At 59.1% G+C, this 63,019-nt stretch overlaps 2 protein-coding genes across 6 annotated transcripts; one reads left to right on the forward strand and one right to left on the reverse strand.

The window, feature by feature from the left end:
• The first annotated feature begins 5,018 nt into the window (after positions 1-5,018).
• On the forward strand, positions 5,019-33,889 carry LOC118668529 (SREBF chaperone). Of its 4 annotated transcripts, none has more exons than XM_036333733.1 (23): positions 5,019-5,156; positions 18,827-19,036; positions 21,506-21,635; positions 22,749-22,906; positions 23,456-23,676; positions 23,793-23,898; positions 24,559-24,731; positions 24,931-25,057; positions 26,537-26,649; positions 27,208-27,302; positions 28,294-28,392; positions 28,524-28,742; positions 29,297-29,673; positions 29,899-30,087; positions 30,152-30,353; positions 30,430-30,545; positions 30,623-31,154; positions 31,348-31,433; positions 32,581-32,663; positions 32,754-32,911; positions 33,074-33,154; positions 33,248-33,454; positions 33,530-33,889. In XM_036333733.1, exons 2-23 carry the CDS (start codon positions 18,915-18,917, stop codon positions 33,773-33,775), a joined length of 3,840 nt encoding a protein of 1,279 aa, XP_036189626.1. In that variant the 5' UTR covers positions 5,019-5,156; positions 18,827-18,914; the 3' UTR covers positions 33,776-33,889. The 4 variants fall into 4 exon arrangements, with proteins under 4 accessions (XP_036189626.1, XP_036189629.1, XP_036189628.1 ...); XM_036333736.1 differs by having other exon boundaries at positions 5,025-5,156; positions 18,832-19,036; XM_036333735.1 differs by lacking the exon at positions 5,019-5,156 and adding an exon at positions 17,433-17,453.
• Positions 33,890-34,163: 274 nt separating this feature from the next.
• Positions 34,164-53,103, reverse strand: PTPN23 (protein tyrosine phosphatase non-receptor type 23). 2 transcript variants are annotated; one of them, XM_036333742.1, is made up of 24 exons: positions 52,939-53,103; positions 48,224-48,298; positions 42,404-42,531; positions 42,156-42,232; positions 41,532-41,581; positions 41,263-41,394; positions 40,945-41,025; positions 40,736-40,867; positions 40,605-40,652; positions 40,209-40,265; positions 40,038-40,096; positions 39,787-39,866; positions 39,572-39,686; positions 39,412-39,477; positions 38,894-39,039; positions 38,322-38,633; positions 38,092-38,246; positions 37,851-38,002; positions 37,582-37,761; positions 35,744-37,493; positions 35,484-35,668; positions 35,158-35,401; positions 34,967-35,080; positions 34,164-34,895 (listed from the first exon to the last, which is right to left on the reverse strand). In XM_036333742.1, the coding sequence occupies exons 1-24, from the start codon at positions 53,020-53,022 to the stop codon at positions 34,416-34,418; spliced, it is 4,902 nt and encodes a 1,633-aa protein (XP_036189635.1). In that variant the 5' UTR covers positions 53,023-53,103; the 3' UTR covers positions 34,164-34,415. The 2 variants fall into 2 exon arrangements, with proteins under 2 accessions (XP_036189635.1, XP_036189636.1); XM_036333743.1 differs by lacking the exon at positions 34,967-35,080.
• Positions 53,104-63,019: the final 9,916 nt, after the last annotated feature.

Raw genomic sequence — 63,019 nt, forward strand, 5'->3', positions numbered from 1 at the left:
GAATTTTGTCTTTGTTACTGGTCTTTATTGTCAGTTTTAGTACTAGTTATTTTTCCAATATTTATCTTTTCTATTTGTTTTCCTGAAAAACTATTTATAAATCATATATACAATAAGAGACTTGTGTCCAGAATATATAAAGAACTCTCACAATTTAATAAGACAACCAGTTAAAGAGTGAGCAAAAGATTGGCATAGACATCAAAGCAGACACAGGAATGCCAACATGCACATAAACATAAAATACCTAACATAGCCCTGGCTGGCGTGGCTCAGTGGATAAGCGTCGGCCTTGGGACTGGAGGGTCCTGGGTTTGATTCTGGTTAAGGGCACATGCAGGGGTTGCAGCTCCATCCCTAGTGTGGGGCGACCGGGAGGCAGCTGATCCATGATTCTCTCTCATCATTGATGTTCTCTCTCTCCCTCCACCTCTCTGAAATCAATAAAAATACATAAGAAAAAAAAAAAGATACCTAACATAACTAGCCATCTGGGATGTTCCTTAATAGAGAATGTTGCTAATTACCACACAGCTCAGCTAGAATTCAGTAACAGCTACAAGTCAGACAGTCCTGTAGGTTTGGAAAGAAGGAAGCATATCCTTCAAGGAGCAGAGGGTCAATGGAAGCAACTGGGTAACAATAATCACTTCATGCTCCTAAAGTGGCTACAAACCGACGTGCCCTCGCAGGTTTGGCTAGGTGGGTAGACAAACCCAGATCTACCCCTCACCCAGGTGACCAGGGTCCGTCAGATGTCTCAAACTCCTCAGCCAGCATACCCACAGGAAAGTCCAGAGCCTCAAGGAAGCCGAGGAGGGGGGCAGGAACAGCACCATCCCACCTGGCGGTCATGGTGGAGATGAGCTTTTATTAGAGCACCGAGCACACGACCTACACAACACAAGTGCTCACTAAAGCGTTTACCCAGATCCCTGGCCTGTGTGGCTCAGTGGATAGAGCGTCGGCCTGCAGACTGAAGGGTCCTGGGCTCAATTCCGGTCAAGGGCACGTGCCCTGGTTGTGGGCTCCATCCCCAGTAGAGGGCATGCAGGAGGCAGCCGATCAATATCAATGATTCTCTCTCCTCTCTGAAATTAAGAATATATTTTAAAAAAGAATGGCTACTGTGTTTTGGAATCGAGGCATTTTACATCTGTCCACCTGGATCTTAATTTCTTTCCAAAAGTCGCAGAGGTCAATGTTGGCTGCATCCTGAAACCGGACTCCTCAGGTGCGGTTCCCTGAGGTCCAGTATTTTCTGGCCAGAAGCAGCCCTGTCCACTTGATCCGTTGCCAGCTGCTGTCACTAGTGCTTAACCCGTGGTGATCGTGATCACTAGTGCAAGTGACTGCAGAGACGGACCCGTATCGCCATGAAACACCCTTCTCCGTGTCCCAATGGCCGAGGTGCCTGGCCGTGGGTTGGAACCCAGAGTCCTGCGTCCAGGCTGTGGCCACCACGTCAGTTGTTAGAGTCACCTCTCTCCCCTCTCGAAGAAATTTTCCTTATTTGTGAAATAGACCCAGCCCATTTTTCAAGATTTTCTTGAGGACTGGCCCAGTGTAGAAGCTTAAGTATGGGAAATTATGACTTCTTTTTTAAATATGTTTTTTAAAATTTATTTGGAGAGGAAGAGAGAGAGAGAAACATCTATGATGAAAGGGAATCGATTGGCTGCCTCTTGCATGTTGGACCAAGCTCGCAACCCAGGCACGTGCCCTTGACTGGAATCGAACCTGGGACCCTTTGGTCCACAGGCCGATGCTTTATCCACTGAGCCAAACCAGCCAGGGCTAAATATGTTTATTGATATCAGAGAGAGGGAGAGGGATAGAAACATCAATGATGAGAGAATCATGGATCAGCTGCCTCCTGCACGTCCCCCACTGGGGATCAAGCCTGCAAGATCACATGCACCCTGCTGTGATCTCCTGGGTTGATGCTCAACCACTGAGCCACACCAGCCAGGCACTTCTTGACAAACTCTAAGCTCCATTTCATTTAATTTTTTGAGTTATTCCATGGTAAGCAATTTGAAGTATGGTTGAGCTTTGCTAATCCTATCTAATAAAAGAGAAACATGGTAATTGGTGTACGACCACTACCCTTCCCATTGGCTAATCAGGGCGATATGCAAATTAACTGCCAGCCAAGATGGCGGCCAGCAGCCAGGAAGCTTGAAACTAACATGAGGCTTGCTTGCTTCAATGACGGAGGACTCCAACGTTCCCCGCCTGCCTTGCCGGCCTCTGAGCTTGCAGTTTAAGAAACATTGTAACAAATATAGAAGCTAAACAAAACCCCAGAAACCTGCTTTCAGCGAGCCTGGGATCTCAGAGCTGGAGTTATAAATTGTTTCAATTATAGAACTGAAACAAACCAGATACCTGCTTTCAGCAGCAGAGCCCTCAGAGCTGGAGCCAGAGCTAAAGCTGGCCCAGAATAAAAAAAGAAAAAGAAAGGAGCAGTTGGGAGCTTCAGTTGGCCTGAAAACAGCCCTCAGCCCCTCACCCAGACTGGCCAGGCACCCCAGTGGGGACCCCCACCCTGATCCAGGACACCAGGGCAAACCAGCCAGCCCCACCCATGCACCAGGCCTCTATCCTATATAGTAAAAGGGTAATATGCCTCCCAGCACCAGGATCAGTGGAGCCGCGAGGCCTCCTGGCACTGGGATCAGCATGACAGAGGGCGGCACCCCAACACCCTGATCAGCCCTGCTCTGTGCCTGATAGGGGGGAGCTCCCCAACCCCCTGATTGCCCTGCGGCTCTGTGTGTGACAGGGTGTGGCGCCCCAACCTCCTGATCAGCCCTGCTCTGTGTGTGACAGGGTGTGGAGCCCCAACCCCCTCCCCCCCCGCCCCCATGTGCCCTGCTCTGTGTGTGCTGGTGTAGAGCCATAACCTCCCCATCGGCCCTGCCCTGAGTGTGACAGTGGCGGCACCCTAACCCCATGATCGGCCCTGCTCTATGGGTGATAGAGGGCGACGCCCCAACCGCCCCCCACGGGCCCTGCTCTGTGTGTGACGGGGTAGAGCCATAACCTCTCCATTGGCCCTGCCCTGAGTGTGACAGGGTGCGGCACCCCAAACCCCTGATCTGTCCTGCTCTGTGTGTGATGGGGCGGTGCCCCAACTCCCCTATTGGCCCTACTCTGAGTGACAGGGGGGAGCTCCTCAACCCCCTGATTGGCCCTGCTCTGTGCGTGACAGGGGGGGCTCCCCAACCCCCTGATGGGCCCTGCTCTGTGCGTGACAGGGGGGAGCTCCCCAAACCCCTGATTGACCCTGCTCTGTGTGTAACGGTATGGAGCCCCAACCCCCCTGATGGGCCCTGCTCTGTGAGTGACAGGGGGCAGTGCCCCAACCCCCTGATTGGCCCTGCTCTGTGCATGACAGGGGGTGGCGCCGCAACCTCCCCATCGACCCTGCCTTGAGTGTGACAGGGGGCAGTGCCCCAACCCCCTGATGGGCCCTGCTCTGTGAGTGACAGGGGGCAGTGCCCCAACCCCCTGATTGGCCCTGCTCTGTGCATGACAGGGGGTGGCGCCGCAACCTCCCCATCGACCCTGCCTTGAGTGTGACAGGGGGCGGTGCCCCAACCCCCCAATCAGCCCTGCTCTGAGTCCGACCAGGGGCTGCACCTAGGGATTGGGCCTGCCCTCTGCCACCCGGGAGCAGGCCTAAGCCAGCAGGTTGTTATCTCTTGAGGGGTCCCAGACTGCGAGAGGGCACAGGCCAGGCTGAGGGACCCCCTCTTCCCCCCGAGTGCACAAATTTTTGTGCACCGGGGCCTCTAGTCTACACTAATAAAAGACAAAGATGCTAATTTACTGTACCTTTGCTTTGCCCTAAGCCATGCCCACCAGCCAATCAGAGAGACTATATGCAAATTAACCCAAGCAAGATGGCGGCCGGCAGCAACAGAGCTGGAGCAAGCAGGAGGCTTGGTTGCCTGGGTGATGGAGGAAGCCAAGCTTCCCGCCTGCCCTGGCTGGCTGTGGCCTCCGCTAAAGGCAGAAGCTAAATATATCCCAGATACCTGCTTCCAGCCAGCCTCCACTGGGAGCTTGTGTGGCTGGGGGGTGTGGCCAGCCTGCAAACAGCCATCAGACCCTCACCCAGGCTGGTCACACTCTCATGGGGTTAGGGTCCCCGCTGGGGGGCTTAGCCAGCCTGAAAACGGCCCTCAGCCCCTCAGCCAGACTGGCCAGGCACCCCAGCAGGACCCCCCCCCCCCCAAGGGGCTGTGGCCAGCTTGCAAACAACCATCAGCCCCTCACCCAGGTTGGCCAGGCACCCCAGGGGGACCCCTACCCTGAAGGGGCTGTAGCCAGCCTGTAAACAGCCATCAGCCCAGGCTGGCCAGGCACTCCTATATAATAAAAGGGTAATATGCAAATTGACCCAAACAGCAGAACGACTGGCAATGACTGGTCACTATGACACACACTGACCACCAAAGGGCAGATGCTCAACGTAGGAGCTGCTGAGCTGTGGTGACTTGGCAGCTGCGGTTTTTGGGTGACGCACCTGGAACCAGAGAGGAGGGAGCCAGAACCTGGGGTGCGTCACCCGAGAACCGCACTTTCGCAATCCTTGGGGGATGTCGGAGAGCCAGCTTCACCCGATCCCAGCAGGCTAGGCAGAGGGGTCCCACTGGTGCAGAGCCTGTGCACCAGGCCCTGGTGATGAGCAGGAACTTCTGAGGTGCCCGCATTACCGCCGGCTGAGGAGGGGGGAACACCCGAGAGGACCATCCCTTAACGCCTGGAGGGCGGAGCAGCAGGACGCGCGGCTCCTGAGTGTGTGTGGGAACGGCCTTCCCACCCCGCGTCTCTGCGCGGGTTCACCAGGGAGCTTTCCAGGCTCGCCCACAGCCCCACCCCGCCCCTCCCCTCCCCACGGAGCGCCGTCGTCCGCCAGGGGGAGCGCGCGAGCTGCGGTGGGCGCGACTGCGCATGCGCGCGCCGGGCCACGTGCGGAGGGCGGGGCGGGAGGGGAAAGGTGGGAGGTGAGAGGTGAAGGGGCGGGAGCTGCGCGGTGCCCGGCGGCCGAGGGAGAGGGGCGGCCCCACGCACCGAACCGCGGGCCAGGAGCGCGCACGCCGCCGCCGCTCTCGCCGCCGCTGCCCTCGCCGCCGCCGCCACAGGTACCACCGCGCGGTCCCCACGGCGCCCGGTCGCGGGCCCGGCTCGGCCTCCCGCGCGGCCGGGGGTTCCGGGATGGGCGGGCGCGGGCGTGGGCGCTGTCCAGCAGCCGTGCCGCCCGGGCGGGGAGTCCGCGGCCGGGTCGGGGGCCGGGTCGCCGTGTCTCCTCCACCGCCCCGCCCGCCCCGCGGGCCGCGCGCACCCACCCACGCTCCGGCCCCCGTGACCGCGGCCGGGTCGGGGGGTCGCGCCCTGGGGCCCACGATCCCCGGAAGCTGCGAGCTCGGGACCCTGCGCGCCGGCCGCTCCCGCCTCTTGCGGAAGCGCAGCCGCGAGGCCCCGCGAAGCTGCTCGGAGGTTTGCTCGGCGCCGCTTTTCTGTTCGGTCCAAACCCCAGCCGGGCTCGGGGCCGGAGGGGCTGCCGGGAGCCGGTCTGAGGGGCGGGCCGCCCGGGGCCTGGCGGGAGCCCCCCAGCTCCGGCCCCTGTACCGCCCTCGGCGGTGACCCTGAGCCCCGAGGCGGGTGATGCCCCGGTGCGGCGGGCAGGAGGGGCAGCGGCGCACTGACCGGGCGCTGGCGGAGCTGGGTGCGCGGTCCCCGTCGCTGCTGCCGGGGGGCGGGGGGCGGGGGGCGGGGGCCGAGGCCCGCGGCGCTGAGCTGCCGGCTCCTGTCCCCGCGTGTGATCGCGCGTGGGCGCCGCACACCTGCAGCCGGAGCCTCCCCACGGGCGGCGGGGCAGGACGCGTGCAGGGGAGTCTCCGTGCTCCTTGTCGGGCCTCGGAGCCCCTCCGTTCCGCTCCCTGCCCCGCCCCCGCAGACGGGCATCCGCTGATGCTGGAGGCGGCAGACGGTCCCCTCGCTCACGGCCAGAGAGTGGGCGTCAAGGTTGTCGGCTGCCCGAGGTCACAGGTGAGCAAACTGTTGGGAAACGCTGCACCTGTGGGCTCAGCACCCACACGTTTCCTAGCGCCCAGACTCGGGGGCTGCTCTCCTGGTGTCCAGCCGCCCGGGCCCAGGGCCCAGAGACCCCGCGGCACGGAGGCGTGCGCCGCTGCTGCCCCGGCATTGCTGGCCCCGCAGGTCCTTCCCGCACCGGGTGTGTGTCGTCACCCGCTGAACCGGTGGGAAGCTGCCCGCAGAGAAGGGGGTTCCCAGAGGCACCCGCTTGTGAGCCGAGATCCGGCCTTCCAGCCAGGCCTGCGGGCCTCCCCCGAGCGAGTCCTCTCTGACCCGCTTCCTTCCTGGGTTTGGCTCCTTTTGCTCCTGAAATAATAATTCTGGGCAGAGTTTTTCTTAAACAGAATGTTCTTTAAAAAATACGTTTTTATTGATTTCAGAGCGGAAGGGAGAGAGAGAAACATCAGTGATGAGAGAGAATCATGGTTCGGCTGCCTCCTGCACGCCCCCCCTGGGGATCGAGCCGGCAACGTGGGCCTGTGCCCTTGACCGGAATCGATCCCGGGGCCATTCAGTCTGCAGGCCGCGCTCTATCCACTGAGCCACCCGGCCAGGTCTGGGTAAACGCTTTAGTGAGCACCTGCGCTGTGTAGGTCCTGTGCTCGGTGCTCTAATAGAAGCTCATCTCCACCGTAACCGCCAGGTGGGATGGCGCTGTTCCCGCCCTCTTTACGGGTGCGTGGCAGGGACATGATTTGTTGGGTCCTGGAGTGAGAGGCGTAGATCCAGGCTCGTCCGACAGCAGAGTCGATGCTTTATGCTCGTGGTACCCGCTGGCTTTGGGGTCTCCTTTGTTGGCCACGGGCAGGTGAGAGGCAGCAGCAGGTGCTGAGGCGAAGGGAGGGAGGCAGCGCCACAGACGAGTCGGAGGTGGTGGAACTGAGCCGGATGCGGACCGCAGTGTGGCCACTGCCCTTGACAGCTCCCGCTTGAGTGGTGGGCACCCCTGAGGACGCTGGCGGTATCGCCAGGCCACGCACACGCTTTGCAGTGGAGTCCAAAGCGGGCGTGTCAGTGCGTGTGCGTGTGCGTGTGCGTGTGTGTTCGAGCACCAAGAGTGCACATGGGCTCCAGGAACAAAATTAAAAACGATCTTCATGTTTATAGCAGCCTGACTGAATTTTTACTGTATAGTAATGAACATATGTAGTATCTCAGTGGTGTGTGTATAACTGATATACATATGTGCTGCCAAAGCGAATGCTATAATTTGTATATAAATATACATATATTGGCGATGTCCTCAAATTGTTGTTGTGGATTCATAATCCAAACCTTCAGAAACCACTATTTATTTGCCCCTTAGCATTTTCTAGATGCATAGACACATTATCGAAGGCCTTATGCTAACCACTTGTTTTGCATTGGAAGTCTAGGGAGATTCAGTGCAATTCCACATAATCAGAGAGAATAGTATTTCATATTAACTGCCAGTTATAAATTATTTTAAAAACACAGTCATGTGTGCGAGTGAGGATCTGATCTCCCAGTAGTTACGTCGCACACACAGCCCCAGCTCTTCAGTTTGAAGCTTCAGTGACTGGTAAAGCCCTTTGCAGGTTAGACTTTGGTTGAACTTCTGTTTTAAATATGTTAATTCAGTTAGAAGCCAGCGAGACTGAAGCAATCAGTTCACAGAGATGTGGCAGTTGTAGTAGTCATATTTGTGCTATTCTCCAACTTCAGGGTATTTTTTAATCATCTAAATATTTTGAAATTAAAATACAGTGACTTCTTATCACTTTTACAAACTAGATTTGATCTTCAGTTCATTCCACTTTAGTGTTTGGTACGTCATCTCAAAATGAGCAGTTACAGAATTCTACCTGCTTTAAAAAATGACTAGAGGCACGCACTCAGGGGGTCCCTCAGCCTGGCCTGTGCCCTCTCGCAGTCCGAGAGCCCTCGGGGATGTCCGACTGATGGCGTAGGCCCGCTACCCGTGGTGAGCGGGCCTGCCATCAGTCGGACATCCTTAGCGCTGCCACGGAGGCCGGAGAGGCTCCCTCCACCACCACTGAGCTCGCCAGCCAGCCCTGAACCCGGTGACCACTAGGGGGCAGCTCCTGCGTTGAGCATCTGCTCCTTGGTGGTCAGTGCGTGTCATAGTGACTGGTTGTTCTGCTGTTCGGTTGATTTGCATATTAGCCTTTTATTATATAGGATAGTGGCCCGATGCACAAAATTCATGCAAGGGGCTCGTCCCCTCACCGTGGTGGCGGCCGCCTCTGCCTCAGCCCTCGCAGTCCTGGCTTTGTCCAGAAGGATGTCCGGTCTAATTAGCATATTGCACTTTTATTATTATAGATGCTTATTGCCCTAAGGTTTGCTCAGTGGTTAGAGCGCGCGTGCGCGCGCGCAAACACACACACTCTGTCTGTGATCCTTGTGCAGCCACTAGTGGGTTTCTCAGGCTTCTTTTTTTAATCAATAAAAATGTGTTTTTATTGATTTCGGGGGAGGGGGCAGAGAGAGGAACATCGATGATGAGAGAGAATCGTGGATTGGCTCCCTCCTGCACACCCCACACGGGGGATCGAGCCTGCAACCTGGGCCTGTGTTCTGACTGGGAATTGAACCGTGACCTCCTGGTTCCTAGGCTGACACTGGGCCACGCCGGCCGGCACAGGCTTCTTTCTTGCTTATTCCTTGCGCGCGCGCGCTCTCTCTCTCTCTCTCTCTCTCTCTCTCTCTCTTTCTCTTTTCATGTAAAAAGCTATTCTACAACTTTTTTGGTTTCTTAAAACAAAGCCTCATTTGTTTCTGTTTTCCAATAGCTTCCTCCTGTGAGCAGCCTGCCCCCTCCGCCGGCCCCCTCCCCCCCCTGGCTGCACGGGGCTGCACCTCCCGGAGTGAGTGCTACTCAGAGGGCCTCCAGCCGCAGCCTCTCCTCCCCCAGCGCCCCACGACCTGCCCTGCCCATGGCAGCCCGCCCAGCCCGTCTCCCCTCTACCAGCTCATGTTTGTACGCATCTCTGCGGGGTGATTAGGTTCCTTCTTTCGGGCCTGAGTCCCGGTCGGGTTCGACATCCGTTCACATTTGTCACCCAGTGACAGTGACTATTGCAAACGTCAAGACCCGCCTTAGCAGACAACAGAGAGCCTGGTGCATCATGTTCTCGCCGGGATGATAATCTTCAATTCTCCCCTCCCAACAGCCATCCCACGTGCAACCCAGAAAGGACCCCCAGGGCTGTGCGGGAAGTGCACCTGTTCCCGGCAGCCTGAGGGCCTCTCTTCCCAGTTAACACATTGTTTGCGGGTAGTTTTTATCTCGCGCTAACAGGTGGCGCGGACCATTTTTGCTAATTTTTTGCGCAAATGGCAACGTTCAGTAAAATTACGATAACTTTAGTTTACGTATTTATACGTTACCCGCGTTCTACCGCTAGTCTATAAAAAACGTATTAATACGTGTCCTGCGCTCTACTACACTGGTAGAATGTATAAATATGTAAAACGTGTAAACACGTTTCCTGCATACAATGTGTTAACTTCTCACTGAACTCTGCATGACCCCGTCTGCTTGCACTGGGATCTACACAGAAAGTCCCTGAGAGCATCCGGGAGGCCAATAGAAATGTCCTTCAGGGCCAGTGCCTGGAAGGGCTGCGTCCCTGCTGAGCCACGGCTCTGATTTGTATTAAGTACAGGAGTGGGCAAAAGTAGGCTTACAGCCAAACCGGTTTGGCTCAGTGGACAGAGCGTCGGCCTGCGGACTCATAGGTCCCAGGTTCGATTCCAGTCAAGGGCATGTACCTGGGTTGCGGGCACATCCCCACTGGGAGGCGTGCAGGAGGCAGCTGGTCGATGTTTCTAACTCTATCCCTCTCCCTTCTTCTCTGTAGAAAATCAATAAAATATATTTTTAAAAAAAGTAGGCTTACAGTCGCTGGTCTGGGGACAGGTCAGCGGGTTCCGATGGCTACAAAGCTCATCAGCTCACAGGAATGCCACACGCCATTGAAAGCCGGCCTTTGGGACACGAACTCTGTATCCTTCACACAGTGACGCCCGCGTCCCCCCCAGCCCCTGGCAAGCACCGTTCTGCTCCTACGGTTCTGACTGAGGACATCCTGTGAGTGAGGCCCCGGCATCTGTCCCTTTGTGTTGGCTCATCTCACTCGTGACATCCTCATGGCTCCGCATGCTGGTTACGCCTCCGCTGCTGATGGGGACTGTTCGTACCCTTCGGCTGTTGGGAATAGTGCTGCTGTGAACACGGGGTAGCGTGTTTGCTCAGGTCCCTGTGTTCAGTTCTTTCGGGCGTGCACACCAGTGGACCCGCTGGGCCGGGTGGTAATTCCATGGTTAACTTTCTGAGGAATCGCCATCCTGTTTTCCAGCGCTCGCACCATTTCACATTCTCACCAGCAGCGTGCAGAGTCCCGGCTTCTTCACGTTCTTGCCAACACTTGTTACTTCCTGTGTGTGTGCGCGTGTGTGTATGTGTGTGTGCGTGCAGGTGTGTGCGTGTGTGTATGTGCGCGCGTGTGTGCGCGTGCGTGCGTGCTAGTAGCCATCCTAGTGGTGTGAGTATCTCGGTGTAGTTCTGACTTTCATCCTCCTCGTATGTGATTTGGAGTGTATTTCCGTGTGTGTATCAGACGTATCTCTTCTTTGGAGAAATTGCTATTCAAGTCCTGTGTCCATTTAAAAAGTTGGGTTGGTTTCCTGTTCGCTGTGGACTCGGGAGCTCTGTGCTGTGTGTGTGCACCCTCCAGGGACCTGGCTGTAAGGTTTCCACGCTCTGTGGCTGCCTTTTGGCTCTGTTGACAGTATCTTCGGATGCACACAACTTGAAGCTTCCGTGAAGCCAGCTGTTTATTTTCCTTCTGTGTTGCCTGGCCTTTGGCCGTGGCCAGGAAATCGTTGCCAAATCAGCTGTCGTGAATCTTTGCTCTTTGTTTCAGGTCTTGCATTTGGGTCTTGGAGTCTCGAGTGTTCGTTCTCACTAAATTTTGTAAGGGTACAAATTCTTCCTTTTCCCTCAAATTTTTTATATGTGTACACACACGTGTGTGTGTGTGTGTGTGTGTGTGTGTATTTAAACATATTTTTATTGATTTCAGAGAGGAAGGGAGAGGGAGAGAGATAGAAACATCAGTAATGAGAGAGAAGCATGGATCGGCTGCCTCCTGCACACCCCCCACTGGGGATCGAGCCCGCAACCCAGGCATGTGTTCTGACCGGGAATCGAACCTGGGACCCTTCAGTCCGCAGGCTGATGCTCTGTCCACTGAGCCAAACCGGCCAGGGCTATATTAATGTGTGTGTGTGTGTGTATTTCAGAGAGGAAGGGGGAGAGAGAGAGAAACATCAATGATGAGAGAATCATTGATCAGCTGGGGATCACTGCACTGGGGATCAAGCCTGCAACCCGGGCATGTGCCCTGGCTGGGAATTAAACTGGTGACCTCTTGGTATATAGAATGACCCTCAATCCACTGAGCCACACAGGTCCAGCTATTAAAAGCTATTGAACCCTAGCTGGTGTGGCTCAGTGGATAGAGCGTTGGGAGGGGTCCCGGGTTCGATTCCGGTCAAGGGCACGTACCTCAATTGCAGGCTCCTCCCTGGCTCGGGCCCTGGTCAGGCCCGTGCAGGTGGCAACCAATTGATGTGTTTCTCTCACATCGATGTTACTCTCTGTCTTTCTCCCTCTCTAAAAATCACTGGAAAAATATCCTTGGCTGAGGACTAGCAAAAAACTTCAAAAAGCTTTTGAGTGAGCAATGAAATAGAGACTCCTCGCGCCTCCACTTTGTGTGGGCGGCCGGAACCCTGGCGCTCGCCGGCGGACACTCCCGTGGGAAGCCAGGCGAAAGGCCTCCGTCCTGTGTGGCCGGGAGGTGTCCGTGGGGTGGGCGCCGGGGCTGGTTCTGGCCGTGCTTCCGTCTCTCCTGCTGGCACGGGGCTCAGGCACCTCCCCTGGGCCCAAGGGCTTGTCTTGTGAAACCTGGGGTTGCCCTGGGCCCTGGCGGTGGCCAGCTTTAAAGCAGATCCTGGCACACGCCGGTAGCCGTGGTCAGTTCAGGCCCCTGGCCAGTCTCCCTGCCCAGGTCCGGAGGGAAGAAGAGCGTCGGCAGCTGGCGTGGGGGTCACTCTCCAGTGTCCGTTGGCGCCCGCGTGCGTGGGACGCGCGATGGCCTCCCGACAGGTAACGGATTTGGCTTCCCTTCCACCGGGCGTTGCCGTGCCAACGTACTCGGTCCAGCCTCTCCAACGTGTGTGCTCAGGTTCGCATGCTCCGAGATGGGCTTTCATTCCTGAACCAAACCCCTTTCTCTTTTCAGTTCACTTGGCAGTTCCTCCAGCTTCCGTGGCTCATGTTGATGCTTAGAGAAGCAGAGTCCGTCCTGACCACTGGTCCCCTTTTCAGAAAAGCCTCCTTTTCCCCAAATGACTCGTTTGCACCCACGGACTCGGTCGGCTCAGAGAACAGACCTGCCGTGACTTTCCACTCGGCACCGACCGAGCCCTGGGTGCTCCAGGGAGCAGAGGCCTACAGCTGTGACTGCTCCCGGGAGGGACCCGGCCATGAGGGAGCCGAGAGGGCTGGGATGCACGCAGGACGGGGTGAGTCCACGCAGGGCGGGGTGGGCACACGCAGGAGTACACACAGGGCGGGATGGGCACACACAGGGCGGGGTGGGCACACACAGGGCGGGGTGGGCACACACAGGGCGGGGTGGGCACACGCAGGGCGGGGTGGGCACACGCAGGGCAGGGTGGGCACACGCAGGAGTACACCCAGGGCGGGGTGGGCACACACTGGGCGGGGTGGGCACACGCAGGAGTACACACAGGGCGGGGTGGGCACACACAGGGCGGGGTGGGCACACACAGGGCGGGGTGGGCACACGCAGGAGTACACCCAGGGCGGGGTGGGCACATGCAGGGCGGGGTGGGCACACGCAGGAGTACACACAGGGCGGGGTGGGCACATGCAGGGCGGGGTGGGCACACACAGGGCGGGGTGGGCACATGCAGGGCGGGGTGGGCACACGCAGGAGTACACACAGGGCGGGGTGGGCACACGCAGGGCGGGGTGGGCACACGCAGGAGTACACACAGGGTGGGGTGGGCACATGCAGGGCGGGGTGGGCACATGCAGGGCGGGGTGGGCACACGCAGGAGTACACACAGGGCGGGGTGGGCACACACAGGGCGGGGTGGGCACATGCAGGGCGGGTGGGCACACGCAGGGCGGGGTGGGCACACGCAGGGCGGGTGGGCACACACAGGGCCGGGTGGGCACACACAGGGCGGGGTGGGCACACGCAGGAGTATACACAGGACGGGGTGGGCACACACAGGGCGGGGTGGGCACATGCAGGGCGGGGTGGGCACACGCAGGGCGGGGTGGGCACACACACGGGGTGGGCACACGCAGGGCAGGGTGGAGGGACACAGGCTCAGAGCTTGTGCTGCTTCCACGGGAAGCTTGTTTTTTGATTTTCCCTGTCGGTGCAGTCGCACACTCACGTGGCACAGAATTCAGCAGGCGCCGCAGCGTGCACGCAGGAGGTCCCCTCCCTCCCGCCCTGGCCACAGATCCCCAGGTCCTCTCCCCAGGGCGGCCGCGTTCCCAGTTCTCGGGTGTCGGGTCAGGGCGTGCATGGCACAGACACACACAGAGCCCCTTTCTTTGCACGCAGGTGGCGCCCTGTGTCCCTCGCTGTTCGTCTCCGATTGTCATAGTTCAGTATCAACACGTGAGAGCTTTCTCGTTGTCGCTCACAATACCCCATTGTCAGGAGGTGCCTCGTGCCCTTCAGCCAGAGCTCCTGGTGGCCGTGAAGGTGTGTCGCGTGTGCTGGTGCAGGGAACATGGAGGAGCCTCCGTCGCATCAGCCCAGCACGGCCCCGCGCACCGTCTGCTCACGCACCAGGGGCAGGAGCACTAGTCGGGGAGTATATGCTTTGGCCGTTAAAATTTTTTTTTAATCCTCACCTGAGGATATTTTCCTGTTGATTTTAGGGAGAGTGGAAGAGAGAGGGAAAGACAGGGAAACATCCATGTGAGAGAAACACATTGATTGGTTGCCTCCTGCAGGTGCCCCGACCAGGGCCCGGGCCAGGGAGGAGCCTGCCACCCAGGTACGTGCCCTTGACTGGAATTGAACCCGGGACCCTCTGGTCCACAGGCTGACGCTCTATCCACTGAGCCACACCGGCCATGGCTGTTTGGCCATCCTGATGGCTCCTGCCAGATGCACCTCCACGGAGGGCTTGCCCTCGCCGCTGTCCGCGGGCAGTGCCACTGTCCACCCCCCACCAGCTCTGTGCTACTGCGTGTGAGCTCTGCCAGTTCGATAAGGGAAACCATTTCTCTCTACTTCCCCCCAGAACTTCTTGGTTCAAATTATAGGGAAGTTACAGAGCAGCAGGCACACGCCCAGCTCAGGTTGGTTGATGTGTCTCCGGCTGCCTGACGGCTGAAGGCCGTTTCCATTTCCTTCTGTGGAGGAGCTGACTGCCCTTGGCCCATTTTCCATCAGGCTTCGGTTTTTAAATGGGTTTTGTCGACATTGTTTCTAGAGAAGCTTTGTGCTCCCACTGGGCTCCAGGTTCGCTTGGGGCCGAGAAGGATATAAACACGTAGCTGAATCTGTGTCTCATGCAAACACACGCAGAGTCATGCGGCGCTTCGCGGTGGGTCTGCTCTGAGAGATGCGTCCTTAGGCGATGGCGTCGCTGCGTGTCAGCGTGACGGGCACGGACCTGGAGGGCACGCCTGTCGCTCCTGGCTGCAGACCTGCGTGTGCCACGGCCGAGTCCTGTCGGCAGCTGTCTCCAGTGCACGCTTTTGTGCGTCTGAGCGTGTCTGAGCCCAGACAAGGCAGTGCAAATGTGATTCAGGAATGAGTGGGTTCGCCTGGACGCGGCGCCCACCGTGACGGGCTTGCGGGACTGGGAGTGGCTCTGGTGCGTGTGTGCGCGAGGGAGTGAATGTCAAGGCCTGGACGTGCTGGACCCATCCGCAGACTATAACGCCGCCCACAGCTCGGCCCCGCCTCCGCCGACAGTCGGGAGCGGCACAGGGAAGCTGTCCCTGTGCTCCATGGGCGGGGGAGGGCCTGGGGGGCTGGGACACTGAGGCACGGCTGCTGCGGTGTGGACGCCACAGTCCTGGCTGCCGGAGGGAGTGGCCTGAAGCGCCACTCAGATAGATGGTGCGAGAAAGGAGCCTGGAGGGTGGCCGTGGCACCTGCTCCCTGGGCCGGGGTCAGACTGAGGGCTTTGTGGCCCTCAAAGCGGAGGGCGTGGACGGAGGTGCAGAACCGAGGGCTCAGCGTCCCGCCCCCAGCGGAGCTCTGTGTCCTTGCAGCTGAGTGAGCCTCTCGCGCAGCACACAGTGTGTCTCACTCTTTAACCCGTTCGGCTACTCTGAGCCTTTTGATTCGAGAATTTGATGTATTTAGATTTAAAGTCATTGTTGATAGTTAAGGCCTGAGTCCTGCCATCTCGCTCTCTGGCTGTCTTGTAAGTTTCTTTTTTGCTGTCTTTATGAATTGGTAACTTTTCAATCAATTGAATGTTTTGATTCCTTTCTCTTTATCTCTTGTGTAGCTGCTATACTTTTTCTTTTGTGGTTACCATGAGTTACACAGAACATCTATAGTTGCAACAATCTATTTTAAGTTACCTTAATTTTACAAAAAGTCTATGTTTTTTATCACCCATAGATGTCACAATTTACATTGTAAAAATATGTTTTTACTGATTTTATTTTTTAAATATATTTTTATTGATTTCAGAGAGGAAGGGAGAGGGAGAGGGAGAAGAAACATCAATGATGAGAGAGAATCATGGATCGGCCGCCTCCTGTACACCCCACACCGGGGATGGAGCCCACAACCGGGCATGTGCCCTTGACTGGAATCGAACCCCAAACCCTTCAGTCCGCAGAGCCAAACCAGATAGGGCACAATTTACATGTTTTTATATTGTGTCTCCATTAACGAATTATTGTAGCTATAGTGATTCTCAACACTTTTGTCCTTTAACTTTTACATGCAAGTGGCTAGCACACCACGTAATGCGGGTGGCGCTGTGTCGGCGCCAGGCCCTGCACGCGAGGCTGGTCTCGGAGGTCACGATGGGTTAGGAGCAAACAGTTTGTCATGTTGTAGGAAAAGGCCCGGCCTTCGCTGCCAGCTGTGGGCGGTCTCACAGACCAGGCTCAGCTTGCTGTGCACCTGCCCTGCGCCCTCCTGTGCAGGGGCCGGGGGTTGTGAGGGAGTGAGGGAGGGCTGGAGGGGAGGGGTGCCCGGGAGCACCCCCTGCTGGGCGCGCGCGCGCTGGGTGTGTGTGTGTGTGTGTGTGTGTGTGCCCGCACGCGCCTCCTTCCCTCCCTCCCTCTCCCTTTCATTATTTCTCAAGTTTTACGTCTCTGGGTCTCTTGATCTCTGCTCTCTCCCTCTCCCTCTCCCTCCTTCCCTCCTCCTGGTCTCCCACTGACAGCGCCTCCCTCCTCAGCCCTCCCCTTGCTCCCCAGGGCGCGCGCGCGCACACACACACACACACACACACACACTCACACTTTGTCTTCTATACCAGGTATTTACTGTACCCTTTCTTTGTTTGGGTAGGTTTACATCCACAAATACTTGCCGCTGTGTTGCAATTACCTACAGTGTTCAGTGCGATAACCTGCCGTGCGGGTTTGCAGGAGGAGCTGGGCTGTATAGAGCAGCGGCCTGGGGTGCCCTGGGCGGCCGCTCGCTTGTGTAAGTGCATCCGATGTTGACGCAGTGACGCAATCCCGTTGCTAAGCGGTGCATGACTGGACGATGTCCTCACCTTGACGGGCGTCGTCCCTCCCCTTGGAGCACAAGGGCTCCTCCCAGGTTCCCCTCCGGCAGGTCGCCCGAGGAGCCTCTGAGCGCTGGTTCCGTCTGGGAAGGTGGTTCTCTGGTTTCCGAAGGCCGCCTCGCGGGGAGAGTGCTCGTGTGATGTTTCCTGTGAACCGGTCGCCCACCCTCGTGGGCCCACAGGGGCTGCGGGGCCTGTGCATGGAGGGTTTTCTTCTCTTGCTCTGAGAAGTGAGGGTGAACAGTCTTGAAACAGATGGAAAACTAGACATGAACCTGACATTAGACATTTCATGACGAAAACTAAACAGAAGTCACTGAGTGGAGTCACCGCAGAAGGGAGAGGAGACGAGTTGTTTAACTTGGAGATGGAACAACAGGAACTGCCCGTCTGGCCAGCGGGGATTGCGATTAACGGGGCGCGGACCAGAACGAGGCCTCTCCCGTGAAGTCCCGCGAGGCGGAGAGGGGGCGCAGGCGTGCGTGAGGGGCTGTGGGAAGGAGGAGGGAGCCTGTGTGCAGGTCAGCCACTTCTGAAGACGAGGAAGATGGTTTGGGACCCTGAGGGCCGAGGCTGGAAAAGCTGCTGCGGGTGCCGCTCTCTGTCCTCGGGGAGAAAGGAGAGGGAGAGACGCTAGTGGTGAGAGAGTCACAGGTGGCTGCCTCCTGCGCGCCCATTGGGGAGCGAGCCTGCAACCCGGGCCTGTGCCGCCATCTCCCTAGGTCGTCGCCCAGCCATGGCCTCAGGGACCCTCTTGCGGGTCTGTCTCCACAGGGTATCTCTTCTGAGTGTTTGCTTCCCTGTTGGGGACAGAAGGGGGTCGGGGCACAGGAGCAGACGTTCCAGTCCCGCGTCCGCCAGGTGGGAGCAGTGGCTGTAGTCGCCTGAGACTGCCCTGCGGGGGAGCCTGTGCCCAGCTCCGCTCCCGCCCTGGCCCTGGCCTGTCGCACGGACCCTGAGAAGGCGGCTGGAGGGGACGTGGAAGTGCGTGTGCGCTGAGGCTGTGCCTGCAGGAGGGAGGGCTGCCGGCGGCCACTCGCTCTGTGTCTCCTGGTCCTGACACTGCTGAGGCGCCGGCTCTTTGGCCCGAGTTTGCCTCCGGAGCCTCCGGAGCCAGGACACGTGTCTGAGCAGGTTCCTGCGCGCCGACCGCAGCCGGGACCTGGGAGGGAGCAGCGGGTTTCACGCTGAACTCGGTTGGGGAGCGCCGTGAGGAAGGGGTTCTGGGTCCCGCGGACCCCGGGTCCCCCGAGTTTCCTGCTCGATTGGTCGGTTTAAGGGTGTCCGCTCGGAGGCAGCAGATCTGGGCTTTGGCTCCCAGGCAAAGGAGGGTTTGCTGGGACACGGGGTGCGGCATGGGGTGCGGCACGGCTGGAAGAAGCGGGGAGCTCGTCCTCAGAAGGGACCGACGCCTGAGCCCCCACCCTCATCCGGGGAGGGACCCCTAAGGGCGAATGAGGCCCCCATCCAGGTCCTCTCCTTCCTGCACAGAAGTCAGACCCAGGGAGAGAGGCCCCGGCCTGCGGACAGGGCGGCCTGAGTCCTCCAGGCCAGACCCCGAGAGGCGGGTCCCTGCGCCCGGCTGCTCCTCAGGAGGGCGTGGGGCTGTCGGCCGGAGGGTGCCTCAGGCGGCTGTGGGTGCTTTCCCGGGGGGCTGACCCCCTGGACATGCTTGACCCGTGAGTCCCTGCCGATGGGGTCAGCCCTGCCTGAAGGTTTCCCCAAAGGTGCTCTCGTCTGACTGCGCACAGAGGGGGCGGGAGGCGATGGCCTCGTGGGGCCACGCCCGGGGGAGCGCCTGTTAGACGTCCTGGTGTGGACGCCCCGAGGCGCCCCCTCCCCCGTCACTGCACCTCCCAGCCACCCCCTTGCTCACTGCTTCCCCTCCCCCCAGGGCAGATGGTGGCCGCCAGCCCCGGGGAGCGCCTGCCGGCTGACCCCTACGCACGTCCGGGATGGCAGCGAGGTGACCTGCACTGAGGATGACCCTGACTGACAGGCTACGTGAGAAGATATCGCGGGCCTTCTACAACCATGGGCTGCTCTGCGCCTCCTACCCCGTCCCCATCACCCTCTTCACGGGGCTCTGCATCCTCGCCTGCTGGTACGTGCCCAGGGCCCGGGGGTGGGCGGTGTGGGGGCAGCAGGGTCCCAGGCTGACCGCTCCGGGGCCGTGGCCAGGTGTCTCCTTACCCCGGGGCCCGAGGGGCGAGCCCTGGAGCCCGGAGTCAGCCCTCAGCCCGCGTGTCCGCGAGCCGTCGCTGGTAACACCCTTCGAGGTGGTGCTGGACGAGGAATCGCCAGCTCACCGAGAGGCCTGGCTCGGGCTCCCTCTCACAGCAACGGTCCCTTCTGGTGCCGGGACAGCGGGCCTCCCGTCTGCGAGGCCAAGTCCTTCCGTGGTGGTGATGGTGGGGCTGATCCTCACCACGCGTGTTTTCCCGTTGACTTTTAGGGAGAGCGGGAGGGAGGGGAGACAGGGTGAGAAACACATCGATGGTTGCCTCCCTCACACACCCGACTGGGGCCTGGCGATCGAGCCTGCAACTGAGGTACATGCCATTTGACTGGAATCGAACCCAGGACCCTTCCGCCCGCAGCCGACGCTCTATCCACTGAACCACACCGGCCGGGCGCACAGTCCATTTGATCAGCTCCTCGGGCGCCCCCTGGCAGACCTGCTCACCCAGGACTGCGGGGAGAGCGTGGCTGCTCGGTGGCGTCGGCCCCCCCAGGCCGGGGATGGGGACATGGTGAGAGGAGAGGCCCTGAGACACGGCCACAGGACAGGAGCCGCCCTGGCGTCCCCGATGTGTCTGACACGCGTGGTGCTGGCGGCGCCCTCACTGCTCCAGCTGAGGAGGCAGGTTCTTCCCGGATGGACGGGGATGCGCGTCCTCCCTGGGAAGGTCCTGCTGACGCTCGGGCATCTGTGGCCGGAGTCCTCCGGCCTCGGCAGCCAGGGCAGTGTCCTGGCAGCTCCCACGGCACCAGAGTGGGGAGGCCCAGGCTGGTCCGGTCCACATGGCCCGTGAGCAGGGGAGCTGTGCCGGTCCAGCCTCGGCCCCTGGCCCGCCCTCCGGCAGCGCCAACTCCCGGCAGCTGAGTGCAGGGCACAGACGTGTAAACTGTTCATTGCGTGTTGGCGGGAAGGCCTGGGAGAGGCCCCAGGAGTCGCCTCTAACAAGTCCCTGGGGGCCTGGGGGCCACACGGCTGTGCCTTCAAAGACCTTGGACGTTCTGCCCGGCTCCATTAGAGCATTTTCTCTGGATTCTGTTGCGGGAGCGGCTGTTGGCGGTGGCCTCGGGGACGGTGGCCTCGGGGACGGTGGCCTCGGGGACGGTGGCCTCGGGGACGGTGGCCTCGGGGATGGCCTCAGGATCTGTGGCCTCGTGGACGGTGGCCTTGGGGACGGTGGCCTCGTGATCTGTGGCCTGGGGGACGGTGGCCTCGGGGACGGTGGCCTCGGGAGCTGTGACCTTGGGGGAGCTGTGGCCTCGGGGACGGTGGCCTCGGGATCTGTGGCCTCGTGGACAGTGGCCTCAGGGACAGTGGCTCGGCTGCCTCTGGTTGGCGTGGAGTCCGGCCCCCTCTGAGCTCCGTTCCTCTGTGGCCTTCCCGCCTTTGCACGGGGTGAGAGGTAACGCGTGGTGGCCGAGGGCCTGACCGGACTTTAGCGCGTGTCTGTGGGCAGTTGAAGGTGAAGGAGGGGTGCTGTGACCCCTTCCCCGAAGGCCGCTCTGGCCGCTGAGGGAGGGGCTTCCTCTGTGCCGTCGCCATCTGGAGTGGGTGTCGCCGTCTGGGGTGGGGCGAGTGTGGCAGCTGCTGATTCAAAGCGGGGAGGCCTGATCCCGGCTTTGGGACGGGACTTCCTGTGGCAGGTGATACACACGGAGCCTGGGCCGGGAGTGCGCTGGGAGCTGGGCCGAGCGCAGAGCGCGTCCCACTGGCGGGGAGAGCGCGGCTCCGGGCAGGTCGGGGGACCGTGGGCTTTTCCTGACATTTCATCCCCAAGGCCGGACTCCTGGACTCACAGCGTCTGCCCCGTTCGACCTGGACAGGCCTTCGGTTTGTCTGTGTTTTGTGTGGAAAGCAAATGAGAACACAAAGAGCTTGAAGTAAAAGGACAGAAAACCGTCACCAAGAGCAGCTGGAGGCGTAGCCCCCTGACGGCCTAGGGAGGCTCTGTGCACAGGCGCCGTGTGTCCCGTGAAATGAGTTAGAAATTCCCAACTGCACCGGCCGGTGGGGCTCGGGCTGAGCATCGACCCAGGAACCAGGGGGTCACCTGCAGGGTTTGGGGCTCGATGCCCAGTGGGGGGCGTGCAGGAGGCAGCTGGTCCAGGATGCTCTCTCATCACTGATGTTCCTCTCTCTCTCCCTTTTCCTTCTTCTCTGAAACCAATAAAAATATATTTTAAAAAATAAATAAAAATAAGAATTCCTGCCTGGGTGGCTCCGTGTCTGCGTGTGCAGCCCTTCGGGTTCAGTGCAGCTGCGGGGGCTCCGCGCCCGTCCTCAGCGCCGACTCGCTCCGTCGTGCCCTAACTCCCTCTCCTCCTGCCCCTCCAGCTACCCGCTGCTGAAGCTCCCCCTGCCGGGGACGGGGCCCGTGGAGTTCACCACCCCCGTGAAGGACTACTCGCCCCCGCCCGTGGCCCCGGGCCCCACGCCAGGAGAGCCGAGCGAGCGGCCCGAGTGGGTAGGTGCTGGTGCCAACTGGCCGGGGCCGGGGTGAGAGGACAGTGACGGGAAGACCAGCCTGCTGACCTTGGAGGCGGCGGGCCGTGCAGCCGGGGGGTGGGGCGGGAGTGGGGGGCGGGAGGAGAACTGGAGGAGCTGCAGCTCACAGGCTCTTGGCCGACACCTTGCTGGGGGTCCTGTGTTTGGTCCTCACAGTGTCCAGGGCTGGAGATACTCGTCTCGTTTCCTCAGTGAGTCAGGGCCCAGCCTGGCGCATGTGGAGACCCGAGCCTCCCGCGAGCCCTGCCTGGGAGGTCGGCGCCTGGACGTGGTCTTTCCCAGGGCCTTGGGCCACCTGCCTCGCGCGTCAGCCGGGCCAGGGACGCCTGAGCCTTGGCTTCTTATCTGCGGCCTCGGCTCAGGGTCTCGGCAGTCAGGGCGGCCAAGGCTGCTGCCGGGCTGAGGGAGCCCCTCCCGGCGCATCCTGGCCTTGCGTCCTGGGCAGCTCCCCATGCGCCCACTTCACAGGGTGGGGGCTCCAAGGGGCGGAGGAGACAGGTTATTTTTCCTTCCAGTTTTTAAAATTGTGCATCTTAACAATAAATGTACCGTCTTAACCATCTTTATGCGTCCAGTTTAGCGGCATTAAACACATTCTCGCTGCGGTGTGCCCAGCACCGCCGCCCGCCTGGCTCCCTTCCTCTCGTAAAACAGAAACTGTCCCTAAACAGGCGCCGTCTCCCCCAGCCCTGCAGCCACCTTCTCCCTGTCTCGGCGAAACGGGCGCTCGCAGCCTCGTGTGGGGATCAGACATGCGTGTCCCCCGCGGACGCCCACGTGTAAACAACAGGTTTCTATCAGTTCAGAGAGGCAGGGGAAGGGAGAGACAGAAACATCCATGATGAGGGAGAAGCATGGATCGGCTGCCTCCTGCACGCGCCCCACTGGGGATGGAGCCCAAAACCTGGCATGTGTCCTGAGTGGGAATCGAACCCTGACCTCCTGGTTCATAGGTCAACGCTCAGCCACTGAGCCACGCCGGCCGGGCCTGGACGCCTTCATTTCTGCTCAGCCCGAGGTGGACCTGGCGGCGCCTCTGGCGCACTGACCTCTGGCGCCCGTCTCTCCGCAGTACGTGGGCGCCCCGGTGGCGTACGTCCAGCAGATCTTCGTCAAGTCCTCGGTGTCGCCCTGGCACAAGGACCTCCTGGCCGTGGACGTGTTCCGCTCCCCTCTCTCCCGGGCCTTCCAGCTGGTGGAGGAGATCCGGAACCACGTGCTGAGAGACAGGTACCCGGGCGTCCCAGCCCAGCCCCGCTGTGGGGAGGCGGGCGTGTCCTCAGTGCCACCACGGAGCCAGCAGCTCTGCAAGGCCCACCCGCGCTCCCGTGGCTGCGCCTGCGCCTGCGCCTGAGCTTGGGCCTGGGTGTCAGGCAGAGGGAGTGGCCCCTGGCCCACCCGCGAGGAGCTGCCTGAGGGCCGGGGACGCGTCTCGGAGCTCCACCTGGGGAGGCACGGCTGAATCCGCAGGTGTTGGCAGCAGGGGCTCTGGTGGCCCTGGGTGCACGGAGCCCGCTCTTCCCCTCGCCCCTCTGCCCCCTGGGTGGGCCAGGCGTCTTGGTGGGCGGGGCTGCGCATGCCCTGGCCGGCCTGTCAGATGATCAGCCTTTGGGCTCCACACGCTTGGAAGGTCCGACCCCCACGTGGCTGTCGACCTGGAGGAGCCTTTCCTGGCTGCCTGACCTCGGGCTCAGACACCGGCACCTGGGGCCTGGATGGCACGGTGCCGCCAGGCGTGGGCCTGCCCGTGTCATCACACGTGCCTCCCTTCCCTGCCAGCTCTGGGGCCAGGAGCCTGGAGGAGGTGTGCCTGCAGGTGACCGACCTGCTGCCAGGCCTCAGGAAGCTCCGGAACCTGCTCCCCGAGCACGGCTGCCTGCTGCTGTCCCCGGCCAACTTCTGGCAGAATGACCGCGAGCACTTCCACGCCGACCCCGACATCATCGCGACCATCCACCAGCACGAGCCCAAGACCCTGCAGACCTCAGCCACGCTCAAAGGTGCCTCGGGCGTCGCCACCTAGCCCTGCGATGGGTGCTCGGCAGGTCAGGGGCCACCCTCATGCCAGGTGGAGGTGGGGAGGCCTTGGTCAGCGCCTGCTGGTTTCTCCCTGCAGATCTGCTGTTTGGGGTCCCCGGGAAGTACAGCGGGGTGAACCTGTTCACGAGGAAGAGGATGGCCGCCTACTCCATCACCCTGGTCTTCCGGCACTACCACGCCAAGTGAGCCACGGGCTCCTCGGGCTGCGGGTGCCACAAAGCTGGGGTCCCTGTTCCGGGCAGTGTCCAGGCGCCCCTGACGTGCAGGACCCGGCTGCCTGTGGAGTTTATCCCTCAGGCTGCGGGTCCGTCTGCTCACGGTGGGGGGTCCAGAGTAAGGGGCTAAGGCAGGGCTGGCAAGCCCGGTGTCCTGGTGCCCCCAGCAGTCTCTCTGGAGCAGGGGTCCTCAAACTACGGCCTGCGGGCCACATGCGGCCCCCCGAAAACATTTGTTCTTTTACTTCAAAATAAGATATGTGCAGTGTGTATAGGAATTTGTTCATAGCTTTTTTTTAAACTATAGTCCGGCCCTCCAACGGTATGAGGGACAGTGAACGGCCCCCCGTTTAAAAAGTGTGAGGACCCCTGCTCTGGAGCGTAGGGCCGGCCCCCCAGCTGCTCGCCCCGGGCCCCTGGGGCTGGGCGTCCTCCAGCAGCGCTGCAGCGGCCCCAGCAGGCGAGGACATGGAGCGCCTCCGGCTGCCTCCCCGGGGCCTGGGCCTGGGCGCTGGGTGGGCCAAGGGCTGGTACCGACTCGAGGAGGGAAGCTTTGCTGGGCCCCTCCCAGGGGTTGTCCTTGTCCCCTGGACCGTGAGGGACAGCCCCCCCGCCCCCCCATGCCAGGTTCCTGAGCAGCCTGCGGGCCCGCCTGATGCTCCTGCATCCCAGCCCCAACTGCAGCCTGCGGGCCGAGAGCCTGGTGCACGTGCACTTCAAGGAGGAGATCGGTGTCGCCGAGCTCATCCCGCTCGTGACCACCTACATCATCCTGTTCGCCTACATCTACTTCTCCACGCGTAGGTCCTGCCTCGAGGGGCTTATCCCCGGCCCAGGGCTCTGCGGGCTCCTCAGCAAAAGGCCCTGTGTCCCTGGGGTGGGATGTACGTGCTGTCCTTTCCTTTGGTGAAACCTGTCACGGTCGGTTCACTCCTAGCAGCTCCTCCAGGGCTGTGGGAGGGTCGGGAACATGCCCCTGACGTGCCCTCTGCCCTCCAGGCAAGATCGACATGGTCAAGTCCAAGTGGGGGCTGGCTCTGGCCGCTGTGGTCACGGTGCTCAGCTCGCTGCTCATGTCTGTGGGGCTCTGCACACTCTTCGGCCTGACGCCCACCCTCAACGGCGGGTAGGTCCCCAGCAGGCTCCCCTGGCCACAGGGGGGTCCTTGGGCGAGACCATGCCCCTCTGGTCGGCCCGGGACTGGGCATGTTGTTGCTTTGACATTTAAGAGGAATGTTTTTTCCTCGTTAAGTTACCTGGCTTGTAGTCATATGTAACTATATGGCCTGTGTGTATATGTACGTGCATGTATATGTTGATGCATATGGGATATCTTTTATATATATAACAGCCAAGGTGACCTTCCGACCAGTAGCTATGACGCGCACTGACCACCAGGGGGCAGACGCTCAACACACAGTCATGGAAACATGGAACAGACTGATGAATCTCAGAGGGGAGGGGGGAGGGGGAGGGCAGGAAGAGATTAACCAAAGATCTTATATGCATCCTAGAGGCCCGGTGCATGGATTTGTGCACCAGTGGGGTCCCTCGGCCTGGCCTGTGGGGATCGGGCTGAAACTGGCTCTCCAACATCTCCTGAGGCGTCCCAGATTGTGAGAGGGCGCAGGCCTGGCCGAGGGACCCCACCGGTGCACCGGGCCCCTAGTGTATTTATTTATGTGCGTGTATGTTGGTGCATGGATATGTATGACTGTCTGCATTGTGTGTGTGCGTACGTGTGGGTGTGTTTGTACACTTACTTGCATACTTGTGCATACTGCTCCTGGATGGCGTGAGCACAGGTGGCCTGAGAGAGAAGCATGCTCTCTTCCTTTTTCCTGTTAGAACATGTAAAGCCTGATAAGACGGGTCTTTCACAGTGAGGTTCTAAAGAGGTTAAGGCACCTCTAAGCTGCCACCTGGCCCTTTCCCTGCCCCTGGGCCGGGCCCCTCCCTGGGTTTGTCCTCAGGCTGCGGCTCCTTGACCTTGACCCAGCCGCCCTGACCCGGACGCAGAAACAGGCCGTCTGTGTTTCCTGTTGCTTCCCCTGCTCACAGATCAGCTTCGTTCTTGAACCTGCTGGTGCTAACCTCCCCGCTTCCCGCTGTAGTGTCGGCTGCGCCCGCCGAGCCCCTCCAGGCCCCACAGCAGCAGCCCTGGGCCCTGGAGGCTTCCCTCGCGGCCAGCCCTCCCGGCAGCCTCCCCTCCTGCCGGCCTCAGTGGTGTGGCTGGGGTCTCCCAGCCCAGCTTCTCGGGGGCTGGAGGCAGGTCTCCCCCTTCCTCAGTCCTGGGCCTGGCCAGAGCGCGCTGAGGGGTGGGGCCGTGGCCGGGCCGGCCAGCAGGGCCTGGTGCGGGAAGGACAGGGAGCGCCCTCCACGGTGCTGGGGGTGGGAATGCGGGCCGGCCAGCAGGGCCTGGTGCGGGAAGGACAGGGAGCGCCCTCCACGGTGCTGGGGGTGGGAATGCGCGCCACCTGCCCTGTGCTTGTGGGGGTTGCTCAGCACCCCCACCACAGGCTGCACACCCCACCGCTGCCCAGGCCTGTGGAGCTGGCTGCGTGTTGGGGCTCAGCACTCTCCGCCCCGCTCCACCCTCCCCCAGCGAGATCTTCCCCTACCTGGTGGTGGTGATCGGGCTGGAGAACGTGCTGGTGCTGACCAAGTCGGTGGTCTCCACGCCCGTGGACCTGGAGGTGAAGCTGCGCATCGCCCAAGGTACGGGGGGGGGGGGGGGGGGGACGGGACGGGGCGGGCGGTGCTGGCTCTTCCTCCGGGGCCACGGGTCCTGCCGTGGGAGACAGTCCTGGTTCAAGTGTCTGTGAGGAACCGGCTGGACCCTCCTGCCTCCTCCAGGCTCGGGCTCCTCAGCGGCAGGAGCTGGGGTCTGGGTTCTGGGGAAATAGGAGCCCAGGCCGGGAGGCCTCAACGCTTGTGACCCCTCTTCCCAGCCCCACAGCTGGGGGCCAGGGCTGGGGGCTGTTCACCCCGCAAACCTGAGGGTCTGAGGGAGCCGGGCCCTGTGCCAGATGTGGTGCCGCGGAGGTTCGGGAAGCGGCCCACCCAGAGCCGCTCTGCCCGTGGCAGGCGGGCACTCACCCCGTGCAGGGATGGCAGCACCTGGCCGGGCTCCGGCAGCCTGAGGGTGGGCACGGGGGGGTGGCTGCCTCCGGAGGCTGGGCCCCTCCCCCGTCTCTACCCTCGAGGACCATGGGTTGCGTGTGGACACGTAGCGGACGGGCCGAGCGCCGGCCCACGGCCCTGCTGTCCCCACAGGCCTGAGCTGTGAGGGCTGGTCCATCATGAAGAACATGGCCACGGAGCTGGGCATCATCCTCATCGGCTACTTTACCCTCGTGCCCGCCATCCAGGTGAGGCCCGGCCGCGCTCCGCCCGCTGTGAGCCAGGCACCGGGCGCCCCAGTGCGGGCAGCTCCCGGGACGGGGAGCCCGGCTGGGCTGTGGGTCACGCTCCCAGCATGTCTCTGCCTGTGACCTTGTCCTCTCTGTCATTCAGCTGTGGGCAGGAGGGCTCGGGGGGCACCCGGCCGGCGGCCAGCTCTGCCGATCCAGGCAGACCTGGTTCCCGAATGGGTCCCCTCCTTCCTGACCCACACCGGCAGCCCCTGGTCACCTCCCCCCACGTCATTGGCGAGCCACCCCCCGTTTCCCATAGTGGCCCTGCTCTTGGCAAAGTGCCCTCGCTCAGCGGTGGGGCGGTGGGCAGGGGTGGGCAGAGGTGGGGCGGTGGGCAGGGGTGGGGCGGTGGGCAGGGGTGGGTAGCCCTGCAGAGTCGGAGCCGCCTGCTGCTGACCATTCGGGGGAGAGGCAGGAAAGGGGACGCAGCATGTCCGGGTCCTGCCCGGGGCGGGCCGGCTGCACCTGCCGGGCACAGGGCAGTCCCGGGCATTGGAGCTGACGTGGCCACTGTGAGGCTCTGCCAGATCCTCTGGGGGACGTGCTAAGGCCTCACACGAGGGCAGGAAGGACTTAAACCAGGACATCCCCCCCGCCCCCCGCTCCCCCCAGCCCAGTGCTGCTGTGGCGGGGACCTTTCTGAGCCCTGAGAGGGGCCATCCCCGCGTGTGGGCAGGGCCCCAGCTCAGGGCACAGGGCTGGGTGCCGGCTGGAGGGGCTCTGAGCGCCCAGCTTGGATCAGCCTCCGTGAGGTTCATGGAGAAAGCCCTGGGTCTCTGCTGCCCCCTGGTGGGCAGGGAGGCGCCCGCACTGCCCCTGCTTGGCTGGGCCCAGACCCGGAAGGACTGCGGCTCCGCTGCCGCCTGTGGCTGTGCAGATGGTGAGGTGCCTGCCGGCTGGGCAGGGACCGCTGGGCCCTGAGGTCACGGGCCCGTTCTGATTCCAGGAGTTCTGTCTCTTTGCCGTCGTGGGCCTGGTGTCCGACTTCTTCCTTCAGATGCTGTTTTTCACCACCGTCCTGTCCATCGACATTCGCAGGATGGAGGTAGGAGCGGGTCCCGCCCTCTTGGGCCCTGGCTGAGCTCACAGGGTCTCTGGGTGAGGTGTGACCTCAGGGGGCTGCTGCCTGGCAGCTCACGCCCACGGGGCAGCTCCCACTGACCACTGTGCCCACAGCTGGCGGACCTGAACAAGCGGCTTCCCCCTGAGGCTTGCCTGCCTCCTGCCAAGCCAGGGGGGCGCCCCGCGCGCTTGGAGCGGCAGCTGGCTGTGCGGCCGGCCACCCCCCACACCGTCACGCTGCAGCCGTCCTCCTTCCGGAACCTGCGGCTCCCCAAGAGGCTGCGTGTTGTCTACTTCCTGGCTCGCACCCGCCTGGCACAGCGGCTCATCATGGTACCTGCCCTCGGCCCTGCCCTGCGTTTTGCCTTAGAGTTGGGGGTGGGGTGCCTCTTCTGCCCAAACCCACTTCCCAGGTGAACAGCTGGTCTCTGGGGACAGCAGCCCTGGGGCGTCAGGGGCAGGGGTTGTGACCCCGGTTGGGAGCCAGCCCTGCTCCCAGTTAGGGTTCATCGCTGGTGGTCGTGTGTAGGCATCGGGGACGCTGGGTGGGCGGAGCAGAGGGGCTTCCTGCCAGCAGGGCCTCCCCAGGGAGTGAGGTGAGGACAGGGCCTGTGGGTGGGAATGGTTGCAGCTGAGATGGGGGCTGGCCTGCTGCTGTGTCCAGGCCAGGCCACCCAGCCTTGAGCACGGAGCGGGAACTGGGTCCCCGGGGCAGTGGGCCCAGATGGTAGTGGGGACTTGGGAGGCAGAGAGAAGGAGCTTGGCCGTGTCCTCTCCCCGATGCCTGAGATCCCTGTGCTGCTGCCTCTGGCAGGAGGGTCAGGCATGTGGGGTGGGGCTGCCCCTTGCGCCCAGAGCCCCGGCTGAGCACCCCGTGCCCCCTGCAGGCGGGCACCGTGGTCTGGATCGGCATCCTGGTGTACACAGACCCGGCCGGACTGCGCATCTACCTCACGGCCCAGGTGACGGAGCAGAGCCCGCTGGGCGAGGGCGCCCTCACTCCCGTGCCTGTGCCTGGAGGCATGCTGCCTGCCAGCCACCCGGACCCCGCCTTCTCCATCTTCCCACCGGATGCCCCCAAGTTCCCTGAGAACCACACGTTGCCAGGGGAGATGCCCGAGTCCGGGGGTCTGGCCGAGGTCGTCCCTGACAGCCCCGCCCCCGAGGTCACCTGGGGGCCCGAGGACGAGGAGCTGTGGAGGAAGCTGTCCTTCCGCCACTGGCCGACGCTCTTCAGCTACTACAACATCACGCTGGCCAAGCGGTGGGTCGGGCTGCGTGCACCTCCCTGGTGGTGTCAGCCCACCGTCCCCAGAGCGTCCCTTCCCCCTCGGGGGGAACCCCCTGGTTTAAATGCTGTTTCCTGGCCGGCACTGCAGTGCTGGCTGCGCGGGCGCTGGTGTCTGTAACTGTAACGAGCAAGGCTGAGGGGCCAGGGCTGGGCTGGGGAGGGGCCTCCTGGCTGAAGCTGCCCCCGGCCCTGTCCCAGGTACATCAGCCTGCTGCCCATCATCCCCGTCACGCTCCGCCTGAACCCCAAGGAGGCCCTGGAGGGGCGGCACCCTCAGGACGGCCGGAGCGCCTGGCCCCCGCTGCAGCCCAGGCCTGGCGGGCTCTGGGAGGCCGGCCCCCAGGGGCCGGGTGTGGCGCAGACCCACGGAGACGTCACCCTGTACAAGTAAGGCCCGAGTGGGACGGCTGCCCGGGACTGGCCTGGGCGCGCCTGACCCACCTCTCCGCAGGGTGGCGGCGCTCGGCCTGGCCGCCGGCATCGTCCTGGTCCTGCTGCTGCTCTGCCTGTACCGTGTGCTCTGCCCGCGCAACTACGGGCAGCAGGGCGGTGGGCCGGGCCGGCGGCGCCGCGGAGACCTGCCCTGTGACGACTATGGCTACGCGCCCCCCGAGACGGAGATCGTGCCCCTGGTGCTGCGTGGGCACCTCATGGTGAGTGCGGGTGCCTCGGCCGGCTGCCCCTGCCTCTGTGCCCGTGCCCGTGCCCATGGCCGTGCTGTGCCCACAGGACATCGAGTGCCTGGCCAGTGACGGCATGCTGCTGGTGAGCTGCTGCCTCGCGGGCCACGTGTGCGTGTGGGACGCACAGACCGGGGACTGCCTCACGCGCATCCCTCGCCCCAGGTAGGTGTCTGTCACAGTCAGGCTCCCACCCCTGCTCCCTCGCCGTCCTGTCCTCACCCACCCTCCCGGCCCCGCAGGCAGCGCAGGGACAGTGGCGGTGGTGGCAGCAGCAGTGTGTTCGAGGCTCAGGAGAGCTGGGAGCGGCTGTCGGACGGCGGTAAGAGCAGCGCAGAGGAGCCTGGGGACAGCCCTCCACTGCGGCACTGTCCCCGGGGCCTCGCGCCACCTTCCGTCTTCGGGGACCAGCCCGACCTCACCTGCCTGATCGACACCAACTTCTCTGTGCGGCCATGGCTCTCAGAGCCCACTCAGCCTGAGCCCCGGCACCGGGCAGGCTGCGGCCGCTCTCGGGACAACCCGGGCTACGATTTCAGCCGCCTGGTGCAGCGAGCGTACCAGCAGGAGGGGCTTGCCCCTGTCCATGCACAGACCCTGTGCCCTCCCTCCCCTGGGCCCATGCTGCCCCAGGCCCCTGAGGACGAGGGGGGCTCTCCCCCCGAGAAGGGCACCCCAGCCCTCGCCTGGGCTCCCAGTGCCGAGGGCTCCATCTGGAGCCTGGAGTTGCAGGGCAACCTCATCGTGGTGGGCAGGAGCAGCGGCCGGCTGGAGGTGGGCAGGGGACTGGAGGGGGGGCAGCGGGCTGCAGGCGGGCAGGGGGTGGAGGCGGGCAGGGGGGGTGCAGGGGGTGGAGGCGGGCAGGGGGGTGCAGGGGGCTGCAGGCGGGCAGGGGGGTGCAGGGGGCTGCAGGCGGGCCGGGGCTGTGGCCTCTCCAGCCGCAGCTGCTCATGGCCGGGGCCTGCAGGTGTGGGACGCCGTGGAGGGCACACTGCGCTGCAGCAGCGAGCAGGTCTCCTCGGGAATCACGGCCCTCGTCTTCCTGGACAAAAGGTGAGCGCAGGCATCGGCCTCGGCCCATGTCCCGGCCTTGCTGGCCAGGCCGCACTGAGGACGCCCTCACTCGCCTCCCTGCGTGTCCCTGCAGTCCCCCTGGGGCAGCAGGAAGCTCTTCGAGTCAGGCCGACACCCAGTGCGCTCCAGGCCCCCGAGCCAAACTGTAGCCACGGGAGGTGAGGACCGTTTCCCCTTTCCCTCCTGAGGGCCAAGCTCTCTGGCCTCGATGCTGACTTCCTGGGTTTCTTGGCTGCATTTTCAGTTCCAGAAAAATGCGCGTTCAGAAGAGCCTGTTTAAACCTTTCTTTCCCGTTGCTGCTGGCCCGTTCCTCTCCCTCCCAGCAGTCGTGGCATAGCCGTCCCCTCTGCACACTCTCTAGGGGCGGCTCTCAGCCCTGGCAGTGCCTCCTGCTGCTGCCCCTGCCTGCCCCAGGCCGGCTCTGCCTTCCAGGGCCTGACCATGTGGCACCGTCCACGCTAGAGCTGGAGCAGGAGAGGAGCCACTTGCCTTCAGCTCCGATTTCTGCTGCCCGCCACCATTCCTGCCACCCCCGACTTCTGGCACAGGCCCTGGCCCACGTCCTGCCCTCCAGCCCTGGAGGTCTTCCCTGCTGGCTCCCTCTGCTTTAGGGAGAGCCCGCATGTCCCCACCAGCCTCCAGAGCTCCTGGCCCTCCCATCCACAGGCAGCGGCTGGAAACATGCAGTGCCGTTGGCTGTGGGCGGCAACTTGGACCCCTGCTCACTTCCAGGCTTTGGGGCCACTGGGCACAGGTCCACATGTGCCTGGGATTCTGAGGAAAATCCCGGTTTCGTTGTGGGAAAATAAATGGAGGGGGTGGTGCTTGCTTCTGTGCGACTCCTGTGGCTCCCGGCTGCGCAGGCCCTCCGCGTGCTGGTCTCTGATTTGCACGTTCCCACGAAACGCCCAGGTGTCACACGGATTAACTCCTTTTCTCGGGACCGCCCGTGAGGTGGTGCTGCTGTTCCCATTTCACAGATGAAGCACTGAGGCGGGTCATGGAGTTGCCATCTGGGCCTCTCCCGCATCTCTTCCCAGCCCCCGTCCTTCCCTCCTGGCGCCCAGCGGAGCTGAGCCTGTCCAGTCTGGGCTCAGGGAGCCACCTGGCGTGCTTTCCTTTCAGGATTGTGGCTGCCCGGCTCAACGGTTCCCTGGACTTCTTCTCCTTGGAGACCCACGCTGCTTTCAGCCCCCTGCAGTTCCGAGGTCAGTGGCCTGGCCTGGGCAGGTGTGTCTGACGTGTGGGTGAGGGGCCGCCTGCAAGGGGCTGACCCTCCGCTGGCCTGTTCTCTCCAGGGCAGGGCAGCTCTCCCGTGGCCCCCGTGTACAGCTGCAGTGACAGGGTGGCCTGCCGCCTGACCCACACCGTGCCCTGTGCACACCAGAAACCCATCACAGCTCTGAAGGCAGCTGCCGGGCGCCTCGTGACCGGGAGCCAAGACCACACTCTGAGGGTGAGTGCGGGCCCGTCTCGGGCACTGGCGTGACGGGGCGCAGGGCGTGGTGGTTTGGGGTCAGGGAGAGGCTGCGGGTGCCCTCGATGTGCTGTGGGAGGGACTTCCTGCCTAAGGTGTCATTTGGAAAAACCGAGACTGGCACCTGACGCCCACCCGCAGGTGTTCCGTCTGGAGGACTCGTGCTGCCTCTTCACACTGCAGGGCCACTCGGGGGCCGTCACAGCTGTGTACGTAGACCAGGTGAGCACACGGGCGGTGCCGGAGAACAGCGTGGGCCACCGCCGGGGCCTGGGGCCCCCCAGTGGACACCCAGCTCCCGGCTCGCTCCCCTAGACCATGGTGCTGGCCAGCGGAGGACAGGACGGGGCCATCTGTCTGTGGGACGTGCTGACCGGCAGTCGGGTCAGCCACATGTTCGCCCACCGTGGGGACGTCACCTCCCTCACCTGCACCACCTCCTGCGTCATCAGCAGCGGCCTGGACGACCTCATCTGCATCTGGGACCGCAGCACAGGCATCAAGCTCTACTCCATCCAGCAGGTAGGCGGGGCCCGCGGGCTCTCGCGGTTCAGGGAGGGACTCCAGACACTGAGCCTGTCCTGTCCTTGCCTCTAGGACCTGGGCTGTGGGGCCAGCCTGGGGGTCATCTCAGACAACCTCCTGGTGACCGGTGGCCAGGGCTGTGTCTCCTTCTGGGACCTAAACTACGGGGACCTGCTGCAGACTGTCTACCTGGGCAAGAACAGCGAGGCCCAGCCCGCCCGGCAGATCCTGGTGCTGGAGAACGCCGCCGTCGTCTGCAACTTCGGCAGCGAGCTCAGCCTGGTGTACGTGCCCTCGGTGCTGGAGAAGCTGGACTGAGGGCGGGCGGGGGCCGAGGGCTCCGTGGAGCCAATGCCCTGGACCGAGTCGGGGTGTAACGCGTCTGGCTGTCCTGCCTCAGGACGGGAACATTAAACTTTGTACAAAACCACACCCGCTGGGGCCTTGTGAGCAGTTGCGCTTCCTCCACGAGTCCCTCTCCCCGTGCCTCCCTCCAGCACAGGGTTGGAGCCTTAGCTCAGCGGCTCCAGGCAGGAGCCCTACAAGGAGCGTCGGGGGCAGTCAGGCGGGGGAGGCATCCGTAGCCCCTCCAGGGTGTGGGAGGGTTAGGGTGGCCCCCAGCTCACCCACCCACCCACCCACCCAAGGCCATGAACGGTGCCGGGTGGTAAGCTCCCTCTTGGAGGCAGCAATGGGCAGACATGGCCACAGACAGGTTGGTTTATTCCTTCAGCAGCAAAGAGCTGGAAAAACATCAGGTCCCACAGTAGCAGGACCTGCCTAAGGCCTAAGGCCTGCGACACGTCTGCACCCCATAGGGGTGCGGGCTGGACCAGAAGGGCTGAAGGCAGCAAGGACAGGAGGAAGAGACCGGCCACCTCGGGAGGCCCTGCTGGGCGCGGGCAGGTGGGCGGCGGGCGAGACGATGTAGTGTGAGGACCAGGCGGGCAAAGCCTGCTCAGGTCTTGTTGAGCGTCCAGAGTGGATCCAGAAGGCTGAGGGGGTCGTCGGCGGGCGGGGCAGCCCGCAGCCCCTGCCCGTTGTGGGCGTGCAGGAAGTTCTGCTTGCTCATCCGCTGCTTTCCCCGCAAGGAGCTGTCCAGGGAGAAGGCCTCCGGGGTGAGGGAGGCCAGCAGCTCCAGGGAGGAGGAGGGGGGCCCCAGGCTGGGGACCTCAGGAACGGGCTGTTCCTCCTCAGGCTGGGGTGTCTCGGGCAGGGGTGAAGGGAGGGGCGGTGGGGAGGAGGAGGGGAGCTGGGTGGACTGCGGGAGACTGGCTGGCAGCAGGCCTGGGGGCTCCACAGGGCCCGGCAGGCAGGCCACTGGGGAATCCAGGCCCCCGGGCGGCCGGATGCTGAGCTTGGCGATGGTGGCCTGGATGGAGCTGATGGGCACGTCCCCCCCGAGGACCAGGTCCTGGGAGTCCTGAGGGAGGTGGTTCTGAAAAGAGAGATGGGTGAGGGCGGGACACAGGCTGTGCTGTCCCTGTCCCAGCAGGGTCCCTGCCTCACCTTCTGGCTGACGCCTGTGCCCGCTAAGGGCCTGCAGGGTGGGGGCACGCCATGGCGTTGCAGGACCTGCTCCACGTGTCTCACCACCGCCTCGTGGCAGAACCGGAGGTGCAGCTGCAGGGGCACAGGCTGGTCAGCGGGGGTGGGGGGGCATCCCTCAGGGCAGAGCCTGTCCGCGCCCAGAGCCTCACCTTCTCCTGCAGCATGTGCTTCCTCTGCTGCCGCATGCGCCGCACCAGCTGGGGCAGCTCGGGGAGCCTGTTCCCCGCCTCCACCTCCTGCACGGCCGCGTAGAGCAGCGCGAAGGCTCCTGTGCGGCCCACCCCGGAGCTGCAGTGCACGACGATGGGCGTGTGCAGGGGCCGCTGGTGCAGGTAGTGCGCGTGCACCTCCTGGATGAAGCGCAGCAGGTTGCTGGGGCTGTCGGGCAGGCCTCTGCGGGGAGGGGGGGCTAGAGTCACATCTGGCCGAGGCCTTGCCACCCTCCACGCTCCCCCCACCCAGGCGGCAGACGCACAGCTCGGGCCAGGTGGGGAAGTGGAGGTGCACGAGGGAGCGCTTGAGGCTCTGGTCGCGGAACTGCAGGCTCAGCACCCGCTCCACGTGGGTCTCAGTGGTGCGGACGCTGCTCAGTGCCAGGCTCAAGGCGCCGTGCACCATGGGCTGGCCTCTCTCGGTGGGGAAGTAGCGAGCCACCTTTTGCTGAGGGGCAAAGAGGGCGGTTAGGGGAGCTTTTCCAGGATCCCCGCTGGGCACCCACCCACCTCCCCCCCTCACCTTCTCCATCTCTGCCTCAGACACCAGCATGACAATGACCGACACTTTCTGCTCATGCACCATGAGCCAGAAGTCGGCAGCTGTGCCCGGCAGCGGGGCCTGGGTGGCCACCAGGGGCGGGCAGTATGGGGAGAGCCCCTCCACGCGGCTGGCGTTGATGTAGTCGTCCTTGCCCGAGCGCAGCACCACGCGGTTGCTGTCATACGGCATGACGTCCTGGTGCCGGTTCTTCAGCGAGTAGCAGCGGGCAATGGCGATGGAGCGGCCACGGGCGTCATGTTCCTGTGCGTCCTGCAGCTCCCGCCACACGGCATCCAGGGCCCCGGCATCGCCCAGCTGGCCCCGAAAGACCTCCAGCTCTTGCTGCAACTGCTGCAGCCTCTCAGGACGCTCATAGGGGTCCTGCTCAATCAGCCGCAGGGCCTGTGGCCGCCGGCCCTCGGCCGCGTCCACCTTAGTCGGCTGCAGTAGGGGCTGCCCACCCCCGGGAGGCTGGGTGCCACCATGCTGGCTCTCAGGGCTGGAGGAGAGCAGGTCTGCAGCCACAGTCCCCCGGCGCAGGCATGGGGGCGGGTCTGTCGCAGGGGGCCGAGGAGGTACTGGGCCAGGCCCTGGTGAAGGGGCAGGTGAAGGCACCAGGTGGGGACTAGGGGTGGCCTGGCTGGCAGGTGAGGGGCCTTGAATGGAGAGAGGGGTTGCCTGGGGGCCCAGGGGCCGGGGGGAAGGGGCAGGACCATAGGCCAGGGTGGAATGGGGAGGCTGAGGGGGCCCAGGGCTGGAGAAAGGCAGAGCCCCAGAGTGAGGGGGCAGGGGTTCCTGAGAGGGGCCTGGATAGAGCTGGGAGTGTAGAGGTGGTGGTGGCTGCCCCAGGACAGCAGGCTGAGGGGCGAAGGAGTAGGGGGGTGGGGGAGTCATGAGCCCTGGAGCCTGGGATGGGAAGAGGTGGGGATGCTGGAGTGGCAGGGGCTGCTGGGGGAGCTGCTGGGGGGGCTGGGGCCCAAATGCTGCCCGTGGGGGATGAAGCTGGGGCTGAGGCCCTATCCTCGGGGCTGGAAACCCCGTGGGGATCCCAGGAGGAAAGTGGTGCTGGGCTGGGGGTGCTGTGAGGGGCTGCTTAGGCCCCAGAGGATAGGTGTACGGCATGGACAGTGGCTGGTGTGGGGGTACTGGGAAGCAGGGTTGGGGAAGAGCAGGGGTGGGGCTTGGCCGGGGTGCTGTGTGGCTGGAGATGGGTGCCTGGACACTATCTACCGTGGTGGTGGCTGGCCGGACCCCCATCGCCAACTCGGGGCCCGAGAACTGGGGTGGGGGGGCGGAGGGCAGGCCTGCAGCTGGGGGGTGTGGGCCTATGGCCCCATAGGGCGTGCCCACCACGCCGTGCTGAGGGGAGGAGCGGGGCACGAGGCCCAGCTCTGGTGTGTAGACAGGCGCCGCGTAGATGGGGGGTCCAGGCGCCACGGCCATCGCAGTGGGCCCCGGAGCCTGGGGGCCCCTGGGCTGCATCACCTGGGTGGGTCCTGAGTAACTGCCTGGGGGCAAAGGGCCCGAGAGATAGTGGGGTCCCGCGCCCGCAGGGCCAGGGAAGGAGACCGGAGCCAAGCGGAGTGTGGCGGCCGCTCCCAGGAAGGCGTCGGGCAGGCTGCGCAGCTCCTCGGGCGGGTCTCCCATCTCCCCAGCCTCACCCTCCTCCCTGCGGGGCAGCAGCGGCTTGGGGGCTGTGGGCCGTGGGGGTGGCTTCTTCTTCAGCTCCCTGCGCGACGAGGGAAGAAGGGGAACCAGCCCAATCAGCCAACCCGGGTCTGGGCTGCAGCGCCCTGCGGTCCCGGGGCCACACCTACCTGTCCAGGAGCTGCTGGCGGGCAGCCTCACGGGCCTGGCAGGTGGACTGGGCCCGCTCCAGCAGAGCGGCCACCTTGCTCTCGAGGTCCGCATAGAAGTCCTTGCCCTCCTGGGACTTCTTCATCAGGTCCTCATAGGCTTCGTAGGAGGCCACCAGGGTCTGCAGCGTGGAGTTCCACCTGGAGGGCAGAGGGGCCGGCGGGAGGTGAGCGGCGGGAGCCAAGCTCAGGGAGGGGCTCTGGGCAGGAGCGCAAGGCCAGGCACTGACTTCTGGTCCAGCTCGCTGAGCACCCGGCGCACGGCCGCATACTGCACGTTGGCCTCGGTCAGCGCGCGGAGGACGTTGTCCTGGGCAGCCAGGTTCTGCTCCAGGTACACCCTCAGCTGGTCGTACTTCTTCAGCTGCTCCTCGAACAGCTTCTGGGGGAGTCGGGGGGGAGGACAGACACTCAAGGCTTTGCCACCTCAGGTGGAGCCCACAGCCAGGGCCCCGCCACCTGCTCCCGCACCTTCATCTCGGAGCGGTCCGTGGTGACCAGCGAGGCGGTGATGTCGTCCTTCTGGATGAGCTCCCGCAGCTGCTGCTCCAGAGACACGCGCTGGTCCCGCATCTCCTGCACCTTGGCCAGGATGCGCTTCAGGTTCTGCAGCACGGCCTGGTCCTCTGGGGGCAGCAGGGGTCAGTGAGGCCAGAGACGCCCCAGCCATCTCAGCCACGGCCCAGGAGGGGGGTGCTCACCTGGGGTGAGGGCTGGTGTGGGCAGGGCAGCCCGGACCTGGTCCAGAGGCCCACTGAGCAGGCGGAGGTTGCCAACGTGCAAGTTCATGGCGCGGTGCAGCTCACTGTTCGTGAAGGAGGCCTTTTCGTGGACCTCCATGTACTTGGCCCATTCTCGCCTCACCTCTGCCAGCTCCGCCTGGGAACCGGCCACACTGGCCCCTGCCTGGCCCACTGCCTCCTGCAACTTCTGGTCTAGCAGCTCATCCTCCTCCAGCAGGTCCCTGATGTCCTTCAGTGAGGCCTCCACGTCCGTGAACACACCTGACAGCACTGAGGGTGTGTGGGGAGGGGGCAGCCTGAGGCAGGCAGACCAGGCACCCACCCTGGCCTGTGCCCCAGGAGACAGCACCACCCTCAGTCAAGGCTTGTGGGCAGCCCAATGCTTGCCGAGCAGGCACACCCAGGGTGTGGCGTGGGGGACGGTATTTGTGCCAGGTGCTGGGAGAGGTGCACCCTCCATCCTGGGGGAACGGGACAGAAAAGGCCACAGGAGATGACATCCCCACCCACACCTGCCTACCCCCTCCCACCTTGCATGGACTGGACGAGGTTCCGGACAGTGTCGGGCCGGACGCTGAGAGCTGCACACTTCTCCATGAGCTGGGGCGGGATGTGGTTGTACATGTCCAGGTTGTCCACTGTCTCGGGATCCAGCTGCATTGAATCCATGAACTGGCTGTGGGGACACAGGACCAGGCGGGTGATGGGTGCTGACCCAAGTCCTCACATGTACAGAGAGTGCACTAGGGCGAGTCTCCCCCGCAGCTGCAGACAAGTCTGAGGCCCCAGCAGAGAGCAGACCAGCACCCTGACCTCCACCCTGAGGCTGGCCTGGCCCCAGGGCGTGCCCACCGCACTGCGGACACCACGGGCACCAGCCCTCCCACGACTCGGGCTCTCACTTAGATGGTCAGTCAAGTAAACAAGACCTGGGTCGGGAGGGCAGAGCGGGGAACACCCGCTACTACCTCCCTCTTGCGGGCAGCACCAGGGACCCACCGAGGTCTGGTGTGTAACCCCCATACCCTAGCCCCAGCCCCACACTTACTCCAGCACCTCATTCTTGTCCTCAATCTTGGCCATTATCTCTCGAAGCAGCTTGGCCTTCTCCTCACTGCAGAAGTGACAGAGCAGTTGCTGGAAGCCTCTGTCTCTCAAGACACCCCACCCCCACCTGTGCCGAGGGCAGGGCCCGCCCTCCCTCCCACCTGTACAGTGACGAGGCTTCATGGGCAGCCATGGGGACCAGCTTGGCGAAGATGTCAGGGCCTGTGACAGCTGGGTCTGTGGGGTTCACTGGCAAGGGCTTCACCAAGGGGGCACCTGGGAGAGAGAAGTTGTGGAGCCCAGGCCCTTGCAGCCCTCACGTCTGCTCTATACCCGTCCCTCCTCCCTGACCCCCAGCCTCCCCCCAGCGGCAGACCTTTCACAGGCTGAAGGGTGTCCAGGGCCGGGACAGCCTCGTGGTAGATGAAGTCATTGTCCTTCTTGGCAGAATTGTACCTGGGGGTCCAGGGCAGGGGGGGGTCTTGGATGAGCAGCAGGGCCCAGGAGCTGGCCTCTATGGGGCCACTGCTCTCTGGCACTGATGGCTCCCTCTCAAGGGTGCAGGCAGAGGGCCAAGACCCTTCCTCATGAGAAGGACCAGGGCCACCCCCAGCCCCACAGACTCACTTTCCTCCAATGACGTCCATAGCAAAGCGAAGTGCATCTTGCACCGTGTCAGGCTGGCCCTGCAGGGTAGGGAAGGAGCTCAGCACAACTCAGGCCAGTGCCAGCACCCCGCCCGCCGGCCTGCTCCCTGTACTCGGGCTCTCGGGGAAGCAGGCCCTTTCCTGGCTTTACCTTGGCCAACTTGATGGCTTCACTGAGCTTGTCCAGGGCACTCTGGAAGTACGCGACCTGTGGGGACAGTGGGGAGAGCCTGGTCCTTCCCTGCTTGGAGTCTCCTCCTTCTGCCCCCCAATGAGCCCTGCCTGGCCGTCACATGACCCACTAGAAGGCCAGAGTGCTGGGTGCCAGCCAGCCCCTCTGCAGGGAGTCTGCTATGCCTCCTCAGCTCCCAGGGATGAGGGCTGCACAGACAGGACACCCCAGGCTGCAGCAGGGGCTTTTTCAGGGGATGAGGAGGTGGGAGGCCGAGAGAAGACCACCTCCCCTATTCTGTAGGGAAGGGATCCACCGGCTTCTCACTAACAAGGCTGGAACCAGTCCTGGGTGCTGTCCTCACAACTCACTCACCTGCTCCCCGAACTTCTGCTGCTCCTCAGCCTGCTTCCCCATGTGCAGCTGGGAGGAAAGAGACATCACTACTTAGTTCCCAGGCTGTGGCACCTCAGCCCAGCCCAGGGCCAGAGGCACGGTGCCCTCACATGAGCCACAGCCGCAAAGTAGTAGATCTTCATCTGCACCAGCTTCTTCCAGTCCTTCTGGATCCGGCCCAGCAGTGAGGCGGTGTCAGGGTTCTCCAAGGCCCGGCAGGCCTCCTTGTAGTAATCCACCACCTGGGGTCCCGATGGGGTCAGTGGGGCGTCGGCAGAACACCAAAGGCCAGCCCTGAGCACATCTCCCCCATCCCTACCTGGGCGCTGATGCGGGCCACCAGGAAGCTCTTCCTGTTGTCCAACATCGACTTCTCCAGAAGGCACTCCTGAGCCTGGCCCTGGGGCAACCAGTCAGGTCCACTCCCTGGTCCACCCGAGGCCTTGCCCTTCTAGCAGGCAGACCACAGGGACATCTCTCCACACCCTCTCCTCCAGTCCCAGCCCAGCTCCTGACCCACCTGGCGCTGTCAGACCAGAGCCCAGGCCCTGCACTGCCCTCTGCTGGGCCTGTCTAGGGTCCAGCTCGAAGTCCCCTCCCTGGATTCAACTCAGTTCCCACCAGGGCACCTCCTTACCAGCATGAGGTTGACATTGAGAGTGAGGATCTGGCGGCTCATGTCGACGCTGTAGGCGTGAGGGAAGTGCTCCCGCAGGTAAGCAAAGGCGCCTGCTGCACACTGGAAGTGCGTACAGGAGACCTTCATGCCCTGGGTGGGAGAGAAGGAGGGTGGCCAAGGGCAGCACCAGACCTGGGGCAGGATTCAGCCCAACTCGGGATCTGAGAGTGCGCAGCAGCCCTCCCTGGTCACTTCCTATGTCCCGTCCACTGCCCTGCCCTGCTCACCTCCTCAGACACCCGCTTGTCCATGGCTCCCAGCATGGAGTGCAGTGCACCTGGGGAGGCAGGGGGTACAGGGTCAGTCTGGGGGTGCTCCCCACACCTGTGTTAACAGTAAGGCAAAGGGCGCAGTGTTGTCACCCATGATCAGGAAAACGGGTCTGAACTGGGGCAGTTGGTCCATGGCTATCAAAGCTGAGCAAATGGGGAAACTCATCTACGTCTGGCCAAGGCCCCCAGGCTCCTGCCTGCACCAAGCAGGGGTGCAGGTGGGCAGAGGAGAGTTCCTGTGCAGACTCTAGCCTAGAAGTCCGGTCTGGAAGCTTCTCTCTGGAGCCCAACTGGGGCCGAGTCATCAGGTTGATAGCAGAGCCGGCTGAGCCCAACCTTGTTTTCCTTCTGCCTGGAGCAGCCCAAACTCAAAAGGGGGGTTGGGAGCTGTCCAGTCAGAGCCACAGCGGCCACACCGTGGCAGCAGCCCCATAGAGCCTCTCCCCAACAGGTGGCTCCCCGAGGCCCAGAAAGGAGGCGCTGGCAGAGATGTGGGAGGCAGGGGAGGGTCCGAGTACAGGGTCCTCCCTGCACCAGCCCATGCCCCATCGCCTGCTGCGGGGCTGGCAGGCGGCTCACCCAGGTTGTAGAGGACGCAGGCCTGCTCGTAGTGGATGTCCTCGTGCGCCACAGACTTGCCCGAGAAGATCTCGGTCCTGCAGACACGGCACCTGGTCATCCTGAGGGCAGGTGAGGGCCCAGCCACCCACGTGCAGGGTGGGAGGGAGGCCCTGGGAGACACCATATCCAGCTGCTCCCCACCCTCTGCAACAGGAAGAGGGAGGAAGGGGCATCCCCAGCACCCAGACGCCCCAGTCAGCTCTCACCAGGTGACAGGAACAGCAGCCTCCTGGCCTGAACCCATGGGGACCCGGCTCTGCAGGTAGTGGAGCTGGCCCAAGTACTTGCGGAGGACGCTGCAGCCCTCAAAGTCCCGTGGGACCCGGACGGCGCTCTGGGGGCGGACGGGAGAAGCAGGCCTGCCATCACTCGGGGCTGAGGAAACGCCTCAGCGCTGGGCACTGCCCCCCCGGGGCCAGGAAAGCCCACTGCTGCGTCCGTGTCGTCCAACACACCGTCCGCGTCCCGCGTCGGGAAGGCAGTCGACAACATGCATCCAAATTCTGAATATACTCAAAACGTGACCCACAGTTCTGCACCCACAGACAGACAGAGAAATCCAAAGAGCGGCCGCCTCAGTGAGCACGAGGGACAGCGCTGTCAACAGGTCAAACAGTGAGCACCACCAGCATGCCCAGTAAAGAGGCTGGAACAGACGCACAGGCACAGAGCAAGGCTGATGGCCGCGGGGGTGGGGGGGTGGGTAAAGTACAGCGTAAGGAATGTCGTCAATAGTATTGTAATGACTATGGACAGTGTCAGACGGGTATGAGAACGCTTTGTATGATTATCAAACCATTATGCTGTATACCTGGAACTAATCTAAAATACTGAGCGCAAACTGTAACAGAAAAATACAAAGCAGCTGTTTGGGTAGATGGGGTGGGGGGAGAGAATTATTTAAGTTATGTCAAGGCTACCCACACAAGAGAATCTCCTCACAGAAAAACTGAAGATATGTTAAGATTTCCAGATCAGACGTATCATTGGGGTGAAAGTATGTAATAGATGAGGGTATGATTTCATTTATGTAACAGCATGTAGACACTGATATCCAACTGCATTATATAGACAACAATAAAGATCTACAGTTATATATGAAAATGTGAAGTGACTATCCCTGACTATCCCTGTGTGTATTTTATACACACAGATATACAGACAGACATACACACAGACATACGTACAGACATACAGATATATTTAATTCTTTATGTATTTATAGTGAACATTTTCAATTTTTATAATAAGCAATAAAGAGATTGCTATTTTCAGAAGAAAAAAAACACACAAACAAACAAAGCAAATGACCCCTCTGCTCAAACAGCAGAGCAGACGTAAACCCTCTGAGACGCAGGTGCACACAGGGGATGGGACTCGCCCGTGTGCCAGGACCGGACCCGCCCAGGTCCCAGAACTGAGGGCCCAGTGGGAAGCAGCCCACTGGCTAGAACTCCTCCAGGACTCCACATAGGACTGAAGTCTGTCATAACCATCAAACACGAGAAAGAAAGAAAAGGCATCGAAATCGAAAAAGAAAAAGGTAAAACTGACATTATTTGCAGATGACATGACACTACAGAGAACCCTAAAGATTCCACACAAAAAAGCTATTAGAATAAATGAGCTCAGTAAAGTATAGGGCACAAAACTGAGATTCAGAAATCAGTTGCATTTTATACACCAACAACAAACTATGAGAAAGAAAAATTAAGACAACAATCCCATGTACAACTGCATCACAAAGAATGAAATACCTAGGAATAAACTTAAAGACCTGTATTCAGAAAACTGTAAGACACTAAAGAGAAAAACTAAAGGAGACACAAATGGAAGACTATAAACTATTATAAAAGGAAGAATTAACATAGTTAAAACGACCATACTACCCAAAGCAATCTATAGTTCAATGCAATCCCTATCAAAATACTAATGACATTTTTCACAGAACTGGAATAATCTCAAAATTTATATGGACCCACAAAAGACCCTCAATATAACCAGAGAAACCCTGAGAAAGAACAAAGTTGGAGCACACTACCTGACCTCAAACTACACTGCTACAAGGTCAGTTATCAAAACAGGTTGGAACTGACATAAAAACAGACGCCTCGCTCTGGCTGGTGTGGCTCAGTGGATAGAGCGTCGGCTGTGGGCTGAAGGGTCTCAGGTTCGATTCCGGTCAAGGGCATGTACTTGGTTGCAGGCACAGCCCAGTGGGGAGTGTGCAGGAGGCAGCTGAATTCATGTTTCTCTCTCATCAATGTTTCTAACTCTCTATCCCTTCCTCTCTGTAAAAAAATCAATAAAATATTTTTTTTTTTTTAAAAAGAGAGAGACAAGAATACACGATGGGGTAAGACAATAAGTGGTGTTGGGAAAACTCAACAGATAAATGCAAAAAATGAAACTAGACCACTTTCCAAAACCATATGCAAAAATAAACTCAAGTGAATTAAAGATTTAAATGTAAGACCTGAAGCTATAAAACTCCTAGAAGAAAACATAGGCAATAAACTCTTTGATATCACTCTCCGCAATTTTTTGGATACGGCTCCTCAGGCAAAGGAAACAAAAGAAAAACAAATGGGACTACGTCAAACTGCAGAGCCTTTAGGGTGAAGGAACCGTCAACAAAATGAAGACACATTCGCCAATGATACATCAGATAAAGGTGAATATCAAAACACAGTATGAAGAACTCATACAACTTAACACCAGGAAAAAACACAATCTGATTAAAAAATAGACAGAAGATCTGAATAGACATCTCTCCAAAGAAGACATACAGATGTCCTAGAGACACATGAAAAGATGCTCAACATCACTAATCATCAGGGAAATGCAAATTAAAACCACAATGAGCTATCACCTCACACATGTCACAATGGCTATCAGCAATAAATCAGCAAAACAACAAGTGTTGAAAAAACAAAAAAACAAGTGTTGGCGAGGAAAAAGGAACCCTCGTGCACTGTTGGTGGGATTGTAAATTGGCGCAGTCACTGTGGAAAACCGTTTGGATGTTCCTCAAAAACTTAAAAATAGACCTACCATTACCATATAACCAAGCAATTTCACTTCTGGGTACTTATCCAAAGAAATGCAAAACACTAATTCAAAAATATATAGGCAACCCTATTTCTTTGAAAGGTGGGCATTAAAAACCCAATAAAAACAATGAACTGAGAAAAATATTTGTAGCACACAACACCAAGAAGCAGTATCATTAATACATGAATGAGTCTTATAAATTAGTAAGAAATAAAGTATAACACTCTCATAAAAAATGGACAAAGAGCAACAGCAGTCAAGTCCTTAAAGAGGATATATAACAAATACATTAGCAACTGTGAAACCTAACTATTAACCAAATAAATGAAAAGTAAATCCCCTTTCACCTATCAGACCGCCAGCACTGAAAAGGAACAGCAGGAACAGGCACACAGCTGCCAGGGAGACAAGTACATCCTTTTCTCCCACCAATTCCTACAGGAACGACCCTACCGTGAAGAGGAGCCTCAAATGGCAAAAACCGAAAATTACCTAGTGCTCTCCAAGAGGGGGCTGATTAAAATATACTTCAATGTAATGATCTCAGGCCAGCCCTAACCGGGGCTCAGTGGATAGAGTGTCGGCCTGCGGATTGAAGGGTCCCGGTTCGATTCTAGTCAAGGGCATATACCTTGGTTGCAGGCCAGCCTTGGGCAAACTACGGCCCGCGGACCGGATCCGGCCCGTCTGAAATGAATAAAACTAAAAAAAAAAAAGACCGTACCCTTCTATGTAATGATGTTTACTTTGAATTTATATTAGTTCACACAAACACTCCATCCGTGCTTTTGTTCCGGCCCTCCGGTCCAGTTTAAGAACCCACTGTGGCCCTCGAGTCAAAAAGTTTGCCCACCCCTGTTGCAGGTACATCCCCAGTAGGGAGTGTGCAGGAGGCGGCTGATCAATGTTTCTCTCTCATTGATGTTTATAACTCTATCCCTCTCCCTTCCTCTCTGTAAAAAACAAATAAAATATATTTTTTTAAAAATGATCACAGGCCATTGAAATACTCCTGTTGTATGTTCACCGATACAGAAACATATCCACAATATGTTGTGAAGTGAAAAAAGCAGGCGTATAGGTGGTATATGATTCTCCCAGGGTTTTATATAGTACCTGTGGCCCGGTGCACGAATTCGTGCACATTGAAATGAATTACAACAGTGGTTCTCAACCTGTGGGTCGCGAACCCTTTGGGAGTTGAACGACCCTTTCACAAGGGTCATCTAAGACCATCAGAAAACACATATATAATTACATACAGTTTTTGTGATTAATCACTATGCTTTCATTATATTCAATTTGTAACAATGAAAATACATCCTGCATATCAAATATTTACATTATGATTCATAACAGTAGCAAAATTATAGTTATGAAGTAGCAACGAAAATAATTTTATGGTTGGGGGTCACCACAACAAGAGGGACTGTATTAAAGGGTCGCGGCATTAGGGGGGTTGAGAACCACTGAATTAGAAGAAATATTTATTTTTTAAATATATTTTTATTGATTTCAGAGAGGAAGGGAGAGGGAGAGATAGAAACATCAATGATGAGAATCATTGATTGGTTGCCTCCTGCAGGGCCCCCACTGGGGACCAAGCCCGCAACCCAGGCACGTGTCCTTGACCGGAATTGAACCCGGGACCCTTCAGTCTGCAGGCTGACACTCTATCCACTGAGCCAAATCAGCCAGAGCAGAAGAAATATTTTAATATTCTATTCTCCCTTTCTCTATAAGTGTCAACCAAGTTCACGATCGACAATGACAGACTGAAAAACATGCATGCGATTAGTGCCAGCGAGAGCTTTATATGTATCACGCATGTGAGAGTCAACTTAGCCTCTTATAGATATAGAGTAAACTGGCTTCATTAGACCTGCTTTCTGATGTAGCTAAACTTTTTCCAGCCCAGTGAAGCACCCCAACTTCTCTTTCAGGTAATTGTCAGCAACACAGCAGTAAGTATCAACACAAAGCAGATTATTATTGTAGATCACACAGGGAGAACAAAGGGTAAATATTTAACTGCAGCCGTGTTTGACTATATTCTGTGCAGTGAGAAAACCTGAAGTCATTTTCAAGGTCCATCATTTCTTACTTCTTTTCAGTCGGGTCAAGTTTCTAAGCTTTCTAAATCTCCATTTTCAGCTAATGAAAAGAAAATAGGTTTCTACTGTGTCTCCTATCTACCTACTCCGGAACTTCTGTGAGGATCATATGAGATGAGGCACAGGAAAACGCTTCACAGACATTTGGTTAAAGTGTAAAGTGTTTGCACCTGGCTATGAAGCAAGTGGTGTTCCTGGGCTGAAGAAACTCCAAGGAGGCTAGTCACTAGGGAGAGGAAGCCGGGTGTTGCTACGTGACATCATTACCCAGAGCCCATAGCGTCTTTTCCAGGCTGGGCTGGGCGCCACATTTTGCACCATGGGGTCTTGGCAACGTCGGCTGCGGTTTGGTGGGGTGTCGCTCCGGGTGGTGGTGGGGCCTGTGACCCACTTGGGGGAGCCGAGTGTTGCTTTGTGGGCGCTAGGTCCACGGTGCCATTTCTCTGTAAATGGCCAGTGTATGTCATGGCAGCTTCTGCATTGAGCATCCGCCCCCTGGTGTTAGGTGTGCATTATAGCGACCAGACAGACACATCATATTAGCCTTTCATATATATAGATAGATTTATAGATAGATAGATACATAGTATATATAAATAAAAAATTTTAAAAAATATATAAAAATTACGAAATGACTTTTAGGATGGGTTTTTTTTTGTTTGTTTTTTTTTTTTTTTTTGCTGTTTAGTATTTTCAAATTTTCCTTTCATTAGTTTTGCTTTTACATGGAAAAGTGCTACATTTAAATAAGAACACACAACAGCAAAACTGAAAATAAAATGAGAACCCAGCTGCAGGTGGTTTCTTTACGTCCCTTCAAACCAGTCCTGGTCACACCTCATACGCGCGACCTCCTACCTGTCTGAGCAGCTCCAGCTTCTTCAGCTCCTCGTTGTAGGCTTCGGGGTTCTCTCCATAGTTCTTCAGGACAAACTGGAGAGAGAGGAGGGGAATGTAAACCAGGGAGGGAGACTCCCGGCTCCCGCTCCTCCCCGCCCCCCCAAATCTCACAATCACCAGTCAGGGTTCAGGAGCCATCCACACCACAACCACCAGCTCCACTCCTGGGCCACCAGGAGCCCAATCACGGGGCAGCACCAAGAGGCTGGCCAGAGCCGCCTCCTCTGAGCAGAATGGACGGCCCTGCGTGAATCCCAGGCTGGTCTCCACCACGCGGCAGCCTCTCTACGATGCCCAGGACTCTGCCAGCTCAGGAGGCCGGGGAACTCAGGGGTGGAATGGGATCCTAAGAGCATCCCCCAACAGGCCACACAGTCAAGCCTCCTTTAGGGTCGGACCTGTTGTGCTCTGGGTCACACCATACCCTAGCCCAGTGGTCGGCAAACCGCAGCTCGTGAGCCATATGCAGCCCTGTGCCCCCTTGAGTGTGGCTCTTCCACAAAATACCACGTGTGGGCGCACATGTACAGTGTGATTGAAACTTCGTGGCTCATGCGCAAAAGTCGGTATTTTGTGGAAGAGCCACACTCAAGAGGCCACAGAGCTGCATGTGGCTCGTGAGCCGCGGTTTGCCGACCTCTTAACCCAACAGTGTCGACAAAGGTGCCAAGCAAGAGTGGGAGTGCAAAGCCTCTTCAGCAGCCCACCCTCCTGGCTGGGAAGGCACCACAGAGACAAGTGGTCTGCAGTGTCCCCGGTGGGGAGGGAAGGCCCATGGCTGGGTGACAGGGATGAGCAGACGAGGGGCAAAGGGAAGGTCACTGCTCACACCACTGCCCAGCCACCACCTCAAGAACTGACCGCCTGGACAGTGACCACACTCACCGCCTGGAGGCACAGCCAGAACCAATGGGGGTGGGGACCGTGGCGCACAGGCCACATGACGTTTGCAGAATCATTTGGTCTGCCCTGTCACTGCATTAGGGGCGAGTTAATTAAATGTTGGACCAAATATAGCAGGCTAGATTTTTTAAGATGTTTTCTTTTTAAAAAAATTTTTTTTATTGATTTCAGAGAGGAAGGAAGAGGGAGAGATAGAAATATCAATGATGAGAGAGAATCATGGATCGGCTGTCTCCTGCACCCCCCATATTGGGGATCAAGCCTGGAACCAGGCATGTGCCCTGACCAGGAATCGAACTGCGACCTTCTGATTCAGAGGTCGACGCTCAACCACTGAGCCATGCCAACAGGGCTTTCCATTGATTTTTTAGGGGGAGAAGGAGAAAGGGGGTGAGGGGGGGAGAGAGAGAGAGAGAGAGAGAAACATCAATGTGAGAGAGACACATTGACTGTCTCCTGTATGCACCCCAACAGGGACCAGGGATCGAACTTGCAACCCAGGTACATGCCCTTGTTCGGGAATCGAACCCGAGACCCTCCTGTGAACAGGCCGAAGCTCTAAGCATCAAGTCACGCTGCTCAGGGTGAGGGAACTTTCTGGGCCTGGTCTTTCCATGCAGTGCACATACTTCTCCTCTTCCACCGGTGTCACCGTCTAACTTGTAAATGTCCTCTACTAGATTACGAATGCCAGGAAAGAAGTGTCACCTCTTACCCGTCTGTATCATCAGGGCTCAGCACAGCGCTCCCCAGGCTGACCTGAACACAACCCATTTTCACCCTGCTGTCCTACCCCTCAGCTCCAAGTGAGTATTCCTGCAGCTCAGAGCAAGGGAAGAACAGGCAGAGTGGGGGCTCCAGGGCTGGGGAGAGGAGTCCAGGTCAGGGAGAGCTCCCAGGCCACAGGGGCGTCGCCTTGTCAGGACAGTCCCAGGGTGCCCTGAAGGAGGTGGCCATGCTCAAGCGCAGCCCACCCACAGGTGGCTCAGGGGGTTCATGCAAACATGTCAGAACCTTGTCAAATAAATGGTGGCACCTTTCCCACGTCCAAAGAAAAGGAAACAAAGAAAAAGAGCAGCTCTGCCGGTGTGGCTCAGTGGACAGAGCGTCGGCCTGCAGACCGAAGGGCTCCAGGGTGGATGACGGTAGATTACGGTCGGGGACACATGCCCAGGTTGCGGGCTCGATCCCCAGTGGGGTGCGTGCAGGAGGCAGCCGATCCATGACTCTCTCTCATCATTGATGTCCTGTCTCTCTCTCTCTTCCTCTCCGAAATCAATAAAAACATTTAAAAAATAAAAGAGCAGATGGACAGGAACTTGTCTCTTGAGCGGCTGACACCTCAAGCTAAATGGCTCCTGAGAACTCCTCTTGGAGGCCCAGCTTCTCCCATGGCGGGCACCGTGTCACCAACGTGAGCCCCCAGAGAGAGCACCAGAGGTAAATTCCAACCAGGCATCTCCTAGGCCAGGGGTGGGCAACCTTTTTGTGAGTGCGTGCCAAAACCAGCAAAATCTCGGACTCAAAATTCTTCTGCGTGCCAACCCTCATTTTTTGAGAACATATTATGCCTACTTGATATCTCTTAAGGTGTACACATGTGAAGAACCTGGAAGAAATAATAAAATTCATTTGAGCGACAAAAACACGACGTGTGATGAAAAATACATTTAATGTATACATGTACACTGATAGTCCGACAGAAAACTTTATGACTCCGTTTGACATTGTCAGTGGGACTTTTGCTGCTGCGTCACTGATGACAGAGATTTAACGTCAGGTTTATATTTCGTGACCTTCAGAGATATGCACGAGCTACTACTTTCATCTGCCAGGCTACTCCTACTACGAGACTTAACAAAATTCACCACTGAGAGCAAAGATTCACAGCGAATGTGGATGAAAACAGGGAGAGTAACGCTGTTGCAAAGTTTCTTAAACAGAAAAAATTTTCTGGAATGGCATTCCAAGTCCTCAATAGTTTATTTTCGACACTTCTCTCTGGTACTCCTGGCACTCCTGTCTCTAATCGCTTTTTTTCAATGTTTTCCAAGTAAACTCTAAGGTCAATAAATTTCTGCTTCCAAATTGAGCTTCTCTGAAATTCAATCAACTGCATTTCAAAGTCAGCCATGTCTATGGTCTTTAAGATAACTTGTTATGTAAAATTATTTATTAACCTAAGATGCACCTACACTGAATCTGTGTGAAAAAAAAGTCGACATTAAGAAAAAAATTGCAAATGGAAGATTATAAGAGAGGGTTTCACGTGCCAGCAAAAGTTACTGGCCTGCCATGTTTGGCACGCGTGCCAGGGGTTGCCCACCCGTCCTAGGCGCCTCTGAACCAAGATGCTCTCCGCTGGGTTTGAGTGGAGTGAGAGGCAGCACCTCTCAGTCCCTCCCAACTGTCAGAGGGTCACCTTCCCTGGGCGCCCACCAGGCTGCGAAGGCAGGAGATGCCTCCGGTCACTCCCAGCTGAGCGGGGGTGCGGGTGGGGGTGCGGGTGGGGGGTTACCACCCAGCAGCACAGACCACCGTCACCAGAAGAGGATGAAGAGCCGGTGGGGAAGCGGAACGTCTGAGAGGCGTTTCCTGGTTTTGCGAGGAAACAGGTCCACGGAGGTTAAACGATGGGCTCCACACACCACACAAGCTGCCGGTGCCTGAAGGAACGCAGGGCGGCGCAGAGAGGAAGCTACTTCCCAGCCCATTTTCTTTCATTTTTTTAAATATAGTCAGAGAGAGGGGGAGAGAAACATCGACGAGAACATGAAGGCTGCCCCCTGCACGCGCCCCACGGGGGATGGAGCCGCCTGTGCCCTGACGGGGAATCGAACCCCGGCCGCCTGGTTCCTAGGTCGACGCGCAGCCCCCGAGCCAGGCAGCTGGCAAGCCCCTGCACCACCTGGGACACCGGGCCTCGTGCGGGTCCCCTGGGCCTCGTGCGGGTCCCCTGGGCCTCCTGCGGGCACCGGGCCTCCTGCGGGCACCGGGCCTCCTAAAGACACCGGGCCTCCTGGGTCCCTGCTTTTTCTCTCTTTTCCTCGGGCCTCGGCGTTTGCAGACACAGCTGATGACGAGGATGCCCGGCTGGTCCTTCCGCTCCTGCCGACCCTCGAGGCGACCAAGGGCCCTTCCCAGGCCGACGTCGCGGGGCTCCCGAGGCGCAGTCCGCGCACCCACCGGCCCGACTTCACATCCGATCTTCGGTCACAGGCCGCCGCCTCCATCAGCGCCAGGCCCGCCCGCGTCCTCCGACCTCCGACCGGCTCAACCCAATGTGCGAGGGCCTCCCGGCCGCTCCCGCTGCTCATCCCCGGGGGCGGCTGGGAAGGCGGAGACCCGCCCCGGGGGACGCGGCCCGGACCGAGGGGGATCCCGGACCGGGCCCGCCTACAACACGGGTCCGAGCGCCTCGGCGTCCGCCCGCCAGTCCCAGGGACCGCGCGCCCCCTCACCCTGCTCCCGGGGGGCGGCTCTGGCGTGAGGAGGGCGGGGCGGGGCTGGGTCCGAGCGTCACGCCGAGGAAGTGTGCGCCCCGCGGGCGCCGTGGGTGGCCCGGGACCGAAGTTAAACAGCGGCGTCGACGAGGCCGCGGTGCCCGCCCCGGGCGCGTGAGGAGCGGGAGCAGGGCCCCGGCGCGCGGGGGAAAGAGGCTGGGCCGGCGGAGGGAGCCGGCGGGGCCTGGGAGGGGACGGCGCGCCGGGGCGTCACGCGCGGGCCGACGGCGGAGACGCGGAAGGAGCGGGGAGGGGAGCAGCGCTCACCTTCTTCACAGCCGCCTGGAAGAGGAAGTCGCCGGCCTCCTTCAGGTCCAGCCAGATCATGGGCATGCGGGGCACGGCCTCCATGGCGGACAGAGCCCGCCAGCCGCCGGGCCGCTCCCCTCGGCCGCTCCAGCTGCTGGCTCAGCGCGCGCACTGCCCCGCCCCTCCGCGCCGGAAGGCGGTCGTCACGCGGGGATGAAAAAGGCCCGCACGGCCTTCTGGGAGATGTAGTCCCCGCCATGCCCGCGCAGCCTTGCGCACATGCGCAGTTCAGTCTCCTCCTAGAAGAGGGCCAGGAGGCTTGCGAATCTCCAGCCCGAGGCGAAAGGGCTTGTGGGAGTGGTAGTCTTCCTCCCTTAGCTGCGAGGTAAGGCGCAAGCCGGTTTCTTCCGGGCCGTACAGACCGGCCTGCCGAACGTAGGCCTCGCCGCGGGACCAGAGCCGGCTAGCGGGTGGGAGACTCTAGCGTAGCGTCGCTGCTCAAGGAAAGGCGGGAGTGGACGTGGGACCCGGGAAGACGTTTGGCCACAGGACACAGAGCCCAGGCCCGAGCACGAGCTCAGCAAGACGTCGGGATGAACAGCTGCTGGTCGGTATGGGCTGGAGCAGCAGGAAGGAAGGGGCCGGGGAGGAGTAGGAAGCCCTAGTGCAGCGGTTCTCAACCTGTGGGTCGCGACCCCTTTGGGGTCCAACGACCCTTCACAGGGGTCACCTAAGACCATCGGAAAACACATATATAATTACATATTGTTTTCATGATGAATCACTATGCTTTCATTATGTTCAATTTGTAACAATGAAAATACATCCTGCATATCAGGTATTTACATTACGATTCATAACAGCAGCAAAATTAGTTATGAAGTAGCCACGGAAATAACTTTATGGTTGGGGGTCACCACATGAGGAACTGTATGAAAGGGCCGCTGCGTTAGGAGGGTTGAGAACCACGGCCCCAGTGGGTCCTTGCAAGACAGGGAGGAGCCGGCCGGCGCAAAAGGGGGCCCTGGCCTGTCTCCCGATGGAAAGAGCCGCGTGGGTGCTGCCTCCTGAGCTGCTTGGAGCAGCTGTCCTTCCCCTTTTACGGAGCGGACCGCCCAGCCGCAGGCTCCTGGGGTGGAACTGCCGACACAGGCCTGCGAGGACCTGGTTCACGTGCCAGGGCTGCCACAGCCGGTGCGGACGTCGGGGCGGCTTCCCCGCTGGAGGCCACACGTCTGCGATCGAGGAGTCCCCACGCTGGTGTCTTGAGGCCCGACTCCTTGTTGGCAGAGCCACACGGCTGTCCTCCTGGGCACGTCCCTGGCCTAATCTCTGCTTGTGGGGACACCCTCAGGGCCTCGCTCACTGAGTCTCCCCTTTCAGAGTCTGTCTGCATGGGCGATGCCTATATGCACACGAGGTCTTTGGCTGACCCCCCCCCCCTTCCGTGTTTCGTGTCTCGATCCACCCCGTTCATCAGCTTATTTTGCTCATTAGATTCCAACAGGAGTGAGATCAGGGCTTCCTCCGCTCATTTCCGTGGGGTCACAGACAATAGGGTCCCTGGGGTCACAGACAATAGGGTGTGCAGGCCTGGGGGGGGTGGGCTGGGCCTAGAAGGGGTCACTGGGTGGGGGAGGGGACATACGTAATATTTTCAACAGTAAAGATTTTTTTTAAAAGAGTATCTACTAGAGTCATTCTCAGGTCCTGGGGCTGAGGACTTCCACACACGAACGTGGGGGGAAGGGGCACCATTCAGCCCCTAACGGTCCTGGTGACAGGAAGGGCAGTTGGTGGGAGAGGCATCCAAGGCCAGGAGGCCCTGTGGGGAGGGGCCTCGGGTGCTGAGGGATGGGTGGGCACGGGCCAGGGGGGCGGCCGCAGGGGGCGTCAGGGAAAGGTGCTTCCTCCGAGGGCACCGTTGGGAGTTTGGGGAAACAGACTTGGAAGGAATGGGGAGGCGTAGGCCCGTCACAAGGGGGCAGCAAACACCCATTCAGCCAACTCAGTCACCTCTTCGTCTGCCCCCTGTGGGGCTCGGCTACAGTGTTCGGACAGGTTCAAGCCTCGGACTGATGAGAGGGCACAGTCCTCTCTCTCATGGCCACGGGCACGTCCCAGCTCGAGGGCAGAGCCCTCCCAGCACAGTCATAGCCAACGGCCGTAGCTGTGAGCTTGAGCCTATGGTCCGAACATGGGGCCCCAGTGCCTTGTGATGGAGTTCAGGTGCATGTAGTTGAGTGAGGTTGAAACTCACGAGAACGCTGGAAACAACGTGCTCACGCCCCTACTTTGCCTCGTGGCATCTGCTATAAAATAAAGGCACGGCTTGTGGGCGCCGGCGCTGTCTCCTCATCAGGGAGCAGCGTCCCACCGAGCCCCAGCTGTCATTCCCTTGTCTGTCTCTTCTGAGCCTTTCACCCCCCACCCAGGATCACCTTGGCTGTGCTGGCCCAAGTGCTGCCCGAACAGGGCTGAGTTCGGGGGAATTTAAAAGTGGTCCGGTGAAAGGAGGCTCCAAGGCGCGCAGAGAGTAAGCTTAAAAAGCAAAAGTGAGATACGGCCAAAAAACAAAAGGAGGGTACGGAGGAGCCGGGTGTGGTAAATTAGCTCGGTGTAAAACGGGACAAGGCTTAACTGAGGCATTTTTAAAGTCGGCATTTTTAAATTTCTAAGGTAGAAATAAGCAGAAGCAACTTAGAGATTGCTAGATAGCTGAAGGCCCAGAGAAAATTCCTGCTTCTGTCTTCAGTTTGTGGTCCGTGATTCGGGGCTACCTCGAGCCCCTTCCCGAAAAGGGATGGATGAATGCGGCAGGAGATGTAAGACAAATGGTAGAGAGTGACCAGAGGCTTCGACTCCATTTACACCTTCGGCACCTCCATCACCTCCTCCAGTCCCTGGGGCTACCGTGCCTGTGGGGGAAAGCCCTCTGGACAATGTGCTTCCTCAGAAAAACTAACGAGAATTGGAGGAGGAGGCAGAGAGGGAACAGCGCAGGCGGGACTGGGATGATGGGGTCTAAGACCAGCCTTCGGGAAGCTTCCTGTCACTCATAGCCTCTCCAGTCGCCTCTGAACAAGCAGGAGCCAGAGTGGGATCTGTGTCTACTCCAGCGTCTCTGCATGAGGCTAGGCAGGCTGGGGAAGACACTTCAGGATTTAGTAGCCAATCGTACTCTGAAAACGCAATTACTAAAACAAAAAGGGGGAGAAGAGGTTGTGTTTGTGTCTTTCCGGAAAGAGCAGTACAATTTGGGTGCCAGAACGATACGTGATACGTGCGACACCACAATGGACCCAGAGAAGCTCCTTGTCCCTCCGTTCAAGAGACGGAGAGTTGCCCCAATGACAGCAAAGAGGAAGAAAAAGAAAACAAAGGCTACACTAGGGGCCGAGGTGCCAAGATGGGGTCAGCGGAAGCAGCTAACCACTGAGGCCCAGCAAATGGCAGAAAAGCAAGGAGTGGAAGCTACGCCTTCAGCCCTGTTCATGGCTGTTAGTGTAGAGCAATAAATAGAGAAGTGAGCAGCAGAAAATAAGCGGCAGAAATGTAGAAATAAGCGGCAGAAAATAAGTAGGCATAAGCTGTAGAAATAGAGAAATAAACAGGGGTTGCAACCCAGGAAAGGTTTGGGCAAGGGCAGCCAGGCCTACCTATAGTTCATAGTTAGAGGTAGAGAAATAAGTAAAACATAAGTGGTAGGAAATAAGCTGTAGAAATAGAGAAATAAGTAGAAATAAGCTGTAGAAATGTAGAAATAAGCGGGGGTTGCAACCCAGGAAGGTTTGGACAAGGGCAGCCAGGCCTACCTATAGTTCATAGTTAGAGGTAGAGAAATAAGTAGAAAATAAGCAGTAGAAAGTAAGTGGTAGACGTTAGAAATAAGCTGGAGAAATAGAGAAGTGGTAGAAAATAAGTAATTAGGAGGTACAAAATAAGGTAGAAATCTCCTAGGTTTTGTTGAAGCCACTGTAAAGCAGAAGATGGCTGTGGTTGCTATTGTTTAAGGAAGTAATTTTTAAAAAAATATATTTTATTGATTTTTTACAGAGAGGAAGGGAGAGGGATAGAGAGTTAGAAACATCGATGAGAGAGAAACATCGATCAGCTGCCTCCTGCACACCCCCGACTGGGGATGTGCCCACAACCAAGGTACACGCCCTTGGCCGGAATCGAACCCGGGAGCCTTCAGCCTGCAGGGCGACGCTCTATCCACTGAGCCACACCGGTCAGGGCAGTAATTTTTATTTTAGACCTAGATCGTAAGCTCTTGCAGCAGTTGCATTGTTTCTAGGCTTTGGTTATCTTTGCTCGTGCAACCAGATAGCTCCCTGGGACTTTGGGTCTGTGTGAGACGCCAGACTCGGAGTTGGAAGACTCCAGCTCTGCAGGACCGAGGGTTGCTCGTTTCCATGCAGCCGCGGCTAGAGAAAGAGCCCGAGAAGGGACCAGACTTCCACCTGTGCAGACGGTGCTGGTTTGACTGGGACTGGTGCGGACTCAGTGCCGAGGACAACCGTCCAAACAGCCTGATCCAGGGCACTAGCTTTGCATCGGCGACATCCTTGCATCGGCGGGATATCAGCATGGAGTCAGCTGGAGAAGATGGCGACTGAGGCCAAGCAGATGTTAGAAAAGCAAGTGGAAGCTATGCTAGCGTTGGTGAACTGTCAGTTTTCTGAAAAATCTTGCGGAGCTAAATCTAAGGACTTTGAGTAAGATGTCCTGAAAACGTTAACATGTTTGTAGTTTGGTTTTGCATTGGTATTGCTTTGTTATTAGCCAGAGTTTTGTTCTCTTGTTAACATTGCTGTGTTTATGGTTTTGTTAATAGCCAGAAGTAAGTTTAATATTTCCTCCATGATCTTCAGCTTTATGCTGAATCATTTGTTTACAATTTTTTGGATAATTAAATAGGCGTGTTTAAAAACAAAAGTAAAGGGGGATATATGGGGCACGGTTACAGTGTTCGGACAGGTTCAAGCCTCGGACTGATGAGAAGGCACAGTCCTCTCTCTCATGGCCACGGGCACGTCCCAGCTGGAGGGCAGGGCCCTCCCAGCACAGTGATAGCCAACAGCCGTAGCTGTGAGCTTGAACCTGTGGTCCGAACACGTGGCCCCGCGTGCCTTGTGGTGGAGTTCGGGTGCATGTAGTTGAGTGAGGTTGAAACCCACGAGAACGCTGTGAACAACGTGATCACGCCCCTACTTTGCCTCGTGGCATCTGCTATAAAGTAAAGACACGGCTTGTGGGCGCGGGCGCTGTCTCCTCATCAGGGAGCAGTCTCCCACCCAGACCCAGCTTTCATTCCCTTGTCTGTCTTTTCTTACTCCTTTCATCACCCCCCACCCAGGATCACCCTTGGCTGTGCTGGCCCGGCACAGCCCCCCCCCCCCCCCGCCCCAAACTTGCCCGAGACACACACCCTCCCTTTTACACTGAGGACTGGACAAGGGAGAGGATCATTAATCTCCCAGCAAGGGAATGCAGAGTCCCGGGTGGGCCTGGGTCTTCTCCCTCTCAGTTCATTTATTCAACAAATGTGTGTGTGTGTGTGTGTGTGTGTGTGTGTGTCATCCAAGGATATTTTTCCATTGATTTTAGAGAGAAAGACAGAGAGAAACATTGATGTGAGAGAAACACATCGATGGGTTGTGTCCTGCACGAGCACTGACCAGGGCCCAGGCCGGGGAGGAGCCTGCAACCGAGGTCCATGCCCTTGAACTGAATCGAACCCGGGACGCTCCGGTCCACAGGCCGGCACTCTATCCACTGAGCAGCACCGGCCAGGGCTGCTCAGCAAATATTTATTCAGCCGGCCCTGTGCGCTGTTCTAGGTGTTGCTGCGTAAAACAGGCCAACATCTCTGCCCTCGTGGGGACCCAGTGAGCGCGCGGGGGGCAGAGGGCGGCACAGTGAAGAGGATGGAAAGTGAGAGGCATCACTGCCTCTGCGGTGAGACCGGGTGGGGCCATGCCGAAGGGGCACTTGCAGTGTTACACCTTCCATACTGGGGACCAGGGCCGGCTGTACTGAGAAGGTACTATCTGAGCAGGGGTCTCAAGGACGTGAAGGAGCAAACCAGGGTCAGAGTGCGGGGAGGAGTGATCTAGAAGAGGGAACAGCAAATGCAAAGGCCCGGCAGCAAGGTGCTGTAATGTGCCCCGCGAATCACAGAAGGACGCCTCAAGAGGTCGAATTAAAGAGTCAAATTTATTGCAGTCCGCACTCCGAGGGGGCATTTCGCTCCCCCAGATCTCGCAGTGATAAGATGGCCGCAGCACCTGATTTATAGGCAGAGATCACAAAGGTATTGATTACATCCCAGGGTTGGGAATGAGGACCCTGGTTGCACAAAGCAGTTACAGAAGCGAGATGGAGCCGATTAGTTATCCACAAAGACTAATTATAGTTTGGGGTCTTTGGTTCACTGAGTTGACAGAAACACATTATCTAGAGCCCTCAGGTCTTGGGACCACTGAGTTGACAGGGAAACATTATCTGGAACCCTCAGGTCTTGGGATAATTGTGCTGTCCAGGTTCCCAGGTACAGAGGAATTTGCTTTCTAAAACCAGTAAGATCACAATCAATGGGATATTCACATTACAATCAATAAGGCATTCAATCGAATGGGATGATTTATATAATTCAGAAAATCAAAATGACTTTTCTATTGTTAAGCCAAACAGCAGGGTTAGAGTTAAACTCCAGTTTCTACCTGGGATGATTGCTACCATACTTCAAAGGCTCCCGGCAGCCTGCAGAACAGCACGGAGGCCAGAGGGGCCGAGGAGAGTGAATGTTACATACGTGTATACGTGTCTGTAGATAGAGAGAGAGGAGGACGCCAATATGGTGAAGCGCTAACATTTGGAGAACTTGAGTAAAGGGTACGAAGGGATTCTTTGTACAATTCTGCAACTTTCCCAAGTAAGCCTGAAATGATGTCAAACTAAAAAGTTAAAAGAGCCGAAACCGGTTTGGCTCAGTGGGGGTGCCGAGGGGGGTCAGAGGTCTGGCAGGGCAGAGAAAGGGAGAGGGGGAGAAGGGAAAGGTGACGGGAGGAGAGGAAGGGAGGGGAGGGGTGGGAGGGCAGGAGGCGCTGCTGGTCTCACCAGGCACCCTGGGAGCCAGTGGAAGCGTCCCCATCGTGTCCCTTCCCCCCAGCCACCCCGCTGGGCACCTGGAGCTTGGCGAGGCAGCCCCCTCCCTTCGGCCCAGAGAGAGGCTCCCCGGGGAGCAGCAAAGAAGCAGCTGCTCGGTGACACAGCACCCTCCCCACTCCCTCCCTCCAAGGACCTGAGAGCATTGGTTACTTCCTCCCTGGAAAAGGCTCCAGCAGCACAGCTGGGGAGAAGGGCAGCGCCCTGAGGCCCCTCCAAGAAGCAGAACCGCCCGCCGCCCGGGGTGGCTCAGGGGTGGGGGGTCGACCCAAGAGCCAAGCGATCACAGGTTTGATTCCTGGTCAGGGCACATGCCCGGGTGTGGGTTCGTTCCCCAGCAGGGGGCGTGCATATGGTGGCCTGTCCATGGCTCTCTCTATTCCTCTCCCTCCCTCTCTCTCTCAAATCAATAAAAACATCTATAATAATAAAAGCGTAATATGCTAATTAGACCATACGTCCTTCTGGATGACCTTCTGGACAAAGCGGGGGCTGCGAGGGAAGCCTGGGCCCCCCGCCCCCTCCCGTGCTGGAGGGAGGCCTGTGCTGGCAGCCAGGGAAGGAAGGCCTCTAGTATTTAAATAATAATAAAGAAACCCCCACCCCTCCCCAGTTCTTGGACATCACTTGGCCAGCAGATGGCACCAGGGCCACCACCTGGGGCACCACTGGCTGCACAAAGGCCCGATGGACTTGAAATAAGGTGGTTTTGTTCAGAACCAGGTTTAATTCTCGGGCGAGGGGCACGCCTGCACCGGAGTCTGTGAATGGGGAGCAAGCAATGGAGGTTTATCCCTCTCCTGCCTAGGACAGGCCCCGGGTTCCGGCTGCTGGATGGGGGGCCCGGGCTGATGGGCCTCAGGGTGCCCGGGCACCCCCCTGAGGCATCTGCATCCTGGACTCCGCAGTGAGGGCTGGAGAGGGTCGCGCCCGGGGGTTGCCACACCTGCGGGGTCAGGGCTGGGCTCCACTTGGACTCTCAGAGGCCAGGCGTCCCTGGTAGTGGGGCAACTTGTGTCCACACGGCTGGTTTCGAAGCATCAGTTGTGTGTCCCCATGGGCAGTGGTGCCACAGCCCCTTTCTCCACCCGACTTGGGCAAGGGCTGAGGCCTGGCTCTCTGCCCGCCCTGACCACGCGTTAGAGCCAGGGGGACGCGGAGGCCCAGCCAGGGCAGAGTTTTGCCCAAGGGCCGCCACCTTCCTTCCTCGCAACCCGCGGCCCTGGTGAAGGCTTTGCTTCCCCATGCTCTCACGGAGGCGCCGAAGCCATGGGGCCTGGGGAGGTGCTGCTGGCTCAGTGAGCCGTGTGGCAGCCACGCTCACCTGAAGGGGGGCTCTTGCCTCCTGCCGGGGGAGCCCCCATGTCCACTTCCTGCTCCCTGCACCCTCCAACACCCTCCAGAGCCTCACCTGCCCCCTGCCCCAAACTTAGCCCCAGGTGGTCACATGCAGGTCGGGGCTTGGAGAAACCTCCTGCTGGACGCAGGAATCCTGCCCTCGCACTCCGCCCTCCGCCCTCCCAGGCACCAGGCTCGCTTTCTGCAGACTCCGCTCAGCAGATGGGGGTCAGCCAGCCCACAGCCCCGTGGAGGGCAGAGCGGCAGGGGGCACCACCCTGTGCTGGTAGCCCAGCACCTCCCGGCACCTTCCCTTACCAGCTCTGTGCCTGGGCTGTTCTTTTTTTTTTTTTTTTTTTTAATATAGTTTTATTGATTTCAGAGAGGAAGGGAGAGGGGGAGAGAGAGACATCGATGATGAGAAAGAATAATTGACTGCCTCCTGCACGCCCTCTACAGGGGATCAAGCCCACAACCCAGGCAAGTGCCCTGACCAGGAATCGAACCTGGGACCCTTCAGTCTGCAGGCCAGCGCTTTATCCACTGAGCCAAACTGGCTAGGGCTGGGTGAGGATTTTTTAAAAGATTTATTCTAGGTATACCAGTTAATAATGAGGATTTTTTTCAATAGATGGAGTTACACATATGTTGATATATATGCGAAATGATATGCATGCTGTTTTGCTGTATTGACAGCAAGCTTCAAAACTTCATATGTCAAATTTGCTGAAGGTGTTAACATCATAGATATTTTTACACTTAAAAATGCCGAATTTCGTGCCAAAAAAAAGAGCATTTGCGGGAAGTTTTAATTCGTTACTTTATTTTGAAGAAAAGTGCTGCTGAAAGTGATCGTATACTTCGGGAAGCTTATGGTGAACATGCTCCATCTCAAGACACTTGTGAACGCTGGTTTAAACGCTTTAAAAGTGATGATTTCGATGTGAAAGACAAAGAATGTCCAGGTCAACCGAAAAAATTTGATGACCAACCATTACAAGCATTATTGGATGAAGATGCGTGTCAAACTCAAAAACAACTTGCAGGAAGATGAAACGTTGCTCAGCAAACAATTTCCGATCGTTTACAAGCAATGGGAAAGATTTTAAAGGAAGGAAAACGGGTGCCACATCAACTGAACGAAAGACAATGGAAAACCGAAAAGTCATCAGTGAAATGTTGCTTCAGCGGCACGAAAGAAAGTCTTTTTTGCATTAAATTGTGACACGATGAAAAGTGGATTTATTTTGAGAATCCCAAACGCACAGAATCATGGGTTGATCCATGTCAACCATCAACACCGCCTGCAAGGCCAAATCACTTCGGAAAGAAGACAGTGCTCTGCGTTTGGTGGGATCAGGAAGGTGTGGTGTATCAGGAGCTTCTAAAACCAGGTGAAACCATTAATACTGATCGCCACCGACAACAAATAATCAATTTGAACCACGCTTTGATCATAAAACCACCAGAATGGGCCAGAAGACACGGCAAAGTAATTTTGCTTCATGATGACCCACCTTCACACACTTCAAAACCAGTTAAAGACACGTTAAAAGATCCTGCCTGGGAAGTATTAACCCACCCGCCG

Source organism: Myotis myotis, unplaced genomic scaffold, assembly GCF_014108235.1.
Source record: "Myotis myotis isolate mMyoMyo1 unplaced genomic scaffold, mMyoMyo1.p scaffold_m19_p_13, whole genome shotgun sequence".
In the NCBI taxonomy this organism is placed as follows: Eukaryota; Metazoa; Chordata; class Mammalia; order Chiroptera; family Vespertilionidae; genus Myotis; species Myotis myotis.

Coding starts and splice junctions, on each gene's coding strand:
- LOC118668529 (XM_036333733.1), top strand. CDS start 18,915: ATGACCCTGACTGACAGGCTACGTGAGAAGATATCGCGGGCCTTCTAC. Junction 28,393..28,523: donor TCGACATTCGCAGGATGGAG/GTAGGAGCGGGT, acceptor CTGTGCCCACAG/CTGGCGGACCTGAACAAGCG. Junction 32,664..32,753: donor CAGCCCCCTGCAGTTCCGAG/GTCAGTGGCCTG, acceptor TGTTCTCTCCAG/GGCAGGGCAGCTCTCCCGTG.
- PTPN23 (XM_036333742.1), bottom strand. CDS start 53,022: ATGGAGGCCGTGCCCCGCATGCCCATGATCTGGCTGGACCTGAAGGAG. Junction 38,634..38,893: donor CCTCGTCCAGTCCATGCAAG/GTGGGAGGGGGT, acceptor ACACACCCTCAG/TGCTGTCAGGTGTGTTCACG. Junction 34,896..34,966: donor GCACAGGCGTCAGCCAGAAG/GTGAGGCAGGGA, acceptor CTCTCTTTTCAG/AACCACCTCCCTCAGGACTC.